Source organism: Mesoplodon densirostris, chromosome 2 (assembly GCF_025265405.1).
Source record: "Mesoplodon densirostris isolate mMesDen1 chromosome 2, mMesDen1 primary haplotype, whole genome shotgun sequence".
In the NCBI taxonomy this organism is placed as follows: domain Eukaryota; kingdom Metazoa; phylum Chordata; class Mammalia; order Artiodactyla; family Ziphiidae; genus Mesoplodon; species Mesoplodon densirostris.
In genome coordinates this window covers 180,926,778-180,998,866 of record NC_082662.1, presented here as the reverse complement: position 1 = coordinate 180,998,866, position 72,089 = coordinate 180,926,778, and the positions used below count along the sequence as shown (strand labels likewise).

General features: G+C 35.8%; 1 pseudogene; it reads left to right on the top strand.

Moving 5' to 3' along the window:
* Window positions 1-28,999: 28,999 nt before the first annotated feature.
* Window positions 29,000-44,225, top strand: LOC132476741 (small ribosomal subunit protein uS2-like; annotated as a pseudogene).
* Window positions 44,226-72,089: the final 27,864 nt, after the last annotated feature.

Below are 72,089 nucleotides of genomic sequence, written 5' to 3'. Positions count from 1 at the left end.
TGGCCTAATATTGGAAGTGATATAAAAAATAATCTGTAAGATGAATACTGTGAGTCTCAGGGTTGATTTACTAACTTAATATTTAAAGTATTATGACTGACCCAACAGATTTAACATATAACACACAAAAAAGAAAGAGAATTATTCGTGACAAATCTATATGTAAATAGAGATTTTTTTTCCTCTAAGCAAGAATGAAATTCACTGATGTTAAAACTCTACTATTGTAATAAATGAGTGAAATTCATTTCTTTGATAACCCAGGAGAAAAAAAGAACTGTAAACAATTTCTATGCTACTAAATTAAAACTCCTTTGAAAAGATCCCAAACCACACTCAATGTTGTCATCTTTAATCTTGTGTAGTGTTCAGAAGCTAAAACAATTCTTATAACATGACATACATTTTTATTTTGTGAATATGTACAGGTATTTCAGTTTTATTGTGTGGTCAAATTGTATCTAATACAGGAAGATAATTTTTAAAAATCTTCTTTATATTAGTGTTGCAAACTTTAATTTACCACTGTATAAGTTAAGATGTGGCACATATATACAATGGAATATTACTCAGCCATAAAAAGAAATGAAATTGAGTTATCTGTAGTGAGGTGGATGGACCTAGAGTCTGTCATACAGAGTGAAGTCAGAAAGAGAAAAACAAATACTGTATGCTAACACATATATATGAAATCTAAAAAAAAAAAAAGAAAATGGTTCTGACGAACCTAGGGGCAGGACAGGAATAAAGATGCAGACGTAGAGAATGGACTTGAGGACACGGGGAGGGGGAAGGGTAAGCTGGGATGAAGTGAGAGAGTGGCATGGACATATATACACTACCAAACATAAAATAGATAGCTAGTGGGAAGCAGCCACATAGCACAGGGAGATCAGCTCGGTGCTTTGTGACCACCTAGAGGGGTGGGATAGGGAGGGTGGGAGGGAGACACAAGAGGGAGGAGATATGGGGATATATGTATATGTATAGCTGATTCACTTTGCTATAAAGCAGAAACTACACACCATTGTAAAGCAACTATACTCTAATAAAGATGTTAAAAAAAAATTGAAAACTTACCCTTCTTCAACATCCCCTATTTCGAGCCTCTGATGCATTTTTTCCATTGCACAAAAATAACCTAGTATACGATTATTTCCTCTATTATCTCAGAAAAACTTGGGTTTCATTAGCAGATGAAGCTTATCTATTCTCTTAGCTTCTGTATTCCCCAACATTGGTACAGAGCAAGTACTCAATTAATATGTGACAAATTATTCCATGTTTCACCATTTATACACCAGTCCTAGTCTAAATTCCATTTTTCTCTCCTTAACTGTGGGAGTAGCCTCTTAACTGAGATTCCTATATCCAACCTTACCTGCCTTGCATCAGTTTCAAGTACCTACCTTTCCTGTATCTTTATCCTTTAACCCTCTTAAATGATTTTAAAAGCTAAAACTAAACACTATACTTTTCAAACACTGTAGCAGTTTTTAAAAATTCAAGTTCCATCGCTTTTAGCTTGAAATCCTTCCATGATTTCCCATTGCCCTTTAATATACTTTTCAAGAATCCTTAATATGTTTTACAAAGTCCTGTATTATTTGAACTCTGCCTTTTCTCATTCTTCCATCTTCTCTCTCTAGGCTCCAGTTACATCAGCATCTTTTATTTCTTCTTACCTCAGCACCCTTGAATTCCCTTCCTATTTCTATTCTCTCTGCATGCTTTCTCTATTTAACTCTTTAGCAACCTTCAGTTGTCTGCTTAATTGTCACTTCCTAGGCAAAGGTTATCCTAACACTCCTTAGCCTTATCTTCCACACACTCTCTCTTGTCTGACTGTATCATGTGTGAAAGGAACAGAGTGAGCACTCCTGACATCTTTGTGCTTTTGGATACCCTACCAAATTATTTTTCAGGAGAAGATTCAAAACTTCCTTGAAATGGCTTTTTCTGGTAAATATTATTTTAGTTTTAGAAATATATATATAAATGAATTTATTAAGGAGGTTATTTCAGGTTAGTTGAAAGAGAGGTAAAGTAACGTCTTCTGAGATTGGAATACTAATCATTTTCCTATTTGGTGGAGACAGAAGTCCTCAGAATAGGAGTTATTACTATTAGAGTATGGGAGCCAGTTCTCATGGAGTGGAGAGAGTCATGGCTACAGGAAGCTTCTTTGAGAAAGTGGCCACTTTTTTTTTTTTTTTTTGCTGCTTAATGTTTGAAAATTAGATAAATTGAGAATAGGAAGGGCTTTTATAGTTGAAAGGCAATAATAAGTAACAAACAGAGGAAGGTGTCAGGAATATGTTCAGGGGGCTTTGAGGAAACCACTGACTTCATCCAAGTTCATTGTTTAATACAAAATTTAGATAGAGAGTTGAACAAGTTGTAAGGCTCCTATTGTGATTGTTTAGGCAACAAAAACATTTTATAGGATCCTGGTCAATGTACTGACAGGGTGACAGTGGTCTTCCAGTATCTGTCCACTATTCCAGAGGAGTTGAAAGGAGACTAGAGAAAACGTGAGCAGAATTGAAACAACCTCAATAACTCGATAACTAGCTGATGGACTGTCTAGACCAGGATAGTGACAGTAAGAATGGAAAATAATGCAAAATCTATGAAGCAATTTGAAATAAAATTTGATACAATTTAGATGTAGAAGATATAAATGTGTATGAAGACAATAACTGCTGTAGCTCTACATAAGGATTCAGAATAATAGCAAAGAGAGACAAAGGAGTATATGATAATAATTATAGTAAGGGTTTTCCAGAATACCAGTTAAATCAAATTGTGATAAGAATGAGAATTGTCATTTTGCTATTTGCCAGAATGTTTTAGTAGGGGAAAAAATACAAGCTGGTTCCAGATATTTGCTTCTCCTTGTCTCTATGACCTTGAATAAAACATATAATTTCTCAAAACTTCATGCTAAAATAATAGCTTCTATAAGTATTATTTTAGTTTTTTGGTCTTATTTTGTTTTCTATTATGCAGAACAAATAATTTAGAATCTTAAAAAATTTATTTTAAACTTTTTACTTGTTCAGTTTTAAGTTGCCATTATTATGATTGCTACGGTTTGATATTCCTAAAAAAATTTAGTTTGAAGTAAAGTAAAATACAAAGAGAGGATAAAATTATCATTTATTTATGAACTCCCTCCAAAGTTATAAAGAACTGATTAATGTTTAAGGGGGTTCAAAATAAGACTTAACAAAAGAACTCTTATTTGTAAAGGTATGAGACATTTTGGGTTGTCAGTGCATATCTCTTACACAGGAAATACATCAACTCTAAAATATAAGTTAAACTTGAAATAAGTTAAAAGCTGTAAACCACATTTGTTAAAGTGTTTAAGATGTTATTTGTTGAAATAATTTAAATCCTTGTAATTAGCTGGTAATAAAGCTAGAAAATTTAAGGGTAGCCACTGTAGAATGAAATGCAAAGAACACTGAAAAGATTGTACCTTTCACTGTTGCATCTCCTCCTAATGTCCTTGTTGAATGTAAAAAAATAATTTAACATAACATTAGGTTTTACGGTATTATAAAAAATATGTGAGAGGCTTGTTCCAGTTTTATAAAAATTAGCTCACGTTGTACATTTCTACAAGGGGCACTGATTATGCACACTTCATACTCCAGAAGACAAAATGTGGGTCCCTTCAGCCTGCTTGCTGCTTTCAGCATTTGAACCTGGCTGAGTTTCAAATTAGAAAAATAAATAAAACATGAAGCATAAATAAGGAGTGTTAATGAAAACTACATAACTAATGGAACTAATCTAAAAGACTATTTTCAGGAAGAGTTTTCACAGGTTAAAAAGCAAAATATGAAAAAAAGGAAAAGTCATTCTTTGAGGATAAGAGTAACATTTCTCTTATTTAGCTACACTGTAATACAGGAAAAGCCTTGAAATATATTATATTTCATATTGTATTCTATATAAAACTATTATTTTAAGAACATAGGCAAGAAAAATGAGTAGCAAATGCTTAGATGTCTATTTAAGAGTTAAACTATGTGCCGTGAGATATAATGTTACATAGCAATTTTAAGTAGTAACCTATGAATCACGGGACCTTGTTTTTCGAATACAAAACTAGATTGAAATTGAGGATTTGAAAGCATGAAAAGTAGACAGTATTTAGAATATGTGATTATGAGCAACAAAAAGTCCAAGAATATTTCTTGTAAATTCAGAAATCTGCAAGTTAATGGGTAAATTATATTTTGAAAATCAGTTATCTGAGATACAATACTAGCATACTCTGAAAGCTGTCTAGTTTCCCATAGAAATATCTCTATTTCAGCCTAGAACTCTTGTTTCTTTTCGGTAAATACATGTAACAACAATTTAAAGTGGATTTAATCCTCAGGATTTTGATAATTTGAATACCACCTTCACTTTGGAATATGTGTCAAATAAGATATTTACATCAACAAAGTTATTTTAAAATATATAAAAATAATTACATAGTGCAGGATATTTCCATTAATGTGAAGGATATATATATATATATATATAAAGAACTCACATAATCACATTGCCAAGTATTCAAGACTAACTTATATATTCTCTTCCTAGTCATGACAATTTAAGAAATTTAAAATTACATGTTTAACATTATGCCAATTTAGCATGGTTCTTTTTTTTATGTTTATCTGCAGTATTTTTCAGACCTTATTCCTAAATTAATCACAGGGTAGGATTTCAGTCATTTGACCCTTTTCAGAACATTTTCACTTTGAAATTATGTAACAAAAGTATTGGGTTTTAGCACATTTTCAGCATGAAAACCAACACCTCTTCTTCCTGCCTCAGAACATAAAAAGTGAATCACTGATTATAGCAACAGTGAATATTAAAATTCAAGCACACTTGTCAACAACATTTCTCAGAGAAGTTCTGACACACAAAAAACATAGTGAGGTTTAAAAATAATGGCAGCTACTTCTCTTTATTCACCACCATATGACAATTGTGTAAACATGATTTGCATTTCATTTGGCTTCCCATCTTTGAAAATGTGCAATAATTTATAATTCTCAATATCTTTACATTATTTCTATATTTACAAATAGAGTGTATTTGTTAGTGCTTGTTATTAAAATATGTAAATTTTGCAGAATTCCAATTTGCATAAAATGTAACTCATTTTACATAGATTTCATACCACTGGTGTTGAAGCCTTCAGAAGTCCTTCTGTAAGGCATCACATGAGCACATGAAAGGGAAGAACTTTAAAAACACAACCTTACTGTAAAATATTTTAACTAAAGAATGTAAACAGAAATAAAAGAGCCCCAGGGCTTCCCTGGTGGCGCAGTGGTTGACAGTCCGCCTGCTGATGCAGGGGACATGGGTTCGTGCCCCGGTCCAGGAAGATTCCACATGCCGCGGAGCGGCTAGGCCCGTGAGCTATGGCCACTGAGCCTGCGCGTCCAGAGCCTGTGCTCCACAACGCAAGAGGCCACAACAGTGAGAGGCCCGCGTACCGCAAAAAAAAAAAAAAAAAGAGCCCCAAACACTAACTTTGATCCATAGCTAACTCCCTTAGCTAACATAATTCTTTTTTTTTTTTTTTTTTTTTTTTTTTTTTGCGGTATGCGGGCCTCTCACTGTTGTGGCCTCCCCCGTTGCGGAGCACAGGCTCCGGACGCGCAGGCTCCGGACGCGCAGGCTCAGCGGCCATGGCTCACGGGCCCAGCCGCTCCGCGGCATATGGGATCCTCCCAGACCGGGGCACGAACCCGTATCCCCTGCATCGGCAGGCGGACTCTCAACCACTTGCACCACCAGGGAGGCCCTGCTAACATAATTCTTAAAAAAAAAAAAGTATTTTCTATAAATCAGGACTAAGATTAAGACAAGGAATAGAAAAAATAACACACATGAGAAAGATGCAAACGTTACAGTAGTTGCAAAGTTCTCACAGCTTTTATCCCTAGACTGTAATTTCTAATTTTCCTTTAGGTCTGTGCTGGGAAATCCTATGATCCTTTTACCTTTTGCATTTATTGCTCACAGCAGGGTTTACCAAAATTCCTCCTCTAATGCCTTCACTTAAGACAGAAGTCTTGCTCTTCGGTGATGTCTCATTCTATCATGTAGACCTAAAAATACAATCTTCTCAAATCTCTGCTTTTTTCGGAAGTGAATAATTTGCCGAGTTTTGCAGCTTCATAGCTTGTGCCATCCATTTCTTCATTCCAATTCTTTCAGACTATAACCGTAATTCCATTACAGATGTGCACAGTCTGGAAAAGCATTCTGGCCAGGTTCCTTGAACACCTCACTTGAGGGAGACCATATCTAAGTGCAGCATCCTTTCATCCTCACTATGTACCCGAGGATGGAAAGACCTACAAGTGACAACTTCTGGAACTGTTTGATAAGTCTCTGGACCAGAAATTCCAGGAATTAGGAAGGTGCTTTTTTCCAAAGTGTAATTCAAAATGCAGCGTTTAGTTACCTACTTTTCGGTAAACTCTTATTCAGAAAAAAATGCCAGAGGCAGAAGCTTCATAGGATTTTCCAGTGGCTTCTTCAAAGTAAGTATGAAATTCTTGTCTTGGATAAAGGTTGTAAGAACTTTGCAAACTACTGTAATCATTGGACATAGCAGTTTGAGCATTAGAGTTTGTATCTCTTTTGTCCCCCAAACCCATTGAGAAATGTTAAATATTCCTAAGAAGAATAAATCCTTCAAGTAGCTGATAATTGGAATATTGGTATATATGGATGTGGGTAAATCAGTGGGCTATTATGAAAGACCAAAGTCAGATGAGGGATAAAAAAGTTGAGCTATTGTACTGTAGAATATTTATAGTTTTGAAAATAATTGCCTGAAGAACTAAGAACAGAAATGTTAAAAGTCAGTAAACTGAGAAATTGGACTTGACTCTGCATCACAGGTGGGAAAGGGAGTGGGGAACGTTTATTTTCCACTTTTTATCCTTCCAGTCTATTAAAAAATTCAGTTCTAAACATGAACATATGCATAAGTTTAGAATATTTATAATATATATATTTGCCTTTTAAGTCATGTTTTTTTTGAGAAAGGAAAAAGTTATTTCAAGCACAAATAGGTATAAAATAAAAGCCTGTACCTACCAGATACACAATTATCAATTACGCTTCCAATACTTTAAATATACTTACAGGATTAACATCACAGCCTATTTGACCACTATATGCCATCCTGCCTCTCCTTCCCTGGAGATACCTATAATTCTGCAGTAGGTGTGCACCCTTCATGTCCACTTTTCTGCACTGCCAACATCCATATGTGCTTTTATAAAGAGTACATACCATTGCTTCACAAATTTAAAACCTTTACTCCAACTTTTCTTTCACTGACATTTTCCCATTTAAAAAATTTTAAAATATTTACTTATGTTTATGAACAGTTCACATTTTCCGTTCTGTGAATAGTTGTTCATATCCTTTGCCAATTTTCTATTTTTTTTAACTTATGGATCTGTAAGAAGTCCTAATACATTCTGGATAATTGCTAAATGTTTGCTAAACGCTCTGAAAAAAATCCTATCCCAGTCTGGAGCTTGCCTTTTATCTCTTTTTACTAGTCCTTTGCCCTAGAAGGGCAAGAAGTCAAATTTGTTGATCTTTTCCTTGTTTGTGTTTTCATGTCTTTATTCTTTCGTCTTCCTTACCTCATATCATACTAGTATTATCTAACATTTTAGAAAATATTTTAAAGCTTTGCTTCTCACAGAAAGATCTCTAGTCCATTTAAAGTTTCTTTTTCTTGTATAGCATAAGTAATGATCTATTTGCTTTCACCTTATGAAGAACCATTTGTCTGACCACTATTTTATGAGTCTGTGCTTTCCTCACTGATGTGCAGTTTTCTCAGTCATTTATCAGTTTCCCATACCTGTTTGTTCTATGTGCCCATAGACATGATAACTTAATATCTGGCAGGAAAATTACCTTCTTATGTTCAAAATCAATTCAGCTCTTTATGACTCTATATATTTATATATCAATATTTTTAATTTTATGAAAATACAATTAGGATTTTGTTTGAAAATGCATTCAGTGTTAGATATTAATACTACAAATAATTACATTTTATAATTCTGAGTCTTCAAAATCCAACATATATTCTTATTGCCATCTACTTTGTATTGTTTTTATGGTCTTCAAAAGAGTTCTCTAAAGTATTCCAGTGAGCATGCATATATTTTGTTAGTCATGGATTATTTTTAAATAAATGTGCGGGCCTCCCTGGTGGCGCAAGTGGTTGAGAGTCCGCCTGCCGATGCAGGGGATACGGGTTCGTGCCCCGGTCTGGGAGGATCCCATATGCCGCGGAGCGGCTGGGCCCGTGAGCCATGGCCGCTGAGCCTGCGCGTCCGGAGCCTGCGCGTCCGGAGCCTGTGCTCCGCAACGGGGGAGGCCACAACAGTGAGAGGCCCGCATACCGCAAAAAAAAAAAAAAAAAAAAAAAAAAAAAAAAAAAAAAAAAATAAATAAATAAATGTGCTATTTTTATATTAATTTTTATTAATATAGTACCACTGCAGCACTATATAAGTAAATGATCATTTAATATCCTTATTTTGATCACAACAGCATTTCTACAAGATCTTCCAACCATCTATAATTGTAAGGCTCAAATGACCTTGTCCGGCGATGATATTTATTTTATTTTATTCTATTTTATTTTAGTTAGTTAGTTAATTTATTTATTTATTTATTTATTTATGGCTGCATTGGATCTTCGTTCTGCACGTGGGCTTTCTCTACTTGCGGTGAGTGGGGACTACTCTTCATTGCAGGACACAGGCTTCTCATTGCAGTGGCTTCTCTTATTGCAGAGCATGGGCTCTAGGTACATGAGATTCAATAGTTGTGGCATCCAGGCTTATTAGTTGTAGCTCATGAGCGCAAGAGCGAAGTCTCAGTGGTGGTGGCACATGGGCCTAGCTGCTCCGCGGCATGTGGGATCTTCCTGGACCAGAGATCAAACCCGTGTCCCCTGCATTGGCAGGCGGATTTCTTAACTACTATGCCAACAGGGAAGTCCCTGGCCATGTTTTTTAAAAGGGCAATGCCATGCCAACATTCCCTAGTTCTCTCCTTTACTTTCTTTTTCTCCATAGCACTAAACATGATATAAAACCTGTAAATTTTGCTTATGTTTTTTACACAAATACAATCTCCATGGGAGAAGAGCATTTTGGCTATTTTATTATTATACTGAGTCTTAGAATAGCATCTAGCCCGCAAATGGGGCTCAAAAAATATTTGTAAAGGATGAATGAATGAATAACTGAAAATTATTGAATCTAGCTATTCTCAGAAAAATGTGAGGAGGACCTTCAAGATGACAGAGGAGTAAGACGTGGCAATCACCTTCCTCCCCACAAATACATCAAAAATACATCTACATGTGGAACAACTCCGACAGAACACCTACTGAATGCTGACAGAAGACCTCAGACCTCCCAAAAGGCAAGAAACTGCCTACGTACTCGGGTAGGGCAAAAGAAAAAAGAATAAACAGAGACAAAAGAATAGGGACAGGACCTGCCCCTCTGGGAGGGAGCTGTGAAGGAGGAAAGGTTTCCACACACTAGGAAGCCCCTTCGTGGGAGGAGACTGCGTGTGGCGGGCGGGGGGAAGCTTCGGAGCCACAGAGAAGAGCACAGCAACAGGGGTGCAGAGGCTAATTGGGGAGATTCCCACATAGAGGATCAGTGCCGACCAGCACTCACCAGCCCAAGAGGCTTGTCTGCTCACCCATCGGGACGGGGTGGGTGCTGGGAGCTGAGGCTCCAGGTTCAGAGGTCGGATGCCAGGGAGAGGACTGGGGTTGGCTGTGTGAACAGAGCCTGAAGAGGGCTAGTGCACCACAGCTAGCCAGGAGGGAGTCCAGGAAAAGGTCTGGAACTGCGAAATAGGCAAGAGAACATTGTTATGGAGTGCATGAGGAGAGGGGATGCAGAGCAGCACCTAAATGAGCTCCAGAAATGGGCACGAGCCATGGCTATCAGCACGGACACCAGAGAAGGTCATGAGACGCTAAGGCTGCTGCAGCCACCAAGAAGCCTGTGTGTAAGCACAGTTCACTATCCACACCTCCCCTCCTGGGAGCCTGTGCAACCCACTACTGCCAGGGTACCATGATCCAGGGACAACTTCCCCGGGAGAACACATGGCGCACCTCAGACTGTTGAAACGTCACGCTGACCTCTGCTGCCACAGGATCGCCCCACATTCTGTACCCCAACCTTCCCCACGCCTGAGAGAGCCAGAGGCTCCTAATCAGCCAGTCCTCTGACCCCGTCCTGTCTGGGTAGGGAATAGACACCAGAGGGCGACCTACATACAGAGACAGGGCGAAATCCAAAACTGAACAACAGGAGCTGTGCAAACAAAGAAGAGAAAAGGAAATGTCTCCATGCAACCTCAGGAACAGCGGATTAAATCTCCACAATCAACTTGATGTACATGCATCTGTGGAATACCTGAATAGACAACAAATGATCCCAAAACTGACGCAGTGGACAATGGGAGCAACTTAGACTTGGGGTTTCCTGTATGTGACTGACAAGTTTCTGATACTGATGTTTACCTTAGTGTAGTTTTTAGCTCTTGTTATCATTGGTGGATTTCTTTACTGGTTCGGTTGCTCTCTTCTTTTTTTGTTGTTACTTTTTAAATTTTTTTATTTTAATAACGTTATTTTATTTTACTTTAATTATTTATTTTTGCTTTTTTTTTCCTCTCTCTCTCTTTTCTTCTGAGCCATGTGGCTGACAGGGTCTTGGTGTTCTGGCCGGCTGTTGGGCCTGAGCCTCTGACATGGGAGAGCCAAGTTCAGAACATCAGACTACCAGAGACCTACTGGTCCCATATAATATCAATCGATGAGAACTCTTCCAGAGATCTCCATCTCAATGCTAAGACTCAGCTGCACTCAACAGCCAGCAAGCTCCAGTGTTGGACACCCCATGCCAAACAACTAGCAAGACAGGAACACAACACCACCCATTAGCAGAGAGGCTGCCTAAAATCATAATAAGTTCACAGACACCACAAAACTCATCATTGGATGTGGTGATACCCACCAGAAAGACAAGATCCAGCCTCATCCACCAGGAAGCCTACAGAAGCCACTGAACCAACCTTACCAACTGGGGGCAGACACCAAAAACAATGGGAACTATGAACCTGCAACCTGCAAAAAGGAGACCCCAAACACAGTAAGTTAAGCAAAATGAGAAGACAGAGAAATATGCAGCAGATGAAGGAGCAAAGTAAAAACCCACCAGACCAAACAAATGAAGAGGAAATAGGCAGTCTACCTGAAAAAGAATTCAGAATAATGATAGTAAAGATGATCCAAAATCTTGGAAATAGAATGGAGAAAATACAAGAAATATTTTAAAAGGAACTAGAATAACAAAAGGGCAAAAAAAATGATGAACCACATAATGAATGATATTAAAAATTCTCTAGAAGAAATCAATAGCAGAATAACTGAGGCAGAAGAACATATGAGTGACCTGGAAGATAAAATAGTGGAAATAACTACTGCAGAGCAAAATAAAGAAAAAAGAATGAATAGCTGATTCACTTTGTTATGGAGCAGAAACTGACACAACATTGTAAAGCAATTATAGTCCAATAAAGATGTTAAAAAAAAAAAGAAGAATTTGAATGAGGATTTTGATTTGTTATTGGCATAGTTCTGTTAGAGATTGAAAAACAACTATATTCATAAAACAACATGATTTAACAGCTTATAAGAAACAGATTTTCTAACTACTCATATCTTCAAATGTGAAAATGGTATAATTTTTATCTTTTGTCAACGTTACTTTATTGACCACGTACTACTGTAGAAATAATTTAACACCCCAAAATATGTGAAGCAGGGTTTTATGAAATAGTAGGAGTTTTCAGGGGAATCCACAATTTTGGATTAAAGATTCTAAACTCAGAAGAAAACTTGCAGAATGGGGGGGGGGAATTCTCCAGTACAAAAAGTGGACCTGTTCTTAACACTTTCTTCTGTCTGATTTGCTAGATGCTGAAAATGGGGACATGTCAGTTTGGACATTAAGTAGGATTCTTTTCTTCCAATCAAGTCTCATCTACCTTTAAGTTTTGGAACCGAAATTGTTGGTGAAGTAATTAAACAAATGCAAAATAAATAGTCACTCACATTTTAAAGTATTGATAAAGTAATTAAACAAATGTGATATAGTCACATCACATTTTAAAGTTTCATATCTTAACATTAAAAGGAACGGTTCTGTTTTTATGTGAATTTCAGAAATTTCTGAATCTAGAAAGAACACACCTAGCTCCATTTGTACTCTACCCATTTTTCACAAAATATCCTCAGAAAACATCTGACTTCTTCCTAAAATCACACATCTCTAACAATGTAGGTGAGTTGCATATCTTCAATTTATTGATATAAACTAGTAGTTTTCAGAGAGGATTTTCTGCCATTTCGCTGCCTTAGCATGTGGTAAATTCTTTAGAACATCTCCCTTTCCTCTCCTTCCGTCCCCTCCCTGCCCCCTACCACAGACACTACAGTTTCAGAATAACCTCTGGAAATAGTAACTTGGTGAGGATCACAATCTTTAAGTGCATGGTTCTCTCGGTAACACTAGTAGAACTCATTGTGAAAATAGGTCGTTAACATGGACTCACTGAATTAGAGTTGACCCTTGAACGAAGCGGGTTTGAACAGTGCATGTCCACTTACACGCAGATACTTTTCAATAGTAAATGCAACAGTACTACACACTCTGTGGTTGGTTTAGTCCCTGGATGTAGAGGGCCAACTACACATCATATGTGGATTAAGCCCTGTGTTCAAAGGTCAGCTGTAATTCTTTTCTGTTCTTTCATTATCACAAGCTTACGTTGTTCACTCACTGTGTGCCAGGCTATATAAAAAGCTATGGGTAGAGAGAAATATCTATCTTCAAGGGATTAAGTGTCTGGTACGGAAGAAATGGTTAGTAAGCAAGTGTAAAAATGGTTTGATAAGTGCTATGATATGACTGAGTATGGCAGGAAGAAAAAAGAAAACAGTACTCAAGTCTAACATACAGAAAGGAAACATACATAGAAGATGTAATTATTGAAGTAAATCTGCTTTCATCATAATAGAGGTCTAAATTTCAGGAAATCATTTCAAACAAATGAAAAGGAAATTGAGAAAAAAATGAACAAACTATAAAGGTGTGAAACAACCTGGTCTGCTCATGAAAATACAAGTAGTTCAATATTCTGGACTATATGTGTGCTAGTTCTCTATGGCTGCCGCAACAAATTATCACAAATGTAGTGACTTAACACAGATTCCTAATCTTACAGTTCTGTAGATGAGAAATCCAACATGGGTTTCACTGAGCTGAAATTATGGTGTCTGCAGGACTGCATTCCTTTATAAAGGCTCTATGGCATAATTCTTTTCTTTACCTTTTCCTGCTTCCAATGACCCGCACATTTCTTGGCTCTTGGCCAACAACATTGAGCCTCTCTGACCACTCTATGGTAGGCACCTTTCCTCTCATTCTTCTCTTCTGGCTCTCTTCCATATCTAAGGACGCTTGTGATTACATTGGGCTCACTGGATGATCCAGCCTCACCTCCCTATCTCACAGTCATATCTCAAAATCATATTAGCAAAGTCCCTTTTACCATCTTAAGTAACATATTTGCAGATCCCAAGGATTAGGACACGGACATTCTTGGAGGAACATTATCCTGCCACCACAGTAAGTTATGAAGGTTATGAAGGGAACCACAGGGAGAGATGAAACTGATGACTAGAATCCGACCACGTAATGCAGATTTAAATATACTATGTCAGTGAGAAGCCACTGATATGACATTGACATGATTATTTCATATTGGAAAACTTCAATCTGCAAGCTATATGGTAGAGAAATGAGAGGACAAGAGTAGAGAAGGAAGGCAACAACAAAAAGGATTTAGACAAACCAGCTGAGAAATGATAAAAACTTTAATTAAAGCAGGAACAATGGACAGGAGAAGAGAGAAGGTAATACAATCAATAAATGTTAGGAATGTAAAATTTACAAAACTTGGTCCCTGATTGGAAACGTTCGATGGTAAAACAATGTGTACAGATACTTGGTTTGGGTGACAAGGTGGAGATAGGTTTAGTGTAGGAGGGGAAAAACAGGGTGACCAATGATGAATCCACATTAATGTCAGGTTATAGGCACTAAGATACCTCCATGGGTGGATATCCTTTTTTTTTTTTTTTTTTTCGGTATGCGGGCCTCTCACTGTTGTGGTCTCTCTCATTGCAAGGATATCCATTTTTTGAAATTTGTTTCACGAATGAGGCCTTAGAAACTAAGTGTGAACTGGGGATTCAAATGCGTAAGATAGTACATTGGCCTAATATGACCACTCAGGGTGGTCATGGAGAAGAAGAAAAAGCACCAAGAGAGAGGTTAGCTGAATAGGTAAATGGGCTGCACATATTAAGCAAAAGTATAAAAGATGGGTCTGGAGATTCCTTCACTCAGTGTAAAAGAAATTCGGCAGTTTGAGGCACCTTGACCTAACATAGTATTCGTTTTCACTAGCATGTGAATAATTAAATAGTTTTATGCCACGTGATGGAAGGTACTATGACAAACTCTTTCTCTCTGATACTGGTTAATGTCACACATTCAAACATGATTCCCTTATTTGTGAACATCAGAGACAAATGTCCTGGGGTTCCGATTCCAAATCCAGAATTTACTAGCTTTTCAGTCCTTGAGAAAAATCACTTAATCTTTCGAAGGCTCTGTTTTTCTTCTATAAACTAGGGATAATAATCCCTACACTAAAGGATTAAAGATAATGTATGTAAAGAGCACTTGGCATGCTGCCTGATCCATAGGAGATAGCCAGTGATTCAATGTGGTTTTATTGTTGCCCTTATTATTGTTTGACTTCCCAAGCCGCATGTTAGTGTGAGTTTCCACTGTTTCATCGATGAGTGGCATATCCGAACTGACAGGTGAATGCTCTTGAGTGTGTAATTCCTGTTTTCCTTATTCTAGAGAACAAGTGATCTCTAGTGTCTGCCCTGATTTGAAGCTAATCATCTCAGGAACACATAATGATACTTCCTAAATGAAAAGACCTCCACGAATATTGATTTACATAATCAAAAGAAACTATTTGGAGTCTTAAAAATGACCACTCTGTGTCAAACAATCATTGATACTCTTTTAAATTACAGCATTTGAGGTCAAAGACAGCTCTCTCTGCAAGGTAAGCAGCACAGCTTTTGTTCAGTCAATGATTCTTTCTGTAAAGTTGCAATTTTAATGCATGTCTAAAGGTAAGCATATATTTCAGTAATCTTGCATGTTTATTAAATTTTTCACTGCTAGGTAAATGAAGGCAGTAAAGGATGTTGGAACATCACAAACAAGAGCTCACCTAAGAGACCACAACTAGCCTTAAAGCTAGAATATAAGACATATCAAAGCCGTTCAGGATAAAATTACAGGGAACATAATTGCTAATATCAAATGGTTATCTTCCCCCAAGGTAGTGGCCACTTTTGAAAAGTCCATTTAGTCAAGTGATTATGAATCATCTATGAAGTCCATCAAATCTGATTTTGAATGTCAAATACGTTACTTATAAGGCATGTCATTTATATAAAAATCTCCAGGTCTCAATTTCCTTATCAGTTAAATAGAAACAATAACACTTAGCTTCAGAAATACCTAAAACTAGCCCACCCCTTAACATATAGAAGATACTCCATAAGGATTTCCTGTTTTTATAAACTTTTAAAGGTATTTCTTTGCTGAGGGAAGCTGACATTCCTTTGTGGATTGCTTATCAGGAATTCTGTCTTAAAATGAAGAAAGTTGGAGGGTTGGAGGACTTAATGGGAAAATAAAACTAAAATGGGAAAATAAAAGAAAGTATTTCTGATACCAATGCCATAAGGAAGAGTTAATGTGCTAATAACTGTAATATTTTTCTACTAATTGAAAGAAAAGATGCTAGGTCTACTGTTAGCAGTAATTTGCTTTTCTAAATAGATGGCTCATTTAAATACACTGCATATGGTCATTTAAAGATATAACTATTAAAATGTCTTGTCTTCCAATTGGCAAGTTGTTTTAAGATTAGTTCTATAGAAAAATATGTATATGTACAGCATTAATCTTTCATAATATCTGAAATAGAATGTTTTACTTATGTTTAGGTTAAAATGAAAAATATGTAAGAGTATTTGTCATTTTTTTAAAAAAATGTTGATTTCATAATTATAATATTGAGCAGTTTCTCATGTGGTCAAACTATTGTTAAAATTATATTTGTTTTCCAATGACAATAAGAAGTGCTACCAAATTGAACATTGACTTGTAAAAGAAGAAAAGAAAGTTCTTAAACTGCTTTAATTATACCTTTGAAAAGATAATTATGATTTAGTTATTCCATACTCATTACAAGGTTTAGCCCTGATACCATAGTGAGATACATAATTATTTTTATGCTGGAATTTATAGTAATAATGAGAAGGACTCAAGAGAGAGAAGGTATAAGAATTATAATTCTATTTTTGAATCTTCCTGTGGGTATTTTTCAAAGCTTTTACTAAAATGGTACTTTTCAGTGTAGGTTAACAATCACTTTCAAACATTTAAATTAATTTTCACATGCAATTAAAAGAAAGACTATGCACTGGGCATAGCTACTTATCCTCTGCAGCCCAGCTCTGATCAGTCCAACACAGAAATGAAGTATTGGAGAAACTCTAGGAAAAAAGGAAGATTTTGCATCTGATAGAATATATTGATACTTAAGTAATTACCATTTTTCTTAGCATATATTTATGTAAGTAAAAATTTTACATAGTTTTACATAAGTAAAATGTTCCTAAACAATTATAATAAACATTTACTTTTAATTGGCCCCATTATAGTATTTCTGCCACCACTGCTATACAGGGTATCTATTGTGCTGGTAATAGTGTTTTTCCACTATTTAACAAAAACATTGCTGAATCAGGTCCAGCCAAGTAATTTACATGTTAATAGCTGCCTCATTAGAATATACAACATGCAGTAGTTTAAAACATAACACATTTGGAATAATGGTCTCTACTTCATGGAAAATGCATTCAAAACCTCATTTAAGAAAAAACACCATTATAAAGAAAATAAATCCTAAAAGGGCAAGCTATACTTTTTTAGAAACATCATTTAAAAATATTTGTGTAAAGTAGGTAGCCACTAGGAGATTGCTAATCACTAGTGTTCATACTACTGGATAACAGTGGAATTGTAGTAAATTTCTTTAGTGCATTCTGCTATATTTAAGATAGAGCTAGTTATTTACTTCACAATAAATATTTATAACAATAATAGTATATTTTTGTAAGTTGAAAATAAAGTGTCTGTTGATAAACTTGAATGATACAGATCCTCTAAAACAAGTGAAATGACGTCAAGAAGTAGTTGCGGATACTGTCTGTGGATGCCATCACAACCCTGGAGCTCCATGGGATGGGCTTAAGACTTGTGGACTGCATGCATCACAATTCAATTTCTCATTATATCCAAAACTGTTCCCTTGAGTTTTCCATGAGTTTTAATTCTGAAGGCCCTCCTAATAAACTTCTTGTGGGAAAATTTTCATTTCAGAGTCTGTTTCTTAGGGAACACAACCTAAAGATACAGTTCTTTTCAGAAATAGACTTTATTTTTAATTGTTATTTAAAATAATTTTAATAAGGCATCAGGAAATAATCCTAATTTTGAACTTTAATTTTAAATAATTGCTAGCTTTTACTTAATGCTGTGGGTTATTTGCCAGAAATAAAGCAAATATAAAAACTAGTATAGCATAAAAACTGTACATGACTTGAATGTTGAAAGCAATTATTTCTTAAGAATATATTAGTTGTTTGGTAATCATAAAGTTATATTTTTAAGAGTATAGTCTTTTTCTTGTAATTGTTTTATTGTAGTTTAGTAGTGTTTTTGAAAATAGCTGGGGGGATTTAGTTAGATATGTAATGTTTTCTATATTTTTCCTATTGTAAAGAGAAGATTTTTTTGTCATTTTACAAAACATTGCTACTTTTAAGAATAGATTATTGGTGTTGATCTATGGATGGCTTTATATTCATAAGAACTATTTTAGATTATATGGCTTGATTCTTCTATAGCTTTACATATTTTTATCCACTTGAGCTGACTTCAACTGAGAACAGTGGTTTAAAAAGCTATAATATTGGTGGGGTTTTCTTCAGTCTACTTCACTTTGTATCTTTAAGGTTTTTGCATTAGTTGACTATTTCACTTTATTTCTCTTCTTTTCCTAGTATACATGTGGCTGCATTCATTCTCCTTTGGAGTTTTTGCAAATTTGCCTGCATTGCTAAGATGATATTATATTTTCCTTCAAGGTGTTTCCTGAGTTTGAGTCTCTGTTCTACACATTCCCATTGATGGCATTATGTTTTTATACTGGGGTTTTCAATTCCTTATTTGTAGTTTTTTTCATATCTGCAAAATATTAATAGAATAATTAAGGCTAGAGTTGTGTTGCCAGATTCCTCTGGTTTGGGTTTCTTTTGGGGGGGCAGTTAATTTATTGATATTTTCATATTTATATTATGTATTGAACTTACTGTATTGTATTTATATAACTTTTTATATTTTTTCACTTTACAAATATTTTATATTGGATTTTTCCTAAAAGCAATAACAGATGATCATATAATGTTGAAAGTGAGAGGGTTTGTATAGTTTAATGTTTCTTCATTGAAAAGTGCACTTTTTTTATTCCTCATTCAAGTATAGTTTCTATACCAGTTTTAATTTGTTTTGTTTCAAAGTGGTTGTTATGCAAAAATGGAAGAAAAAAAAATGTTCTGGAGAAAAATTAGAAACCAACTCATTTTTATTTCAGCAAAACTATTACCAAGCCATTTTCATTTTAACCATTTATGGTATAATTTTAAGTATATTAAATAATTTTCTGGCATCTTATAAAGCACATTGTGCATTATATAAAAAGAATTATACACCATCTCCATGTGATATTTATCAAGTATGCAAGCCTGGGTCAACATTCAAAAGTCAATTAATGTAATCCATTACATTAACAGGCTAAAATGAAAAAGAAATGATTATTTCAATAAATGCAGAAAAAGCATTCAACAAAATTCAACACTTTATTAGGATAAAACTCTTAGTAAACAGGAATAGATCAGAACTTCCTCAATTTAATAAAGAATATCTTAAAAAACCTACAACTGGGCTTCCCTGGTGGCGCAGTGGTTGAGAGTCCACCTGCCGATGCAGGGGACATGGGTTCGTGCCCCGGTCTGGGAAGATCCCACATGCCGCGGAGTGGCTGGGCCCGTGAGCCATGGCCGCTGGGCCTGCGCATCCGGAGCCTGTGCTCCACAACGGGAGAGGCCACAGCAGTGAGAGGCCCGCGTACAGCCAAAAAAAAAAAAAAAACCTACAACTAACACCGTACTTAATGGTGAGAAATTCAAAGCTTCCCTACTAAGAAGAAGAACAAGGCAAGTATGTTCCCTCTCACCACTTTTCCAACATCATACTGGAAATTCTAGCTAATGCAATAAGACAAGAAAAAAGACATAAAAGGTATACAGATTGAAAATGAAGACATAAAGTTATCTGTGCTTGAAGATAACATAACTGTCTATGTAAAAAATCCAGAAGAATAGAGACAAAAGCCCTGGAACTAACAAGCAGTTATAGCAAGGTTGCAAGATAAAAGATTAACATACAAAAGTTAATTGTTTCCCTATACATTACTATTGAACAAATGGAATTTGAAATTAAAACAATACCATTTACATCAGTACCAACAAAAGTGAAATACTTAGATATAAATCTAACAAAATATGTACTGAGAAGAAAATGTGGATGAAATTTAAAAATAACTAAATAAATAGAGAGGTATTCCATGTTCATGGATAGAAAGACGCAATGTTATCCAGATGTCAGTTTTTCCCAGCTTGATCTATAGATTCCATGGAATCCCAATCAAACTCGTAGCAAGTTATTTGGTGGTTTACATAGAAAGGCAAAAGAACCAGAATAGGCAACACAATATTGAAGGAAAATAACAAAGTTACAGGAGTGACACTACCTTAACAGTCCTGACTTCAAGAATTACTATAAGTCTACCTGACATCAAGACTTACTATGAAGTTACAATAATCAAGACAGTGTAGTATTGGCAAAAAGAATAGACAACCAGATCAACAGAACAGGACAGAGAGCCCAGATATGGACCCACATTAAATATAATCAAATGATCTTTGACAAAGGAGCAAAGGCAATACAATGGAGTAAAAGTTGTCTTTTCCACAAATGGTGATGGAACAGCTGGATATCTACAAGCAAAAACAAAAACCAAAAAGAACCTAGACACACACCATACACCATTTACAAAAATTATCTCAAAATGGATCATAGATCTAAATGTGAAGTGCAAAACTATAAGTTTCCTAGGTGATATGGTAGGAGACAATCTAGATGAACTTGACCTTGGTTTAGGCAATGACTTTTTAGATACAACACTAAAGGTACAAACCATGAAAGAAAGAATTGACAAGCTGAACTTCATTAAAATTAACTAGTTTTTCTCTGCAAAAGACACTGTCAAGGGAATAAAAAGACGAGCCACAGAAGGAGAGAAAATATTTGCAAAAGATGCATAGCAGCTTTATTCATAATTGCCAAATTATAAAGCAACCAAGATCTCCTTCAGTCAGTACCATAAAAAAAAAGAGGAAACGGAAATTTATATTACTAAGTAAAAGAAGTTAGTTCAAAAAGGCTACTTACTCTATGACTCCAACTACATGACATTCTACAAAAGGCAAAACTATGAAACATTAAAAAGATCAGTGGCTGCCAGAGATTGATGGGCAGGAATAAGAGATAAATAGGCAGACCACAGGATTTCTAGGGCAGTGAAACTACTCTGTGTGATATTATAATGATGGATACATGTCTATAAATGTGTCCAAATTCATAGAGTGTACAACACCAAGAGTAATCTCTAATGTAAATTATGAACACTGGGTAAAAATAATGTGTCAATGTAGGTTCATCAACTGGAACAAATGTACCACTCTGGTGAAGACTACTGACAATGAGGGAGGATATGCATGTTTGGGGGCAGAGGGAAAATGGAAAATCTCTACACCAAACTTCCTTCTAATTTTGCTGTATTTACCACTGCTCTTAAATGAGAAAAAAGGGGAGGGAGAAGGGAAAAAAGAGACAGAGAGACAGAGAGAGAGAGAGAGACAGGCAGACAGACACCAGGAGGAAACAAAGTGTGTGAAACATGTTGTGAGCATCAAGATTGGTAGGGAAGAAAAATTAACCTCAAAAATATAAACTTTAGAGAAGCAAGAAGAACTACAATCCTGCAGCCTGTGTAACAAAAATCACATTCACAGAAAGACAGACAAAATGAAAAGGGAGAGGACTATGTACCAAATAAAGGAACAAGATAAAACCCCAGAAAAACAACTAAATGAAGTGGAGATAGTCAACCTTACAGAAAAAGAATTAAGGAAAATAATAGTGAAGATGATCCAGGACCTAGGAAAAACAATGGAGGCAAAGATCGAGAAGATACAAGAAATGGTTAACAAAGACCTAGAAGAATTAAACAACAAAGAAACAGAGATGAACAATACAATAACTGAAATGAAAACTACACTAGAAGGAATCAATAGCAGAATAACTGAGGCAGAAGAACGGATAAGTGACCTGGAAGACAGAATGATGGAGTTCACAGCTGTGGAACACAATAAAGAAAAAAGAATGAAAAGAAATGAAGACAGCCTGAGAGACCTCTGGACAACATTAAACACAACAACGTTCACATTATAGGGGTCCCAGAAGGAGAAGAGAGAGAAAAAGGACCCAAGAAAATATTTGAAGAGATTATAGTCAAAAACTTCCCTAACATGGGAAAGGAAACAGCTACCCAAGTCCAGGAAGCGTAGAGAGTCCCATACAGGATAAACCCAAGGAGAAACACGCCAAGACACATAGTAATCAAATTGGTAAAAATTAAAGACAAAGAAAAATTATTGAAAGCAGCAAGGGAAGAACGACAAATAACATACAAGTGAACTCCCATGAGGTGAACAGCTGATTTCTCAGCAGAAACTCTACAAGCCAGAAGGGAGTGGCATGATATACTTAAAGTGATGAAAGGGAAGAACCTACAACCAAGATTACTCTAACAGGTAAGGATCTCATTCAGATTCGATGGAGAAATCAAAAGCTTTACAGACAAGCAAAAGCTAAGAGAATTTAGCACCACTAAACCAACTCTACAACAAATGCTAAAGGAACTTCTCTAAGTGGGAAACACAAGAGAAGAAAAGGACCTACAAAAACAAACCCAAAACAATTAAGAAAATGGTCATAGGAACATACATATTGATAATTACCTTAAACGTGAATGGATTAAATAAATGCTCTAACCAAAAGACACGGGCTTGCTGAATGGATACAAAAACAAGACCCATATAAGTGCTGTCTAAATGAGACCCACTTCACACCTAGGGACACATACACACTGAAAGTGAAGGGATGGAAAAAGATATTCCATGCAAATGGAAATCAAAAGAAAGCTGGAGTAGCAATACTCATATCACATAAAATAGACTTTAAAATAAAGAATGCTACAAGAGACAAGGAAGGACACTACATAATGATCAAGGGATCAATCAAGAAGAAGATATAACAATTAAAAATATATATGCACCCAACATAGGAGCACCTCAAGACATAAGGCAACTGCTAACAGCTATAAAAGAGGAAGTCGACAGTAACATAATAATAGTGGGGAACTTTAACACCTCACTTACACAAACAGACAGATCATCCAAAATGAAAATAAATAAGGGAACAGAAGCTTTAAATGACACAATAGACCGGATAGATTTAATTGATATTTATAGGACATTCCATCCAAAAACAGCAGATTACACTTTCTTCACAAGTGTGCATGGAACATTCTCCAGGATAGATCACATCTTGGGTCACAAGTCAAGCCTCAGTAGATTTAAGAAACTTGAAATCATATCAAGCATCTTTTCTGACCACAACGCTATGAGATCAGAAATGAATTACAGGGAAAAAAACGTAAAAAACACAAACACATGCAGGCCAAACAATACGTTACTAAATAACCAAGAAATCACTGAAGAAATCAAAGAGGAAATCAAAGAGGATATCAAAAAATACCTAGAGAAAAATGACAATGAAAACATGACGATCCATAACCTATGGGATGCAGCAAAAGCAGTTCTAAGAGGGAAGTTTATAGCTATACAAGGCTACCTCAAGAAACAAGAAAAATCTCAAATAAGCAATGTAACCTTACACCTAAAGGGACTAGAGAAAGAAGAACAAACAAAACCCAAAGTTAGGAGAAGGAAAGAAATGATCAAGATCAGAGCAGAAATAAGTGAAATAGAAACAAAGAAAACAATAGCAAAGATCAATAAAACTAAAAGCTGGTTCTTTGAGAAGATAAACAAAATTTATAACCATTAGCTGGACTCATCAAGAAAAAGAGGGAGGGGACTCAAATCAATAAAATTAGAAATGAAAAAGGAGAAGTTACAACAGACCCCGCAGAAATACAAAGCATCCTAAGAGACTACTACCAGCAATTCTATGCCAATAAACTGGACAACCTGGAAGAAAAGGACAAATTCTTACAAAGGTATAACCTTCCAAGACTGAACCAGGAAGAAATAGAAAATATAAACAGATCAATCATAAGTAATGAAATTGAAACTGTGATTAAAAATCTTCCAACAAACAAAAGTCCAGGACCAGATGGCTTCACAGGTGAATTCTATCAAACATTTAGAGAAGAGCTAACACCCCTCTGTCTCAAACTCTTCCAAAAAATTGCAGAGGAAGGAAAACTCCCAAACTCATTCTATGAGGCCACCATCACCCTGATACCAAATCCAGACAAAGTTACTACAAAAAAAGAAAATTACAGACCAATATCACTGATGAATATAGATGCAAAAATCCTCAACAAAATACCTGGAAACAGAATGCAGCAAAACATTAAAAGGATCATACACCATGATCAAGTGGGATTTATCCTAGGGATGCAAGGATTCTTCAATATACGCAAATCAATGTGATACAGCATATTAACAAATTGAGGAATTAAAACCATATGATCATCTCAATAGATGCAGAAAAAGCTTTTGACAAAATTCAACACCCATTTATGTAAAAAGTCTCCAGGAAGTGGGCATAGAGGGAACCTACCGCAACATAATAAAGGCCATATATGACAAACGCACAGCAAACATCATTCTCAATGGTGAAAAACTGAAAGCATTTCCTCTAAGATCAGGAACAAGACAAGGATGTCCACTCTCGCCACTATTATTCAACATAGTTTTGGAAGTCCTAGCCATGGCAATCAGAGAAGAAAAAGAAATAAAAGGAATACAAATTCATAAGGTAATAGTATAATATGTCTTATGATACCCTTAACAATTAAATTCCATTTTCTCAAGTGAGCTAGAGTGGCCTACCACTTGACAACCCAAAGAACCTGGAGTAAACTGTATCATTTATTATACCATCCTTACTCATTATGTAATAGCAGAAACTTAGATGATATCTTCATAAAATGTTACTGTACCTTATAATTTAACTCTAATATACAATTGTGACTATAAAGAACAGTTTTATTGTTTCTGATAATGAGGAGAAAATCTCTTTCTCAGGGCTTCTGTGAATTTTAATTTGAACTTCATAGAAAAATCTCTCTAAACAGAGAAATGTTTATTTTTTTTTAATATTATGTATTCTGTGCTTTAGGTCAAGGCAAATATGTAGTGCCATTAGGAAGCATTAGGAAAAATACCTCACAAATTTTAACTGCTTCTCCTTGTTAAAAGTAAGGGCAGAAATAGAAATATAACCCAGGCATCAAGATATAATGATGAAGTAAATTGTGATATATATTCATAATAAGATTTTGCATACTGCCACAAAAATGAATAAGTCACCACTATATGCAAGGGCATGGATGAATCTTAACAACATAATGTTGACATTAGGAATACATAGAGTATGATCGATTTGTATAATGTTTACAAATAGACAAAATTAAAACACATTGTTTAGGGGAAACAGAGAAGTAGCAAAACTATAAAAAAGAAAGGAAATCATTTTCATAAATACTAGCATATGGTACTTCTGGGAAGGAGGAAGGATAAAAGGTCAAAAAAGGACAGGGCTGGAGCTTCTAGTTGCTGACAATCCTCTATTTCTAACCTGGGTGTTTATATTTACATGGATGTTTGCTTTAGAAGTATTTATCTGATGGAATATGTATGTTTTCTGCTATTTTATGTATTTCTTTTAAATGCTAATTAAAAGGGCTTTAGGAAAAGAAAAAGAACCCCAGGGAATTAGATGTCCTTGATTCCAAGACATCTTAGAGATATTAAAACTTGTAGAGAGGATTGTGAAAGAGTTATTTCAGCCAAAGTTTCAACTATAGTGGGTTGTTCTTTCAATTTTTCATTTTGAAACTCTAGATACCCTCTTACCCCTCTGCCCTACCCTCTACCCTAAGTGCAGGTCTTCTTGGTTTTCCCCATCCCCTGCCCTAGGAAGAGCCCCTCCCGTCACAGGCTTTCTGCAGCACCCATTCCTATGTCTCTCTATGCTTAGCTTGCTTCTGCAGGCGGCTCCTGAGCCTTCCACATGTCTCCTTCCTGCTTCATCCCACTGCAGGTCAAGGCCCATTCCCTCAGCTGAGAGGCGGCAGTGCAAACAATAAAGAAAGTTCTCCTTTAGCTCCACAAACCTCTCTGGAGTTGAGCTGAGTCTCTACCACCATACTACTCTCTTATCCTGTGATTAGGATCAGGAGATCATCCTAGGACTGAAAGCCTCTGCATTAGTGACACATGACACACAACTCTTCTAAAATCTAAGAGAGGGATGTGTCAGCTCTTGGCATCATCTGTCATTAAGTACAAAAATCATTGTGTCTAGCAAGTACTTTTTTCAAAATCTGTGATGAGGTAATTTCCCTGTTTCACTGGAAATTGCCTCTCTCTCTCTCTCTCCACAGTTCTAGTTATTTTGTTGTATTTCAAGGGATGGAATGAATAAAAATAGCTTTATGGTAGCAAATTTAACTGGAAGTCTAACTGAAAACCTGAGATGGGATCATTGTTCTCCTTCTCATTGGCATTACTGGCACACGCAAAGCTGCTACATCCTCAGTGCACATAATGGTAAGGCGAAGTTTTTATATGTAGAGCAAAGAAAGAATATAGCACCTTGGTCTATGTGAATAAAGCACTGTGTAAACCACCCAGGAAACCTAAAAGAAGAGATGATATATGAGCCACTTGTGCTGCATAAGGAAATATTTTGGTTAGTTAGAAATCTGAGCGTCATCCTGGTCTCAGCTCCTTCCATCCCCTCCACAGCTAACCTACCAAGTTGTAACAGTTCAGCGGGTCAGTTCCTCTCCTAACCTTTCCAAAGGGAAGGGTCTCCTCTTGTTTTTCTTTCCTGGTCCCTACAACCCACTCTCCACATTGTGGCCAGATGGATCTTCTGAAAACACAGAAATCCTGGGCCCCTCGCCTACTTAACATCTGTGAATAGATGCCCATTTGCCCCAGGGAACAAGGTTAATAAATCTGTGTATGGTTTGTACAGCTCTTCATCACCTGGCCCTGATTTCAGGCATCTACTTTCTGGCATTTCTACCCCACTGCTCACTCCCTTGCAGGCTCCCAGAGGCCCTGTGCTCCATTTCATTTTCTTAAATCAGCTGAGCACAGTCTGGGCACCAGGCTGTGACACATGCTGTTTCCCTGACGGGACCAGTCCATGTCAACTCTAAGTAGCCTAATGCTTGTAATACACTGGCCTGCTTAATCAGGCCTCTGCCAGGGGCCGCATCTCTTTTTTTACTCATCTTTCTCCCCATTGCTACCTACAAGCCTGGAACAAAGTGGTGATTAGGTGAATGTCTGAATTAAAGCAGGGAACATTTTGTCTATTCCAAAAAAAAGCAGGATTCTAGTCTATCCCTCAAGTCAGTAAAGGGATAATACAGGCAATAATTCATTTTAAAATGCTGCTGTGCACTTTCATTTTTATAGATGAAAATAATAAAAGTCATTATTAATTTTTGCTCTGGATATTTCTATGTTTAAAGAAGCTCCAGGCCTCTTATTTAAACATGTCAAGTGTTAGTCATTTTGAAAAATACAATCTGAAAAGGAAAAAAATATATAAAAATCAAAATGGTAACTCAGTTTTACAAGCAGGACTTTAGATTTAAATCATTCATCACCACTGAGTGAAAAAATCAATGGAAGGAAGGTTTTTATGACTTTCTATTTTTATAAAACTATAAAAAGTCATAATAAATATTTAGAGGCATGGTGCATTTTCAAAAGAGAAAAGGATTTGAAACAGTAGTAACAAAGAGAATAACTGGGAAGCTTCTGTATCTTACTGTAGTTAAGGCAAATGAATGAGTAGCTATTTACTTTGTTAGTGGAACTAAATGCCATAAACCTAGTATCATCCCCCTCCACGGCAGTCCAAAGGGGAACATCCCGGTATTTATAATCTGCTCTGGAGAGCAAGTCTCTCTGTTAATAGAAGCTGAGTATTAGTCATTGTTGAGGTCTTCACGGTGCTGGGAAAGCTCACCACTCACACTCACAGTCAGACAGCATCAGTAAGAAAGGGGCTAGCTGCTCCCTCCAGAATTCAAGGGTCATGTGTGCCATCCGCATTTCCTCCCCTTGATGTCTTATCAGTCACTGGGTTCTGTTGATTTTGCCTCTAATGTTTCTTGATTCTTGGCCCTTCCCTCCATGTTCACTGCTACAATCATCTCTCACCTGGGCACCCACCTACAGTGGATGCTGAAGTGATCCTTCATCCACTCTTAATACCCTCTTGTCTATCATCTTCAGGGAAAGCGTAGTATCAATTTAGAAACACAAGTATCATCTGCTTGGCTATTTTTATCCAGTCTTAGATATGTTTATTTTCTTTGATGCTGCATGAAGTACACCATCATTTTTAGTTTTGATTGACATCAGCTGAATATTCAGTTATGCCAAGACTGACGTTTACTTTAACTATGACACAGTTTAGTTAACCAGACTTTTATTAAACAATGTTCAGAAATAGTCATATTTGACTTAACCATAATGTTAGACTGTAGACCATTTATCATTCACAGATCATTTTGAGTGCGTATATAGTACAACATAGGTTAATCATTGGTAAAAAGCATTAGTGTTTAATGTTTGAGGACCATATCAAGTGGTTATGAAATAGTCATGTTACGTATTTCGGCACTTCATTTTTAGCCTAGTTGCATATCTTTTTCATTAAATGCAACTTGTTGCAGTTGCTAATCCATTACTAACCTAAATAAATGTAAAGATATGTCTGCAACTACCTGAGCTAATCTCTCTTCTTGTGGTCATTGCATCACTGATCTGGAGGTTTGTTTCTCTTTAACAGATTACTCATTTCCTCTGTGTCCTCTTACTTATTCTAGTATCAGTCACATTTCAACAGCTGTGGAAAAACCTTCCTCCATCAAGACCACCAAACATTTATTAGGCTTCTATGTGCAGTCTTGCCCATAAAGTACCTAAGGTCTTCTACTATTTTTACTTAATAATTTACTGACACAATGTATTGACCCCAGATGCCTTATTTTATGGATAATCACCCAGGACCCCATAACACTTGGAGTCTGTCTGTCTCCAAGCGAGTTCCTGAGCCTGACCATTTGCTCAGGAGTTTTGGGAGATATTCTTTATGAATATTAATTCTAATGGCTCTTTACTATTTCTATTAGGATGTCAGAATTTCAAGTGGCAGGATGGATTATTAAGAGTGTGGATTTTGGATCCAGAATGCCAACATTCAAATCCTTATTTGGTCACTTTTCAATGACTGCGGGGCCTGAGCAAGGCGCTTCACCCCGCTGTGACTCCCATTTCTCATTGGTAAAAAAGGCGGGCAGTAAGCAGTTCCTAACTCACAGATTTGTTGTGGTTGTTAAATGTGTTAATAGTAATGTGTTTAGAAGAGTGCTTGGCCTCTATAAAACACAATGTGTTAACTATTTTTATTGTTATTATTGTCACTTTTATTCTTTCAGTACCTCCACTGTAATTCTAAATGCAAGTAGGCAAACAGACTTCTAAGACACAGATAGTTTTTAATCTAGTATGTGTTCATTTTCTTTAACTTTATAGGAGACTGTAAGGCAGGAGATACAGCAAGAATATCATCATTTCAGTGGGAGTCCCAGCAGCTCCCCAAGTACACAGTTACTTTTGTCTCCAACCCATATGAGGTATGCACAGCTGCCATGTTCAAGAGCTTTATGATAGAAATGGTATCCTCTACAATACCATCCTGTTCATGCAGGCCTGAGGCCTGGATGCCAGTTCATTCTTTCCCCAATGCAGCGGCAGTTTCACTTGATAAATGAGGCCAACAAAACATTCTCACTTATTTTAGCTCTATTGTTTCTAAGAAAACAGCACTATAGGAGTCAGAGATCATTCCAGAAAGGCCTTCATCAGCCCCAACCAGCCCAGAAGCTCATGATTTACTCAAAATTTGTTTCATTTTGAAAAGAAATTCTGGTTAATATAGAAAATATGTTCTTGCAGGAAGTAGGGTAGATATTCTTTAGATTTAGTTAAAAACTGAATATTACATATATACAAGTATAGACAAATTCCTTCATTGGCCTTTTTAAGCATTCACTGGAAAGAATGTTCTTCCCAGACCTTTCTCTGCTTCTCCAATTCTTATGGCTCTGTAATGTTCACGAGAAGTACCTAATCAGGCTATCGGTATTGACCTGTGCTAATATATGGATATCTTGGAAGAAGGAAAACTTTAAAATTATATCACCAATCATTCACATCTAATTATGTGTTTTATGATATGGGTATACAAATAGCATTCTTCCAACTAAAGACCAGAGGCTAACTAAATGGCTCATCAGTCAAGGGAGGTTGGATGGGACAGGTCCCAGTTATCTATTGCTGCCTAACAAACTACTCCAAAACTTAGAATTTTGAAACAACTGTCTTATTATATCACATAATTTTGTGCATCAGGAATTTAGAAAAAGCTGGGATGGATAATTCATTTGATCCAAGTGGCAGTGATGGAGGTCAGTGGGGTTATTCAATTGGCAGAGCATCTGAGGACGCTTCCTTAACAAGCCTGGTGTCCTGGCAAGGATGGCTGGAAGGCTATTTGTATTAGGGTATCATTAGAATTTTATAAGATAAAAAAATAAATTATATTTGTATTTATTTTTAGTCAGACTTCTTACATGAACGCTCAGGTCTCCAACAGCAAGTATTCCTGCAAACAATGTGGGAAACCACTTAGTTTTATAACCTAACCTCATAAGACACAAGAATCTCTTCTGCCTCACTCTATTGGTTGAAGCAATCACAAGCCCACCCATGTTTAAGGTGAGAATATACAAACACCCCCTCTTTGAAAAAAATATCAAGGAATTTTTGGCTGTGTTTTAAAATAGTAACATGGGAACTGTAAAGAGATTTCTAGCATACGTAGGACGGTTTAGGGCAGTATACTTGAGTGGGGAGTCCCTCTCCAGGAAAGAGGAAACATAGGGCACAATTTGTTTGCTAAGAAGACCTGAATCTAGGAGATAGAAATGTATGATTGACAAATTGCCCATTCAAACTTCAGCCAGACATAAAACTTACACCCAACAGAAATGTCTGTGAATATTAACAAAACCAAAGCCAAAATCCAGAACTGGATAAATTGCTATGGAATTTTTAAAAGTGGTATGAAAATGATTCAAATAATTGCATATTTTATTATCTCATCCATCTAAAAGGCAGATTAAAATGTGTTAAGCTGCTTATACTGAGATTTTTACAGTTACCTCTCCCCAAATGTATGTGCTTTATCAAATGTAACTTAAACTGGAGCACCAAATGTCCCTTAATGAATCTAGATGTTTGTAGATTAATGCAAGGGCTTTCAAAATCATTTGCTATTTTTCTACAACAAATACATTTTTATTTATGATAATGACAATTCTTTAGTAGGCAAAGCATAAAGCATGGCTTTATAAAGAGACAAAGACTATATCTTAAACACTGAGAGTGGGTTTCAAGAACAGTGAAGGACAAGGACAGATCCCGAAATAGGGGAGATAATACTCTGTGGACTTATCAATTTATCCACAAGTTAATTAAATAGTTTCCTTTCAGTGATACCCACAGCTAATAATATCCACAACAGTAATATAATTTGCAAACTCTCAACATTTTGTAAACCTTTAATGTGAAGAACTAGTAACAGCATAAAATGGTTAGGAAAAAAAAATCACATTGGAATTTTGAATACCCAGTTAATCCAAGTTAATTTATGTTATGGACATCAATATAGATGTATATAAACACATATTGATATACATACACTATGGAATATTTATAATAGAATTTAATTTTTACAAATTTGTAACTGTATATTTGTATACAATTCCATATTTAATCTCACATATATAAGGTTCATAAAAAACTGGGATTTCTTCTCTTTCTCTACTGTATCCCAGTGACAAAAAGAGTATCCAGCACATGCTAGGGCTCAATATGCACTTATTGAATTAAATCTGACTCCCCCACTGTAACAAACTCAGGTCACTAACACTGTCTTGCCCTTTAGGAAAGTCATCATTTTGATCAGTGTGTGTTTGTGTGTGTATATCCACAAAAATATAGCTTTTCTTTTCCCTAGCCACTTTTCACTCCCTTTCATGTGCTGTTCTTTCTTCTTTTGTTAATTTCCAGTAATATAAAAGGAGAATTAATTATCTTTCTGCTATTTTTATTTCAGCAGTCCTTGAAGCTACATAGCTCAACTATATTTTCCATTTTTATTTAGAAAATTGACTAAACCATTTAAATTTACCAGTTTATCCTATTGCATAAATAGGGAACATATGCACTTTTCTCGATGTATAAAAATGAATCAGTTTGGCTTTGCAAGTCATTTTAGGGATGAGGATAGATGTCCTCAGAAGAAGAAACAACCTACAATCACTCAGTCATGAGCTTGATATTCCAAGGCCGTTTTATACATTTGATAAGGCAAGTCTTTACTGAAGAGTTGTGATCTATTCAACACTGCTTTAAACATTATGGCAAATAAAAATATATAATACAACTTCAAAGATGACATTTTCACATACATAATTATTAGAGAATGTTTTAAGACCATATATACAGATGAGACTGCGGGAAAATGGGGAGAATGATGCAGACTAGGAGAATCAGGAAATATTTCAAGGAGGAAAATTCGAGACCTCATCTGGGTAGAAAAGAGGCAGAGACGATAATACACTGATGCTTCAGTTTAAAATCTTATCACAATTATCATTCTCTTTAGGTGCTCAGGATCTTACAGCTTTGATAAATGTTAAAGCGATTACATTTAAAAAGTTTTCTTTCAAAATGAAGTCAGGAAAATCCAGTTATGACTTTATGGTCACCATCTTCTGTGAACAAGCAAATTTCAGGCCTCTCTGGTTGCCTATCTTCAGGCATCTTCTAAGTGTCCTTTAGAGCCCTATTACGCTTCACCCTATTGCTACTGATTTCTCCCGAACCCATTCCTCTGGGCCAATTGTTGTCCATGTTTCTTGCTAAAAGACTCCCTAGCTCCCTTACAGAATATCCACTTACTTCTTATGTAATCCTCAAACAGATGATTTCTAAATATCAGGAGGTAAGAGAAGATGGACCAGAATTACCCTCACTCTTACCACCACTTGCAGACCATGGAAATTTTGGAAAAACCACCACTACTCTTTTTGCTGACATCATCTAGCTATGTGTCCCCTCCCCTCACAATCTCATACAGTCTATGAGAACCTTGGCCCTAACTAAGTCTTTTTCTCCACCTGAATTCACAACAGCATCTCATTATTCATGCTAAAAAGATAAAAGCAAAGCATACCAACCTCCCACTGGTTTGCCTTCCATTCCTAGTTGACCACTGTTTACGTAACACACAACCTTGTGTTACTGTTTTAAATTCTGTATTCCATTTGTTTTCAGCACAATTGCATTCCCTTTCCACTTCTTTACTCCTTCATACCTAAATGTAATATACACGTCCTACTACAAATGCTTAAAATGTTTCCCTCCTACCTAACTTTGAATCAAACTCCTATTCAAACATTAAAATAGCATGAACATCCACTACTCTGTAAATTCTTTGACATTCTTGACTTGTTTAGAATTCGTGACTTTCTTCTCTGTAATCATGTAGAATTTGGTTATGTCGGGGAGAAAAAATTTTCCTCTACCCTTTTAGGTCCCATTGGTTGGTCTGTTAATTAAATTGACATAAGGCAGACTAACAGGAGAAAAAAAATAATGTACGTATGGGAGCCCTATGAGCTCAACGAGAGGCTGCCCAAGAGTCAGGCAATTGAAGCTTCTATGCCTTTCTGAGCTAAAAAGAAAAGAGTGGGGATTTGGGGCTTTGGAGGGAATGAAGACGATTCACAGGAAGATGGGAAGAGAGAAAGTTTGGCAAACAAATGCTTGTGCCAAGCAGAGACAATGGGACACAGAGAGGTCTCTGAACAAACAGGCACTGCCAAGCCCTGTCCTGCCCCACCAACCACACCTACCGCTATTCCTTACAGTTCTCTCCAGTGGTAGCTCTCTTTCTGGACGAGGCTCTCTATCTAGATTTTTTTAGGCAGTTGAAGGGGAGGTACAAAGCTCTTCCTGAGTCTTGGCTTCCACTGTTGTCGGCTCCACAGAGTCCACATGCCAAAGTGGCACATGCTGGGGCAGCTCCTTCTGAACACGTTCAATCACATGTATACTCATTTATTTGCTTGGGCTGCTCCCTCCGTCGTTAGGTGAACTTGACATGCCACTTGGGCCTTATATATCTTTCAATGTCCCTAGTAAATAGTAGTAACTCAAAATGTTTCCTGAAAGTTTGATTGTATATTATATATACTGAATTTTTTTTGTTTCTATGCGACATTGTCACTGGTGAAAACATGTAGTTATATCAGTTGATATGGCCTGATAATAATACTCTTATACCTATTGTAATATCTGTAGTCCCACTAGGTACCAGTGTAGGTTTCCTTCAAAGATAAACAATGCATGGGAATAAAATTCTATGCTCCCCTGTTTAATACCCTTTTTAGGGAATATTAAAATCATCTCTTTTATTTAAAATCCCCTACCCCAGCTGTCAGAGGAATAGAGAACAAAAATTCCATCAATGTTATAATTAACGCAGTTTGGTCTTTCTTTACTTTTCCCTTTCCATGGAGAGGAATCTGCCTCTATATCCCAAACAGATGTTTTACTCAGGCTTTGTGAAACCACATTTCTGTAACTCTCCTCCTGGGCCCTATTCCCTAATGTCTGAGGCAAAATAATTTTCCAGGTTGCTAAGCAAGACTATTAAAAGGTTGAGGATTAATAATAATTCTCATAATTTTATTTTGTCTCTATTTCCCCCTTCCATCACTTTTATTTTCCATTTCTAAAATTTCAAATTTCTCATAGATGGATATACATATATATGTGAGATATATATATATATATATACATATATATATATATATATATATATATATCTCACAGATAAAGGAACACCATAGTTTTTAAAGATAACATGCTAAAAATTTCAAATTTCTTAATACATGCATTTAACACTGTATAGGAAAAGGAGCTAATGAATATTACTGTATTTTCCAAGAAACTATGCAAAGATTGCCTAACACCAGGATTTGACCATAGAAATCTATTGTGTCACATTAAATCTATGACTCTGTATAAGCACCACATTTTCTCCTTCTTACGTCTAGTTTCTTTAATACAAAATACCAATCTGTGGGGGAGATGTACACTTTTTTCTATACACTGAATATTTTATATTTCTTAATTTATGTGATTAGAAGAAACTGTTTCCTGCCTAGCTACTTTTTTAATCTTATTGACTTGCCTCTTTTCTGATACATGGGCAAGTCAAGGAAATTAAATTGCCAAATTTTGTTTTTATTTCTGTTTGGTGACATTTAAACTTCCTCCAATGATACATTGTACAGATTTTCTACTCAGGTAGAAGTCAAGGCCTATTAATCAGTATTCTGTGTTATTTTTGCAGAGATCATCTGCTTATGAAGACTCATTAAAGCATGAGTCAGATATGTTCTAGGGTATATTTTAAGTTAATTATGTTCCAAAGTCTTACCTTTGCTGCTTTAGGCATAAATTAAAAGAGTCTAGGGGCTTCCCTGGTGGCGCAATGGTTGAGAGTCCGCCTGCCGATGCAGGGGACATGGGTTCGTGCCGTGGTCCGGGAGGATCCCACATGCCGCGGAGCGGCTGGGCCCCTGTGAGCCATGGCCGCTGAGCCTGCGCATCCGGAGCCTGTGCTCCACAATGGGAGAGGCCACAACAGTGAGAGGCCCACGTACCGCAGAAAAAAAAAAAAAAGAAAAAGAGTCTAAAGTAGTTTTTGAAAAAGTTTTTCAGCAAAGTGTTTTAAAATTAATTTAAAAAGATATTTCTAGAGGGAAATGCATCCGTTTGGAGATCTGACTATAAAAGAGAAATACTACATCTTGCAAACTCTCTATCCAAGAAAAAATAACCATGATTTTATTATGGCAAGGGGTACATTTCAAGGTCACTGCCTTGCTTTGCTTCTAAAGTTTGTTTAGCAGCTAGGAGAAAACACAAAGACTCAAATTCTGGCTTCTTTTAAGTGACATTTGGTATAAAAAGTATTTGATCAGAGAGTGAAGTACAGACTACAAGGAAGCCATGCAATCTGAATCTGTAATGATTTACAACAAAACATTCTACTGTACTGTAAATAATATTATGTGTGCAGTCTTTTCATTTTAATGTCAGAGACCATATTTTCTATTTAAGAACGAATAGGCAGTTAAATGCCAAGTCTACATTAAAAATCAAACTTCTTTTTCTATTTAGGAAACCCAAAGATTCGTTTTCCTAGAGTCTACTGAGTCCCTAACCCCAGAGAGTGAAGATCAGGACATCCAATGGGTTAATCTTGAGTCAGATGATTGGAGAGGCTTTTATCTCAATACTACTTTTAATTTAAATGCACTCGGATATCATATCAAATTAAATGAATTCATTAACACTAAAATAGGGCATTTTAGCAATTCACCAACCCAAATAAGGACATGTTCTAAGCCCTTGGTAAAGTCTCTCAGAAGAGAAGAAACTAATTAAATTAATACCACACGCTCTCCTGATACAGTGGCAAGAAGAGCTTTCTTGGTGGTGTGACTTTATAGATTGTTTTAGTAAAAAAAAAAAAAAAATCTTCCTTTTCTCCAACACCGGCTCCAAACCATCATGATATCCAAAATCTCCATAGAAAACTCTTAGGGTTTAGGAGTTTAAAGACCTCCCATGAGATGTAAATTTAGTTAATTGAACTGAGATCCAGTTCCTTGGCTGGCCATCAAGTAATCTTAGGAAAGGCACTCAGAGCCTCATCATCCTCCCGTATATCATGTGATCGTATTAATGGTACCTAAGAACATGTTAGCTGTTTAGCTTTAAAATTCTGCGAGTCTGTGCTAAATCTGGGACTATTAGCTAACACATCAAGATGCCTCAGTCATTAGCATCATGGCTGAAACTGATTAGATTGGCTGAAGTTAGTTGCCTATCGAGGTAGTAGGGGAAAGCATTAGTGACATGATATTACAAAAAATATTTAGCATCACAAAAGAAAAGCATGCTTTTCAGTTTGGGTCACAAAATGATTTAGAAGACTTAGAACCTTGTCATTTTATTGAGTTGTATACCTTAGAAATCTCTCTCTCTTTCTCTCTAAATATATTTTGATGTGATGATGCGAACAGTATTTATTCAGTTTTTCCTATAAGGCATAGACTGGATCAAAGTAAGTGTCCTTTCAATGAATGTATAATGGGATCAACCGGTCAATTAATATGAAAACTTGGATGAACAGATAGGTCTGAACGAGGAGCCTAACAGACAAAGTTGCTGGACATTTAACGACTCAGTCCTTGAAATAATAAAACTTTCAAGCAAGAAGCTTGCAGAATTATACGGCAATTTCAAAAGAGAGAAATAATTCAGAAGAACATCTGGTATTGGTTGTAAGTTAGAGAGCAAGTGAATTATAGAATTCTCTAAAAATGAATGACAATAAATAGTAAGAAAGACTGACAGCTAAACTAGCACTAACTAAAAGTGTGATAAGCTAGGATTCCACACCTACACACACACTCCCTTTTATGCTGTGTATCTTCCTCAATCTGGAGTCCTCTATAGTTTGCCAGGTGTCCAGCTCATGTCATATATGCCAAAGTCCTGTCTATTAAAAATATTTAATGACATGTTTTTAATGCTTCAAGGGACATGGGAACCTCTCAAAGACTTAAGAATATTCAACCCTGGAATAATGTCTCTAATTTTAGGGCCTGCAGAGCACCCACTGATGGAGTTATTTGGTGCAGGGAACCCTTCGATGACCTTGAAAACCACCATAATTGTACCCTTGCTTGGGCTGTTCTCAGTTTGAGTGGTGCACGTGAATACTGGAGGCTCCTGAGTACCTGACAGGCAATATCATACATTTGTTTGTTTCACCAACAGAACATAGCATATAGTAGCAACTCAATTTTCTACTGATTCCTTTCAGCTTACCTCTCTAGTGCCCATGGAGCAGTGTGGCCGAGAGATCAGCAGTCAGTGACTGATAAAGGGCTATAGGTTCTTTTTCATGTTTAGTTACTAACTTTGAGGCCCTAGGCCTTCACTTAACCTATTACTTTTCTTTACTGAAAGTGTTTATTTATCAGAGTATTATAAGGAACAAATAAGAAAATGCATAGCGAAATTATTTCACAAATATAAAGATCTAGATCTTTATATTTAGCTTGAGTTAAAATATGCCTGAATAATAATTACACTTGAACAAAATTAAATTCTAGAGTAGTATCATCAGAGCATTTTCTGTAATACTGCTGCATGTAGCTTAAACCAAAACAGAAACTGTATACCCATCACAGGAGCTAAGAGAGAAGACCAGTAGGATGGAAAGAAAAGGGAAAGAGACAAAGTATGAGAAAAAACACTGACTAAGATAGCAGGGGAAGAAAAGGAAGAGTAAGGACAAGGGGAAGCAAAAAAAGGAGGGCATCTATATGGAATAGTGGAAGAATATCTATTATAATAATAGGCTTCTTCCTCTAGGGATGTTTAAACTTTCCTTGCGTAGCTGAGACCAGGACCACAGAAGATTAATAAAGCGTAATGGTTACACAGAGGCTTCTATCACTTAAATATACTGCTTAAAAGAGAAAGATTTTTCCTTTCTTCTTGCAAAATGTAGAAATTCACTTATTTTACTTGAGTCCACAGCAACGTTTTACTGAAAATGCCTTAGCAATATATAGAAACAATCCAGTCAGCAATTTTTTAACATGTAACTGATTCTGAGAAATAATGAAAGACAAATGTTAAAAGCTTTACCAGTTTGCCTGTGGTGCTAAGCAGTATTTAATATTTGATTAAAATGGAAATAGGAAAACCATTTCAAAGGTGTTTTCATCAACATTTGTGTGCAAAAAAATCACTGTTATAATATATTGTGAAATTATATTGTACAGTGATTACAGCAGAATAGCATAGTGGTTGGAACACAATTTTTGGAGCCAGACAACATATTTTTTCAACAGAGTGATTTGTTCATTGTGAAATCTTGGGCAAATGCTTAACCTTATTTTTCCTTAGGTTCCTCATTTTTAACATGAAGGTTATAATAGTGGTATTGTAAAATTTGTATTAGGAATCAATTCATACAAATTATTTAGAACAAGTAAGTACGAGTTTTTGTTAAGTGTGAGTTTTTGTTTTAAACTTATTTTTAAGGGAGAATATGCAAGAGTAAGTTAAGTTTGAATTTTATTTTATTTTGATACTTCAAGTGTCCTTTATTTGTAAATGACTCCCTCCTAAATAAAATTTAAAAGTCTAGAATATAAGAAACTAATTACTTAGGGTGGAAGACACACCATAACAAAAAAAAGAAAGAAAAAACCTAATTATTTTTCAAGTACATCATATCTGCAGTAAAGAAAGATATTAAAAGAAATGATAATATTGTTACTTCGTTTCTTTATTAATATTTTTATTCATGGGCATTTAAAGATTAAGCAAGTTTCTTAAGCTGTGTCTTTATCAGCTGCATGTTTGCAGCTTCTTCCTCATCAAGTAACTTGAATTAGTACATAGAACTATCAAATTCCTTGACTTCTTTAATTTACTTCTCATTTCGTGTTGAAGTGTAATTACCCAATTTTCTTTTAAAATTTTCAGTTCTAATTAGCATATCAAAGTCTTTGGCATCTCATCAGATGTTACTTTACAAGTATTTTAATATATAAATATTGCAATTTTATAAAAAGATACCCTTAAAGAGTATCTTTCCATACTATTTTGGGTATACTAATGGCTAAACTAATGAGAAAAATGTAATGTAAGTGCTCAGGATAAACCCTTTTATAGACTACTTAAAAATAATCAACAGTACGAAAATTCAAAATAGTTGAAAAAATAAATTTGAAACAAATGCAAAATGCAAAACTTTCTCTTAATAAGGTATCAAAGACACAAGCAGGCAAAGCAGGTAAAATCGTTGTTTACCGTGTACATCTTCCCAACGATTAAATCATGAGGTAGCAATATTCTTACAGGTTCGTTAAGGATTACAGGTTAAAGAAACACTGATTACAGATATATATGCAAAACATAATTAATTTCTGAAATGAGATCTCTTTACTGATGAAACAAAAGCTGCTGATTTCCTTCTCTTTTTAATCATTTGTTTTGATCTTGTGCTATGTAAAGGAAGAAAAATAAATTTCCCTCTACCCTTCTAGATTTTTGGCTGAGACACTCCCTGTAATAAAGACCAATCAACAGGAGAAAGACAAGTTTAATAACATGTATACCTACTGTATACACGGAAGATTCCCAGAAAAACTGAGTAACTCTCCAAAATGGCCCAAGCCATCACCTTAAATACTATCTCCAGCTAAAAACAACAGAAGATGTTGGGGGTGGAGAGTGCCAGTTATGGAGGGTTATTAAGAAAAGCACACTAAATGAAGCTAAGGTTGTTATGCAGACTTAAGTCTTCTTCATTGATAAAGAGTTTCTAGATTTAGAATCATCCTCTTTTCCTGGTGCAGAGATACTCTTACAGAGGTTTCCTCTATAAATGTAAATCTCTCTTACAAAAGGGTAACTTCTACTACTCATTTTTAGAGCGTCTCCTATGTCTGCTGTTTCTTAAAAAAATAATTCAAAATAATCCTCATGCCCAAGAGGCATATTTTGGGATGACGTATTCTGCTCTCCTTCAGCTGCTACTGACTTTTCAATTATTCTATAATACTACTAACCTTTCATCAAAATAAAACTAAATAAAAGTACTTTTCAAATAAAGCCTTTAGGAAACATATCTGAATAATGTGGAAGAGAAGCCAAGCAAACTAAACGTTATTTAAAGGTGATTTTCTTTTTCACCCCTTCTTACTTCCTCAGCACCCAACTAAATTCGTCTAAATGTCAAATTCAGATCTCATGGAATACAGAGCATAAGGAAAGGATACAGGGCTATTGACCTGAAGTAAATAGACTGCCAGATATTTCTCCAGCAAAGATAGGTGAAAATTTGAGATCAGCAGAGAATTGCAATTAGACGTCTGCCACATTGGCAAGCCACATGCAAGTCCCCCCAAGGCACGGGAAGGAGAACACTTTTATAGAGGGGAAAAGGAAGCTGGGAGAGCTGTGGTAAACAAAGAGTCTATGGCTTTTCATTGGCTGAGTCCTTGTTGGGAAAGAATAGGCGTCTTTCTTCTTTCTGCTGGGCTCTGCTATGTTGCAGGGCCTGACAGCTCCCCTCTTCTGATCTCCAGACTCTATTTAATTAAGGTTTCTGTTATTAATTTTTTACAGGGCTTAAATTCAGTTTTGTGAAAGTATGCTTACCCAGCAACTGGTATTAAATACTTCAAACAGACAGTGGAAATTCCCCTACTGATTCTCCTAATATTACAACTATCCCAAAGTCATTAGAATGCATATTCTACTGCCCTCACCCTGCTTTTGAACCCTTAACGGACTACCATCAGCATACATTATTCTGGTCTCAACGTAGAACATATTTCTTACCTTTTGTTAAACATCAGAAAGTTATCTGCTGAGCAATGATGGACATTCTTTCTTCCACAGAATCTACAAATAAAAGTTAAAAGATTTTAAGACTCTAAATTATACAGAATACTTCATAATGAGTTTACCATTGCCATACCAATGCATTTGTTTATTTCAACATATATAAATAAGGTTATTGAGAAAACAGAAAAGTATATTGATTCAATCATATGACTGTATTTTCATCAATATCTTTTCTAATTTCTAACATCTCTGAGTAAGATTGTCAGGGTATACTCTACCTAATGGTACCTGGCTGACGGGGCCAGGAGCAAGAACTATAATGTAGCTGTTGCCTTCCTGGCCAAACATGTGTTCTGTGTGATATGGCTATCTCTGCCCAGAGGGAAAACACCTTGTTTTTTTTTTTTCCTTGATATACCCAAAAGGGGTGTCGTTTGAAATTCTTCAAAGGAAGGTTAATTTTCGTTCTTTAATTTGTATGTCAGTACCAACTGTGCTCTAAGAGACACTGCAAAATAGACCAGAAAAAGAGTGAATTTCTCTTTTATGAGCAGTATTTACATATCTGTTAAAAGAGTAAAGAGATGACATGAATTCATTAATGAATGAAATGCAGTTGACCTTTAAACAATGAGGGGTTGGGGGTGCTGACCCCCTCCCCCATTTGAAAGTTTTCCTACTGCCATCTCTGACTCAAAAAACAAAGGAAATGATAAATGATTCACCAAAGGGCAGGAAGCTGACACAGCTTGTATAGACTCAGGACTCAAACTCTAGTTCTTTTGATTCCACACATTGTGATTTCTAATCCAACACAAATTTTTCTTAGTTAATTTAAAGATCTGTAAAATGAAAATACAAGTACGATACTTACTGAAATAAATCTGCATATAAGTGTACCCGAGCAGTTCACGCTCGTGTTGTTCAAGGGTCAAATGTATTACTTTTAATCTCATAAGAGTAAATGAATGAAGGCATATTGAATAGAAATATTACCCTCCAAACCAGGTTTCTTAACCTAGCTCTGAACATCTTTGGCAAAATGATTTCTAACAGGACTATAATAATATACTCCTCATTTCATTGAAATACTTTGTTTTGTTGCTTTTATAATTTTTTAATTACTTGCAACAGTTGCATAGAATATTTGCATAGAATTTTATAGAATAAATTAAGTTGTTTCTTTTTTGGCTAATAACAACTTTGCTGAAATAAACTTGTTTTATATATTTCTTTGCATATATGAAAATAGGACATTCCCAGCTATGGAACTGATAGGGCAGGAAATATATGAAAATTTATCTTTCACACATTTTAATTATTCTGATAATTTTTTACAAAGGTTGAACTACACATTATTAATATTTTTAAATGTTTGCAAAATTGTATAATGCTATTTTGACTTGCATTCACTTAATTACGTATGAATTTATGCATCATTATGTTAATTTGTGTGTAAACTGCTTATTCATTTCTATGCTTATTAGATTATTCATATTTTCCAAATATATTTATAAATGTCCCTTCCCCTAATCCTAGGAATGCTGTAGGAAAAATAGGAAGTGTGTTGGAACTCAGAACTTTGTTTAGCAACTAACAAAACACCCTTAGCCCTGAGATCCACCCATTCTTTCTTCTAAGAGTTACACACAGCACACAAGCACCCCATATACCATTTTTATAATCACGTTTTTTTTCTCTCCTGTAGTAGTTCTATTTATGTTCTTGATATGAATACTTTTTTGTTGTTGTTATATGTATTGCAGGTGTATTTTCCCAATCTGTGGTTTGTCCTTTAGCTTTGTATATGGGGGCTTCCAAAATTAAATTTCTAAGCTTTTCCATGCTACCCAGAGAGAGATCCATTCAGCATTTTTCTGGGTTCCCAGCATAACTTAAAGGGAAACTTTCACAAAGTCCAGAGCTTTTAATGTCCTACAAATGAAAGACGATGTCCTCAAATTCCTTGCAGCAGAAACCCACTTAGGTGGCACCAACCTTGACTTCCAAATCGGACAGCTATCTAAGAAGGAAAAGTGATGGCATTACCTCTAAATCTGAAGAGAACCCGGGAGAAGCTTCTGCTGTCGGCTTCTGCCATCACTGCCATTGAAAACCTGGCTGATGTCAGCATCATAACCTCCAGGAAGACCAGCCAGAGAGCTGTGCCGAAGTTTGCTGCTGCCATGGGCGCCACTCTTACTGCTGGTCACCTCGCTCCTGGAGCCTCACTCACCGGAGCCCGGCAGGCTTCCGGGAGCCGCGACTCGTGGTGGTTCCCGACACCAGGCCTGACCACCGGCGTGAGAGGCATCTTCTGTGAACCTGCCTACCACTGCTCCGTGTAACACAAACCAGTCTCTGTGCTGTGTATACACCGCCATCTGGGCAACAAGCGGGAGCTCGCTCGGCGGGTCTGACAGGATTGACGGACGCTGACCGGGAAGTTCTGCGCATGCGCGGTTCTCTCTCCCGTGAGCGCCTGCGGGAGTCCCGCCTACTCTCGGCTTGTGGGAAGATTCTCCACAGGTGGTAAAGGAAGGGCAGGCCTCAGCTGAGAAGGCTGTAACCAAGGAGGAATTCAGGGTGAACGGACCGCTCCAGCTCCTGAATTTACTGCTGCTCAACCCGAGGTGGCAGCCTGGTCTGAAGGCGGCAAGTACCCTCTGTGCCTGCCCAGCAGTTCCCCTCTGAGAACCTCAGTGCACCGCGGTCACTGAAGATGCCGCTGAAAATGGGCTGCAGCTGCCACTGCTCAGGCCACGCAATGTGAGGAGCAACGCTGAGTGGTCTTCAGCTGTTCTTCTGGAGACTCTAACCCAGAAAATGGAAATAAAAGTGATGGAAAATAAATAGCCTCTAAAACAATTTCTAAATTATGCAGTGAATTCAACTACGTTAGAAACCAGCTTGGGTCACCAGTTGGCAGTAAGCTTCCACTTTTCATTTGCAGGTAATACATAAAGGCATTCATGATAATGTCCATTTCATAAAAGAAATTCAACATTTATACAAATAATTTGCTAATTCTTATGATCTTAGCTACTTTTTAGTTTGTTTTTTCCACGTTTAAAGAAAGCGATATATCTTACTCGTATTTCACACATGATATCTTGCTGCTCTATTTTTTAAAAAATGAACTCTAGGGGCCTCCCTGGTGGCGCAGTGGTTGAGAGTCCGCCTGCCGATGCAGGGGACACGGGTTCGTGCCCCGGTCCGGGAAGATCCCACATGCCGCGGAGCGGCTGGGCCCGTGAGCCATGGCCGCTGAGCCTGTGCGTCCGGAGCCTGTGCTCCACAATGGGAGTGGCCACAACAGTGAGAGGCCCGTGTACCGCAAAAAAAAAAAAAAAAAAAAAAAATGAACTCTATAAAATATAAAGACCTAAGTAGCTAGAGGTATATCTCTTATTAATATGTAAATTGTAAAAGTTTTCTATTTTTTGGTTTCTTTCCACAATATTTCATATGGAAATAGTAGCAAAAGAAATTCTTTTTCTTGTGACTTTGTTGTACCTCTTAAAAGAAATACTCTCTGAATTATTTGCTTTTTTTCTCTATTCACAGATTGATGGGCTATCTTCTGAAGCATGTACTCAAGGCTGTATTTTTACTTGGGTTTTGCATACTGAGCATATATCTTCTGGTAAGTTGCACCTTTTGTTCTTTTTTTATGGCTTTTATGCATTGTTATTCCATTAGTACAAGGTTAGCTATTGCTACAAATGTCCCACAGAGAGAAAATTTCAGTGACTTTCTTGACAATGCTGAAAAGTCTTTGTTTAGCATTCACTCTGCCTTCTAATTCTGTGCTGTTAATGTCACTTTCTGTGTTCCAGTTTAATTCAGGTTGAGTTATTCTTATTCTTTCAGTCTCTAATCGCTAGCTCTTATATCTTTCAATTATACAAATCTGAGCACAGCTTTGGTCTGGATTCACACAAGCTTGATCTGTCACTTGAGTTCAGGTCTAAAGTAGTTTTTGATGTTTGCTACAACCATCACCTCATTGTCAGCCCCAGATAAAGTTGTCAGAAATTTACTGCATAATTTGGTAGGGTTTTACTGAGAATAAAATGAATTTCATTTGGAATAGACTTAGGGAAAAACATGCCATTAAAAAAATTAATTTGACAGAAAGTAGAAGTATTAAAATAAGTCTACATATTAATAAAATTATTTAAATATAATGAGTATTTATTGGTACACTAATTTGATATTTGTAAAAAAATGCACTTCAAGGCTTCTATAATTTCCTAAAGTGAGTAATAATAAAAAAAATCGAACAAAACTTCCTCAAAACAAATGCAGTGCAAATAAAGATGATTTATAAACCAATTTTTCTGATTATTAATTAAACTTTGATATAACTATTAGTCTTTGATTTATATTACCATATTTATTTGAAATTTAGCAAATGAGTTGCTTTAAAAAATGCATTTGGTAAAACCTAGAGCAATGACAAAAAGAAAAAACAAAAACATAATTACTAAGCTAATAGTAACAAAAAATTACCATGCTAAAAAGTATTAAATTAACCCAAGTAGAGGCAGGAAAGGAGCAAAAACTGGATCAAAGAACAAAGGCAGAAATAGGAAATAAAGAGCAGCTGGTATATTTAAACTCAGTCAAGGTGATAACAGTATTATATATAAAAGGTTTAAACTCAGGGAGCAAGGCAGACATTATCATAATGGGTGAAAAAAGCTATAAGTTTTCTACATAAAAACCACTTTTAAAACGAATACGTTTAAATCTAAAAGGATTGAAAAAGGTCCATTATATCATACCTATTCATAAGATACCTAGAGAAGTAACATTAATATTAGACATGGTAGATTTTAGAATAAGAAATATTACCATGGATAAAGAGGAAAATGTTATGGCAGAGGGGATGATTTATGAGAAGGATATAACAATCTTAATTTTAATGCATCTAATAGATAAACTTTACTTAAAGTAAAAATTAATAGAACTGATAGGATAACTAGAAAAAACTACAATTATAGATGAAGTTTACAGTCCTTCTCTCACCATCAAAAAATATTATACCACTACACTTAAATTGTATAATCTTACAAGAATATACCTTAATGTTCTCCTTCCTGTCCTTTGGAAAATAGTTATTATATATTTTATGTCTACTTATGTTATAAACTACACATTTTGAATATAATTTTTTCATATATTTGGTAGTTCTGCATAATTCTGTAAACTGATATTTTCTTAAATGGTTAATGGAGGATGTTACAAAACCATTCATCTGGAAAAGATACATTCAAAGTACAAGCTAGACTAATGAATTTTAATGTAACAAATTACAAAAATACATGAATATGGTTTCAGTTTTCTTATTGAAACTAACTTCTAAGAAGCTACCACTTACCAAGTTTTGACATTGTATCAAAGAAAATATCTACAAATATCTGAAAACACTTAAAATACACCTGGGCTTCCCTGGTGGCGCAGTGGTTGAGAATCCACCTGCCGATGCAGGGGACACGGGTTCGTGCCCCGATCTGGGAAGATCCCACATGCCGCGGAGCGGCTGGGCCCATGAGCCATGGTCACTGAGCCTGCGTGTCCGGAGCCTGTGCTCCGCAACGGGAGAGGCCCCACCGTGAGAGGCCTGCGTACCGCAAAAAAAATAATAATAATAAATAAAATAAAATACTCCTAATTTTTCAAATTACTAGTCTGTGTAAAGGCCAGATTCTCTTCATATACTTTTTTTTTTTTTGGCTGCGCTGGGTCTTTGTAGCTGCGCGGTCTTTCTCTAGTTGCGGTGAGCGAGGGCTACTCTTCGTTGTGGTGCGTGGTCTTTTCATTGCAGTGGCTTCTTGCTGCAGAGCATGTGCTCTAGGCACGCGGGCTTCAGTAGTTGTGGCTCGGAGGCTCTAGAGTGCAGGCTCAGTGGTTGTGGCGCGTGGGCTTAGCTGCTCCGTGGCATGTGGGATCTTCCCGGACCAGGCCTCAAACCCATGTCCCCCGCAATGGCAGGCAGATTCTTAACCACTGCGCCACCAGGGAAACCCCCTCTTCATGTACCTGAACTTAAAAAAATACCATGGACTGAATGCAGAAAGAAATCTGAGAATCCAGTTATCTTATATTTATACAAACATTACAGAAATTTTCAAAATCTAAAACATTGCTTCTCTCTCATGATTTTATATATATAGTTATCTTTAATTTAAATATTTGTTTACATTAGAGATAAAAATAGATTGGATTTTACTGTTGCTTTCAGTCAAATACATATTAATACTTTTTCAGTTTTTATTTTTTATTGTGGTAAGAACACTAACTTGAGATCTGTCCTCTTACTGAAGTTTTAAATGCACAACTCAGTATTGTTAAGTGTAGGTACTATGTTGTACAGCAGATCTCTGGAACTTGTTCATCTTACCTAGATGCAACTTTATACCAGTTGAACAGAAACCTCCCATTTCTTCATCACCCCAGCCCCTGGCAACCATCATTCTACTCTCTGTTTCTATGAGTTTGACTATTTTAACTTCCTCTTATAAGTGGAACCATGCCAGTGGAATTCTGTGTCTGGCTTATCTCACTTATCATAATGTCTTCCAGGGTCGTTCATATTGTCATATAAGGCAGGATTTCCTTCTTTTTAAAGCTTAATAATATTTTCATTGTATGAAATATACCACATTTTCTTTATTCATCCATCAATGGGCATTTAGGTTGTCTCCATACATTGGCTATTATGAATAATACTGCAATGGACACAGGTGTGCAGATATCTCTTTGAGATCCTGATTTCAATTCTTTTGGTTATATAACCCGAAGTAAGGTTGATAGATTATATGATAGTTCTATTTTTAGTATTTTGAGAAACCTCTGTACTGTTTTCTGTAATGGCTGCACTAATTTACATTTCCACTAACAGTGCACAAGGGTTCCAATTTCTCCAAATCCTCTCCAACACATTAGCTTTTAGTTTTTTAATAATTGTCATCCTAACAGGTGTAAGGTGATATCTACATAAATAAAAGCACTTTGGGGTCCTCAGTTACCTTTATACATATAAATGTGTACTGAGACCAAAAATTTTGCGAACCACTGGTATAGATTCAAATTCATCTTTGGTATTATATTTTTTCTGCTTAAAGTACTTCCTTTAACATTTCTTATAGTACTGTTCTCCTGCCAATGAATTCTCTCAGTCTTTTATATTATTTTTTTGTCTTCTTAAAGAGTGTTTATTTTGTCTTCATTTTCAAAGATATTTTTCGTGAGTAGAATATTCTGCTTCCTTCAGTCTTTGGGTTTGAATCTGTACATGAATATACTGAAATTCCTAAAGCTAAGCAAAGAACATCTGGCAATGGAGAAAAAAAGAACAATTGTTGGGATACCATTTGTTTTTTTTTTCTGGCATTTAAAAAATGTCCCCTATTGTCTTCTTACTGGAAGGTTTTCTGCCATTATCTCTTCAGTTTGTTTTGTTTTCTCTATCTCTGCCTGTTTGTTTATTTGTTTCCATTTCCTTTTCCCATCCATGTGGTACTAACTGCATATATGTTAGACAGCTTGATATTGTCCTAAATTACACAGAGGCTCTGTTAATTATTTTCAGTTTATTTTCTCTCTTTGCTTCATTTTGGATAGTTTCTATTGCTCTGTCCTAAGTTCAATGATATTTTGTTCTCCATTATCTAACCTGAACTAATCACATCCAGTGAATTTTTATTTTAGACATTATAGTTTTAATTCTTATGAATTCCATTTAGTTTTTTTTATATTTTGTTTCTCTCCTCATTATGTTGAGAATTTCCTTTAAATCATTGAGTATATTTATGATAGCTATTTTAAGCTGTCTGTGTATAAATTTTATCATCTTTCTCAATTTTAGGAATAATTCTATTAAATGACTTCTGCTTTTTTTGGTCTTAATTTGTTGCTTCTTTACATGAGTAGGACTTTTTATTAAATGTCAGATGTGGTGAATATTATGTTTTTGATTATTTGGATATTTTTGTATTCTTTTAAAGAGTGCCTAAGTTTGTTTTAGCAGGGATTCGTGTTATTTGCAGATCAAGCAGATTCCTTGACACCCTTTTAAAAAGTTTGTTAATATGGATCTAGTGTACCTTCATTTTAGGGATAATTTAGCCCTGCTACAAAGATGTGACTTTCTGAGACCACTGTTTATTTCCCCAAATGTTTACTGAGACCTTTGACTTTGGTCTATGGAAACCCCTATGTATGTGCAGTTTAGTATTCGGCTAAAGTTTTTAGCAAACCTATATGTATATTTCTGGAGCTCTTGCTCTGCATAATACATCTCCTCTGGCACTTTGGCCCACACATTCCAGCCACCTCTGCCTTCCCATATTTCTATCTCTGCCTCATCAATGCAGTATGCTGTGTTCTGCTTGCTCCTTCAGTAGAATCTGGGAAGTGTGCTCAGGCAGAAAGGGCAAAATTGTAGCATTCACCTAGCATGTTTTTCCCTTAGGAATCACAGTTTTTTGTTTTTCGTTTTTTGTTTTTTTGCTGTACGCGGGCCTCTCACTGCTGTGGCCTCTCCCGTTGCGGAGCACAGGCTCCGGACACACAGGCCCCGCGGCCATGGCTCGCGGGCCCAGCCGCTCCGCGGCATGTGGGATCCTCCGGGATCGGGGCACGAACCCGTGTCCCCTGCATCGGCAGGCGGACTCTCAACCACTGCGCCACCAGGGAGGCCCGGAATCACAGTTTTTTGTTGCCAGTAATCTCATACATGTTTTTCAGTTTGGAAATAGTTTATGGTAAAGGACAAATCTGGTATCAGTTAATGGTCAGTTCATGGTAAAAAGCAGAAATCCTTGTGTCACCATTTTCTTTCATTGCCATTTTCACTAATTTACTTAAACTTAGAATTTTCTCTTTAATTGGATTCTAACCTCATATTAATTTTCTATTTAGTCACATTGAGAAGAGGGAAATAATGGATTGGGAAGTTTTGCTGCATTATCTGAAATATCAATGGCTTAAACTAACAAGCATGCATTTTTCTCACATACAGGACTGCTAGTTAGTGAGACAGTTCTGCCTCAGGCTATAGGTTGGCTGCTTTTAGCTTCAAATTTCCGTCAGGATTCAAATCTGCTCCATGTGACTCCACATTTTTTTTGGACTGGTGGCCATCTGAGACATGTTATTCTCATGGCAGGCTACAGAAGCACAAGAGGACAGGCCATCTTTCCCGGGCATATTTAACAAATCTTTTCTCATCATGCCTGATAGTATTTCACTGGCCCAAACATGTAACATGATGAATCCCAAAGTCAACTTGTAAAAAAGTACATTGCTCCTACCATGAAGCCATGGAAAAGACAGTAAAATATGATGCTAAAATAAGACTTGAGTGAAGAATTAGAAATAATATCTCCCAAGTCGTTAATGGGTCTCTCGGTCATTTAGTAACGTTAAGACAGCCAGCACTCATACAATCTTGCTATAATATCTTTCTTCACTTAAATAATTTGCTTTAGAAAATTGAAAGGGCCTGAAAAGTGTTTCACCAATAACTTCATTTGATAAGTGGAGAAACTGATGTCCCAGAGTATTTAAGCACTTTTCTAAATTTGTATAGTAAGTCATTGATATCTGACATGGAAGTAACTGATCTGACACTGTTTGTGAATTCAGTGTTATGTTGACTTTCTCTTACGTTCCATGTGAACTTCCAATATTTCTTTAAATATTATTTCTTTCAATATTATTAATATAATAATCTCTAGGTCCATCAATATATTGGGTTGGCCAAAAAGGTCGTTCAGGTTTTTCCGTAACATCTTAGGGAAAAACCTGAACGACCTTTTTGGCCAATCCAATAGCTGCCAGTGGCATTATTTCATTCTTTTTATGGCTGAGTAATATTCCATTGTGTATATACATATATATATATATATATATATATATATATATATATATATATATATATATATATATATATATATCTTCTTGCTCCATTCATCTGTCCATTCACCTGTTGATGGACATTTAGCTTGTTTCCATGTCTTGGCTATTGTAAATAGTGCTGCTATGAACACAGGGGTGAATGTATTTTTTTGAATTATAGTTTTGTCCAGATATATGTCCAGGACATGTCCAGGATATATGTCCAGATTAAAGCTATAAATTATTGGGATTGCTGGATCATATGGTAATTCTATTTTTAATTTTTTGAGCAACCTCCATACTGTTTTCCAGTGGGTGCACCAATTTACATTCCCACCAACAGTGTAGGAAGGTTCCTTTTTCACCACACCCTCTCCAGCATTTATTATTTGTAGACTTTTAATGATGGCCATTCTGACTAGTGTGACATGGTACCTCACTGTTGTTTTGATTTTCATTTCTCTAATAATTAGTGATGTTGAGTATCTTTTCATGTGCCTATTGGCCATCTGTATGTCTTCTTTGGAGAAATGTCTATTTAGGTCTTCTGCCCATTTTTTGATTGGGTGTTTTGGTTTTTTTTTATTGAGTTGTATGAGCCATTTGTATATTTTGGAAATTAAGCCTTTGTCAGTCACATCATTTGCAAATATTTTCTCCCAGTCCGTAGGCTGGCTTTTCATTTTGTTTATGGTTTTCTTTGCTGTGTAAAAGCTTATACGTTTGATTAGGTCCTATTTGTTTATTTTTGCTTTTTGCTTTTATTTCTTTTGCCTTAGGAGACTGACCTAAGAAAAGGTTTGTACAATTTATGTCAGAGAATGTTTTGCCTATGTTCTCTTCTAGGAGTTTTATGGTGTCATGTTTTATATATGTCTTTAAGCCATTAAACATAGTTAATTTTTGTCATCTAAATAGCATGAGAAAAGAGATTTTTTAAATATGTCAATTTTTTAAAAAATAAGTAAAAGAGTTGTGTCTGAATGTATTTATTGTATAAGTCCAGATTTTTACATATCGATTTTTTAAAGAGGCACCTATTAACCAAATGTAAAGAATTGTTGACTGACACGAGCTGATGTAGGTTTGTAGATAAACCTGAGCTACCTGTAAACATTTGCAAAAGCGATGTATTTTAAAGTAAATTCTAGACTTCTGAAGAAAATTTTTAAATAGGAGGCAGGGAGAAAAGATACATTATTTGTAACATATTAAAGCTATAAATTATTTGGAAGTTGAAATAGAGAAGTAGATAAGATTTAACAGGAAGATTTACAGATACAGATATAAACTTCTATTTTTAAAAATGGTGATCTGTATCTTACCTGTAAGCTAAAGAATTATGTAAATACTCATCAAAAAATTACCTATCATTGATAATATAGAAAACATATTTACTTTATTTAGATATTTTCCCATATGAAAATATTTCCAGCTATTAGATTCTCCAGGAAAATTAATACAGTAGATTTTCTTTTAAGTATTTTACTATGTAATGTATATTTTTATAAATTTCAGGGACAAAACCATAACTCAATTGTTAAATATTTCACTGCAGTCTGATAAACTCTAATTCCAGGCTCTCTAGAATCATAACAAATGCAAATATTTGTTAGAAAAGAATTTACAATACAGCCAATTCTATCTGTACAAGGAGAACATAACTCATGCCAACTCTAAAGACACCAATGCCACTCAGTAAGCTGGCCCTATGAGACTGAATTAAGCACTGTTTGTGCAGTAGGATGGGAAGAGCTGTGATAAATACCACTCTGCTCAGGCTGCCTCCAGCTTCACCTGATGCAACCTTAATGACAATGTTGCATAGAAGACAGAGAGAGGAATTTAACAATAGCTTCAAGTTGTATATTCTTCCAAGTTGAGGGACCTCATAGTCTCACATTAAAAGCTCTATCCTGAAACTCTACAAGTACAAAGTTCTCAGCCAAACACAAGAATTTTGTGCAGGGCACTACCTGCTTGAGATGCTGTCTTAGTCTGTTCGGGCTATTATTAACAAAGTACCATAGATTGATCTGCTTATAAACAACAGAAATTTATTTCTGACTGTCGTGGAGGTCAAAAGATAGAAATCAGTTCACCAGCGTGTTTGATTTCTGGTGAGAGCCTTCTTCAAGGTTGCAGACTTCTGACTTCTCCCCATATCTTTACATGGCAGAAAAAGAGAGCTAGCTAGCTCTCTTCCTTCTTCTTAAAAGGGTACTAATCCGGGCTTCCCTGGTGGCACAGTGGTTGAGAGTCCTCCTGCCGATGCAGGGGACACAGGTTCGTGCCCTGGTCCGGGAGGATCCCATGTGCCACAGAGCAGCTGGGCCCGTGAGCCATGGCTGCTGAGCCTGCGCGTCCGGAGCCTGTGCTCTGCAACAGGAGAGGCCACAACAGTGAGAGGCCCATGTACTACAAAAAAAAAAAAAAAAAAAAAAAGGGCACTAATCCCATTCATGAGGGCTCCACTCTCATGACTAATCACCTCCCAAAGCCCCACCTCCAAATACCATCACATTGGGATTAAGGTTTCAAAAACTGAATTTTTTTAGGGGGCAGGCACAAACAAATACATTAAGGTGGAGTCAGCAATATCCTTTTATGTAGTTTGTAGTAAGAAAAGGACACCTTTTAAAAATTTTTCAAGTTACAAAAATTTTTCAAGTTACAAAAATTCTGAATATACATTCATGTAGATGACTGGAAGTTTATTCTACTGCATGTCTCTTCCTTTATTTGTTAAAATCCCTTCAGAGTTTCACAAGTGATATCTGAAGCTCTTTATATTTAATTTTTTTTAAATATCACATTTCTCCAAATGACTCTCCTTATTAAAGAAAACAAAACAAAACAACTATCTTTGCCAACATGGTGCTATTTCTTAAATCTCCAATACTCTGGTGTTAAATGTTTATGGACGCTTTTTGGTAATAGAGGTAAAATATAAAGAGAAACTTACACTTTCTTAAAAATGGTTTCTCTTGAACTTCAGGGTATCCATCTAGATCCTGGAAATATTGCATGTGTCAGGGATCCAGCTCAGCCTACTAAAAGAATCTTTTGGCCTCTTCACACAGTAAAATCCATAAATAACTCCACTGGCTTCAGAATCTAGGGATAGTTCCTCCCACCCTAAGGTTTAAGACCTCTTTTTCCACTGACAGTGGAATACCGATTGCCTACACAGGAAAATCCTCCTAAAGATGTAATGCTATTCTAAGGCCCAGAATTGACATTTATAATAACCAATGATGTGTTACCAAAATCTGTGGGAATTAACAGCTATTTGGGGAGTTGGGAGGCTTTAACTAAAGTTTTACCCAATTTACATTATTGAACAGAGCATTTCTATATTGGTATGTGGTATCTAATTTAATTTTATGTTGACATCCCAGTTTTTACTTATTTTACAAAATTATTGAGTATCACATTTTACTTTATTATCAAGAAGAGACGATTCTACAAAAGTGTCTATCATTATGCCTATGGAAACCGAAACTTGCCAAAACTATTGAGGATCAGATTTGCAAAAGAATAAAATGAAAATAAAAGTCATTCCTTATCTTCCACAAGAATGCAATGACACGCAGATTTGCCATATTGCATTTGAGTCTCTGTGTGGCCTTATTTCCCCAAGCATGCCAAAATTTTTTTCATTTATTCATTTTCACTGGTTCAACAAGACTGATTTTTACCTACAACATAAAAGCATTAATGTTTCGGTTTCTACCAAACAAGGAAATTTGATAACTGATTAAGCCTCTGCCTCAAATTTAGTACCCCTTCCCTGTCAGTACTCAGATTTAGTTGGCCAAGTTTTGTTTGTTTTCACAAAACAACAATACCTATATGGTATATTGTAAATACAACATATAGAAAATATTATATATCATATATATTGTATATATGTATTTTATATATAATGTGCATAGTCTTTATACATTTATTCTACATATGCCTATATTCAGTATAAAGTGTGTACATAATATATATATATTTTTTCTGTGTGCACATACACATTCCACAAACATATAATTACTATATAAATAAATTGTAATATTCAAACCACAAAAGTGCAAAGTCCTTGAATTTTACAGATGAGAAGACATTCCCAGTCTCCTTAGAGTAGAGATAAAGAATAATTATCTCTAATTATTTCTATTTCTACTTTTGGGAAATAGAAATTATTGTTTAAAGTAGAAATTATTGTTTAAAGTAGAAATTATTGTTTAAAGTTAATACCGGGAGAAGCCGAAACCTTAAGTCCTGATTCCAGTTTAATGTTCTTGCCACCTCATCATCCTGTTTCATCCAAGAGATTCCAATAAGCCATTCCTGGAAATTCCAACCTCAGATGCTTTAACTAAACAATTTGTCTATTGGCTATAATTTAAAAGCCATCACTTGCTTGAGGTATCACCTTAAAACAGATTAGTTTATATTGAAGTTACATAGAAAATAATGCATACTATAAAAGTTGTTTATAGGTTGTTATATTACACCAAATAAAATATGTGTGAGAATATTAAATACTTAATTGCTTTTGTGTTTTTAATCATTTTGGCTTTTGAAATACAAATGCATCACTTCACCACAACTACAATTCTTTGCCAGGCTGAAAATACACAGTTTAGTGAACATCCTGATGATGAAAATGTACTTCAGAATACTTTCTTTTAGTACGGAATTTTTGAGTACTTGGTCCTTTCCAGGTCCTTATAAAATGGCATAATATAACAAAATTAATATTTCCAATATTTCTCTAAAATTATCACTACCATAATGTTCAAGTGCATTGTACTCATTAGTTTGTAGAAAGTGACACTATATATAGCCTGATGTTTTCCCCTCAGTGACTAGGGAGAACTAAATTTATTAATAAAAATAAAGCATTTTAAAATGCAAAAAATTCTTGAGAAGTTTAAATCAAATTTTCTAAAATATGATCTATAAAGGAGAATTCTGATATTTATATATATCAGAATATCAAAATGTTACACATATAGTACCATTATAAAATGTAGACAACTTTTAGCAAAACACATGCAGAACTCTTTTATTCAGTCTTTTTTATTTAAATTAATTTATTTATTTTTGGCTGCATCAGGTTTTCGTTGTTGCACACAGGCTTTCTCTAGTTGCGGCCAGCAGAGGCTACTCTTCACATTGCGCAGGCTTCTCATTGAAGTGGCTTCTCTTTGTTGTGGAGCACGGGCTCTAGGCATGTGCAGGCTTCAGTAGTTGTGGCACGTGGGCTCTGTAGTTGTGGCTCGGGGTCTCTAGAGCGCAGGCTCAGTAGTTGTGGCGCATGGGCTTAGCTGCTCCGCGGCATGTGGTATCTTCCCAGACCAAGGGTCGATCCCGTGTCCCGAGAATTGGCAGGCAGATTCTTAATCACTGTGTCACCAGGGAAGTCTCTCTTTTATTCAATCTTGTTTTTTTAACATGGACATATTATTTTATATTCACTTTACATAGAAGTAAATATCAAAATAGAAGGAATGACATAGAAATAAATGATATTCTTTTTAGCCCCTGTGGAGGATAGCAGAAAAATAGGGCCTTTGAAAGTCTCAACAATTTTCACAGTATTGTTTATTATAATCCCTAATATCTTACTTCTTTTCTCTATAAACCTGATATATCTTTGCAAAGTAGTATTATTCCTTATAACCAAAAAACCACATATTTTTAGATCTCATTCAGCAATATTTGTTATTCACTATCAGAATATGATTAGCATTCTTAACATTTATTATCTTACCTCAGATCTGTATAAATTAAACACTTATTCATGGGACCCTAAATATTTTTTCACAATATTTTGACTGATTGTTTTAAATGACTTTTAATCTAAGTCTCCTAAATTGTCATAAAAATTAGGCTGATTCGCTGTCCCTCTGAGAATATGATATAAAAGCCCATCCATCACAGTGTATCTAATTAAGAAACTAAGTTAAGAGGTGTTTGAACAAGATATTTGAAAATCTCAGGGGACCAGACAATTGAATTGGTATTTCAGACATATCAAATTAGTTAATGATTTGGGAATCTTTATTCTGCAAGAGTATGTAAATTAAAAAAGAATAATGAAATTCATTAAAGCTTGGTATCAGGGAGAAGGAGGACCCTGTGCACCACTGCATGTAATTATAAGTACCTGCTTCATTCAGATAGAAGGACAGGAGACCAGGGAAACAAAAAAAGCAATTTGAATGGATTAATTTTCATATTGGACATAGATAATTACAATTATTTTTCTTTATATTTTAGGGTATCTTTCTCATAATTGACAAATCCATATTTGGTAACCAGGCTTGTTTTCCATTTTCAATTCACCATATGAACTTGTAAGATAAATGTCTTGCCATTCAAAATGACAATAGATATTGAATTTTCTCTTGAAATTTAACAAAGTATTTTATTTATCCTGTCATCCTATTTTGATACCAAAAGAGGCAGAAGAATAAAACTATACTGTTTCATCCAAATGCATAGAATAAATGAAATATTAAATCTCAACCAGTAGATGACTAGACTAGAATATGTATTCAAAATGTAAACAAAACCTTTTCTTATGTTCTAAAGCCATATCGTCATGGTTCTTTTAAAGCATCTAAATAAGAATGCAATCAGTGATAATATTATTTTGTTAAATAAAATAAAAATAATAATTTCTTCTATTTTGTATCACTTCTAGTTTGTCCCTCAAAAAAAAACATTCATTTTCATATGTATCATTTTAAAAACTTAAACTCTGATAAAATATAAAAAGTGTTTTCAAAACTTGGATGCTTGTAGAATATGCCCTTTTTGTAAAAATAGTATACTTTTACTAGATTTTTATGTATAAGAATATTGTAGAAATACAAAAACCAAATCTTGGTTTGAACCATGATATTCCACAAAAAGTTATAATATTCCAGGGGACTATGGAATATTAGCACATTCCTTCCCAATGCCTCCCTCCCCCACTCTCCTCCCTTGCTGTTCCCTCCAATCCACTAACCTCTATGGTACATATTTGTCTTTTATGAGATGTTTGCCTTTAGTTTTCAACCTCAGAAGCATAGAAAATTGTAAGCATTTGCAAAATAATATTTGTTGTGTCCACATCATCAAATTGATATATATCCAGTTGATATGTATCAAAATCAGAACAGGTGAGAATAGAGTGGTTGAAGTATTCATTCTCAATAAAATGAATCTCATTAAGATGGAACAACACATTAACAGTAAAACAGGAAACACATATTCCTAAAGTAAGAGTAATATTTACAAAGAAAAAAAAATCTAAAAGAATGTGAAGAAAGGATTATGAGTAAGGATATCCATTGCAATATTATTCTCAGTAGTAAGGAAGATGACAAAACAATAGGGAAAATGGTTAAATATACAATGGCAAATCCATCTAGTGCAACATGCATTAATTAAACAGATATAGGAAGAATACTTAATGACAATATAGAATGCTCATAATTTTTTTCTAATGTTTTTATTGGAGCATAACTGCTTTACAATGGTGTGTTAGTTTCTGCTTTGTAACAAAGTGAATCAGTTATACATATACATATATCCCCATATCTCTTCCCTCTTGCATCTTCCTCCCTCCCCCCCTCCCTATCCCACCCCTCTAGCTGGTCACAAAGCACTGAGCTGATCTCTCTGTGCTATGCGACTGCTTCCCACTAGCTATCTATTTTACATTTGGTAGTGTATATATGGACATATATACACTACCACGCTCTCACTTTGTCCCAGCTTACCCTTCCCCCTCCCCATGTCCTCAAGTCCATTCTCTAGTAGGTCTGTGTCTTTATTCCCGTCTTGCCCCTAGGTTTTTCATGACCATTTTTTTTTTTTTAGATTCCATATATATGTGTTAGCATATGGTATTTGTTTTTCTCTTTCTGACTTACTTCACTCTGTATGACAGACTCTAGGTCCATCCACCTCACTACAAATAACTCAATTTTGTTTCTTTTTATGGCTGAGTAATATTCCATTGTATATATATGCCACATCTTCTTTATCCTAAAATGCTCATAATTTAATACTATGGGTGAAGAAAGCATAATTTGAGATAAAAGATATATTGTACAGTGTGATACCAAAATCATTTTTAAAATTTTATAATTACATATATACATAGAAAAAAGACTGAAGTAAAACATACCACTGTATTGATAAATTGAACACTGTAAGTCAAAATTAACAGTGATATTAATTTTATTCTTTACTGATTCCCATATTTCCATATTGTTTTAAATGGACTTGTATTATTTTATCAGAAAAATCAATAATAGGTAATTTCTGTAAGATTCTTTTTTCCATTTGAAAAATATGTTTAAAAGACTAGAAAATTGCCTTTTAATAATATTGGTTGTGTAAAGCATCATGTTAAAACAAATTTATTTTCCCCAATGTGTGAGGAAGATGTTTTATTCCACAAGGAAATCCACAGTTATAGATTAGTGATATATATATATATATATATATATATATATATATATATATATATATATATATATATATATATATATATATATTTAATTTTCTGGTTCTTAATATTTGGTAAAATTGTACTTAACATTTACATTTTCTGAAAAACTCCTGGCATAATACTTCACCATTATTGTAGATTTTGTGGTTATCATCAAGTTCCACTTCATCTAATCTAGTTTTGACCCTTCCCAGGTTCCTTGATCGTCTTAGACATTCAAGGTAATGCCATTCCCCTGGTCAAAGTGATCATGTAAAAAAAAGACTCCTGATTTAAGTCAGTGAGAACCTGGAATTCTTCAGCTGGAATAATTGATTCAGCCATGTCCATATAGTATAAATCAGCCCGATAAGAGCAAAGATTAGGATAATGGTCCTATGGCTTGTAAGGATACTCCCCCTGTCTGTCTAGAAGTATGCAGGAAATCTAGTCATCATGGTTTCAGTTCCCAAGAGCAAATCAAAGGAATAAGGCAGCTCACAGAGAACAGCAGTTATGAAAGTATCCTACCACTTAACTGATTCATGCCTGAAACTCACCTCACTTAAGAGTATTTCAACTACGTGAGCCAATAATAAATATTTATTAAGGTTATTTAACTTTTGTATTACATATAATCATCAGCATGACACCTGAAATAATATCACAAATTTAATTTTATAGTAAAGTTCTTAAACCCTACATCCAGTTATATTAAACTATGGTTCAGATCATGTGCTCTGTCTTTAAAATTACATAGGATTTTTTTTTTTACTGTAACACAAGAAACTAGTAATATCAGTATGACCATATTCTACCACACTAACATTGTAGCATGAATTCTGCCTCATTTGAAGTACGTAAATGTCAGTGTGGTTTTCAACAGGGGCATGGTTACTTTTTACAGGCAGAATTCTGTAATATATTCATTCATTCATTCATTCATTTTGCGGTACACGGGCCTCTCACTGTTGTGGCCTCTCCCGTTGCGGAGCACAGGATCCGGATGTGCAGGCTCAGCGGCCATGGCTCACGGGCCCAGCTGCTCCACGGCATGTGGGATCTCCCGGGACTGGGGCACGAACCCGTGTCCCCTGCATCGGCAGGCGGACTCTCAACCACTGTGCCACCAGGGAAGTCCTGTAATATATTCTTTTAAAAATAACATTATAATATAATTCATTTGGAAGGACATACTTAGTGGATAGGTTGTTAATTGCAAGGCGGATATTTTATTTGGGGGAGTTAATTTACATATCTCTTTATATTTTAGTAGTGAGACACTCAAACTTTCAAATACAATCTATTTTTATTTCCTTTAAAAATGAAATTTCCTTGCAATGATATGTTTCTGATATAACTCAATGGTGTGTATGTTTGTGTATATTAAGTTAAAATTTTTTTCATGCATAAAGCATAGTGAAGGTATATTTTTTACATGGAACACCATGGACAGTCGCCCATGCCTTCAATGGTTTCTGAAGTGTAGCATGCCAAAATATTGCAGTGAGTCTAACACAGCAATGTTAAATGTTCTTACTAAACATGTTTACTTGTTTGAATGACTTTGAAGGATCACTCTAAGATCTTAGATCAAAATTTACTAAAATAATATATGATTTACAAAGAAGTGTGCTATTTCAAAAGTAGCAGAATGATTTTGAAAGGCAGGACTAAAAGTCCATAATATACCAACAGTGTTAAGCATTGCTTCATTGTAGAAAATGAGGACATAGAATAGCCATTAGCTAATTCTACCTGAGGCCAACTTCTTGTTGAAGCAGTGTTGGGTGTGAACCACTGGACTTTTAAAACCCAAATGTGTGATTTTTTCCTTATTTACCTGTTTAGTGATAAATTCACAGATCTGCTGTTTGGATATAGTAAAACATATCTTTAATTTTAATATCAACCTTTTTACAATGGGAATTTCACATAAGTATCAAATAAAACTAGGTTTTAATTCAGAAATAAATGATGTTTCCAAGATGAATAAACCAAGTAAGCACAGATTTTAGGACCTAAAATTACTACATAGGTTAATTATATTCCAGGTAGTAGTCACCAGGGTTATAGTGATCCAAATGAGAAGAGAATAATATAGAGTACTACATAATAATGTTTAATTTATTCAAAGGTGTGGATTAGGGCCTGAGGTTAAGAGTCAAAAGATATTAAGTGTAGCCTTGACATCTGGAAAAATCAGGTGGGCTCCAAATGGCCAAACCACCAGTTTCCCTCCTCACTCCCCTCTCTGACTGCCTGGAGAAGAAACTTTAGCCAAACACCCGTCCTTTATTATGGGGACCAGGCACAGATTCTGCTTATCCTTGAGTAGTGGGTGTAAGTTCCCTCCCAGCACACAGAATTATTCAAATAAGCCAGAATGATTGGCAACCAAGGGTCCCTCCATCCTCTGCCTTCTACAGTCTCTGCTTCTTCACTCTGCTCTGAGTTGAAACCCCATATGGCCCTGCATGGCATGCAGGGTCCTCCTCCCCCAGGCTGTAAGTGTATGTGACTAATAAACTGTCATCTGTCTTGTGTCATGTGCGTGTGTTACGTGCTCTACCATCTTGGACTATTTGGGTCAAAGATTCCTTCCTCACCCGTGGCCTGAACAGCTGGCTTTCAGAACAAAAGATCCAGGATCTCAAAATATTAGCTCTCATTCAAACCATGAGGCTGCTTCCAAAAATTTTAAAAGCACTACCTCATTATTAATGTTTCTTAGAATGAATTTTATTGTCTGTGCAGATCACCACTGGAATTTTCTAGTTTTCATGGTCTTTATGCCTTCTCCCTGCACTCACACTCCATGCATTGCTAATTTAGAGTGCCAATGCTCTGATTATAAAGCTGGATGGAAATCTCTGCCATTCAGTCTTTACAAGTAAGTATTTTGGATCTGATTGGCTTATCATGTACTTTACATTCAGGGAAATGTATGTATTTGTGTATTGTGTATGATAGTAGACTGATGGTGTGCCAGCATCAGATGCCTGCGGCATTGCTCATGTTACCCTGAAGACACAAGAATACGTGTTTACCCTTCCAAGATATTATTTTCTTTGCATTTCCCTGAACAGGTGATTTTTTTTTCAAGGAGGGCACTACCACCATGAAATGAGGTAATATGATAAACCTTTGTAAAAAGAATCTCTTTATTGGACAAGGTTAGCAAACTAATGCTGTCAGAGATTGTATTACACTATCCCCTGTGTATGCTTGTAGTGCAATTTTCAGAAAAGATCATTTCAGAGAAGTAAAGAATAAATTGCTGTATTCTCTCTCCAAAATCCTTTCAAAATAGATTTGACAGTTGAGTGATTACATTTCTAATGGAGACTGTGATAGAATATAGGAGATTAAAAACTCAGCAGCTTCATGCATAAGGCACTGAACAAAGGGGGTCAACAGAAACATGGAGCCCCCCAAATCAAACCCAGATAACTAATCAACTTAATGCTGCCCTCAATACATAGAGGTTAAGATCTGTGCCTCCACAGTCTTTGTTTTTCAGGTTTCAAAACCCTATAGTTTGTCCTCCTACGAAGATCTTATCAATTTGTTCGAGAACTTTGAGCCTAAGATTAGTAACATCTGAATGTAGGAAGAGATACCTGTAGAAATGCAACTCTCTGATTCTCTTTAAACTTCCAAAAGAGCTGCTGGAGGGAAGTGTATGAGGAATAGTATCTGTCTAGTTATTGTTTCATTTAAACTTTAGGATTTAGAACCTCAAAGGGGATAACTAAAGAGAGAAATTATGAAATATCCAATACTGATATTGTGTTCTATTGGAATTTGCACATGCATGGGCTCATTCCCACATTTAATTTATAGAATCATTTGCGTTCAAAATGACAGGAAGCATATATCCCATAGGAGTTATAAGACATACCATAAATTAATTATCTTCTAAAAAGATAGATCAAAGATTCAATTTCCTATCTAAAGTTTTATCTTTCAGCTAATTAGCTATCACACAAGAAATATTAACAAATGGAATTTAAAGAAACATAGATGTAAAGCAAAACTACCTCAAAATAATTTAAAAAATATTGCAATCTCTTCATTATGGTCAGAGTTCAGATATTTTTATGTTCATTTCATTACTTTGATTGCCAGAATATTGAAGAAGTGGAGCTGTAATCCTTTCTGACTATTGCTTTTATGTCCTCCCACCCACTTCTACACAGTGTTCCTTCTGAGACTGCAGCCGAAGGCAGGCACTCCCAATCTCATCTTTCCTTGTAGGTATTAACCAAATACAGAATATCAGGCCTCCTCTTATTATCTCTACTAAAAAAAAAAGATAAATTTTCCCTCTATTACAGCAGTATTTTAAACAAAGAGCATACTTCAGAATCACATGAAACATTTATTTGTTTGTTTGTCTATAAATTAGAGTGCCCAAGAACTACCTCAGATCTACCTGATCAGTACCTTGGCTGGAGTGGGGCCCAGCAGGTGGATTTTTCAACAATCCCTGGTTAAGAAATTATGCTCTAGAGAGCAGAGGTAATTACCTGCTCTTCTTGGCTGCTGGGGTTTTCCTGCAGCTGTTGTCTCTGTTGCTGCTTGCTCTGTTGCCTGAGCATCTCTTTTAATAACAGGTGTGGTGGGGCCACGGCTGGCACAGGTAGAGACCAATGCCAGCATCCTGGAGCTGGGGTCTTTATTGATGCTGTTACTCTTCTCACACCATTAATTCTGACCTGAGGCCAAAGAAAGAGTCCTTTTTAAAGGTGGAGTCATTTTCAAAATCAAAGGGTATCAAACTCTCAGTCATAATTTAGAGTCTGAAATCACAGCAAATAAAACTCCACATCACACTTATTAATAACTACTTGCTTGTAGTTAGTCATGAATTGGGTCTACTCAAAAGAACAGGAGACAGACTTTTCCCGCAAGTGTGCAATGAACAGTGAATGGTGAAGCCAGGAGTCATGATGACAGTCAACAGTGCAGCTTATGTGATGCAAACCAAAATGGGTAAGAATGAGTCTATTAGTGGTAGCTGGTTACTGTAACTGACACTTGTATTTGCAATCACTTCTTGAATAGTGTTTCCATAACGGAGAAGATTTCCATGAGTCCTATCGTTCACAAATAGAAACCAGGATTTGAATTATCAGACTCCCTAGCGTATGAAAGGTGGATGTGTGACCTATACTCTGCCAGTCAGACACACAGAGATTTGATTCACAGCAGGTGACCCAGTGGTGAGGACTTTGGACAGCAACTCCAGTGTTGCTTGTAGAGTTTGTAACAAAATATTGGAAGAACATTGGGAGTTTTGTGATTGACTGATTTTCTGAGGCAGAAGTAGAATTGGTGCCTGGCAGTGGTTTCATACAGGTGAACACATTTCGTTTTATGCTTAATGGTGGAAAGTGCGGCACCAGCACTTTCTTCAAGAGGCCAGTTCTCTTGAGACTTGAGGATGTGCTTCTAGAGGAGAAGAATCAAGATTACTCCTGTGTACTTTATATATATCAAGCTCTTCTAATATTCTTTAACAAATGCAATTTTTGCATAAATGAGGCAAAGTGAATTTTCTGGTTGCAACTAAGGCCTCAGAATATACATAGATGGACTGTAAGTTGTTGTAGGTAGCATACCTCCAGTACATGGGGAAATTGTATTTTGTTATCTGGCAGGACAATCCTGAAGACAATAAGAATTCAGCTAGCATGAAGCTTTATCACACAGCACCCAGTGACAAAATAAATACATGCATTTCCTGTAACTGCTTTGAATAAAATACTTGTTGAAAGCAAGCTTATTGGGGGACCAACACGCTATTCAGATACACTGTATAAGAATAAGGGATTGGTTTCATGCTTTTAATTGTGCAGGAAGACATAGAGAAAAGAAATGGTATACTCAAAATCCTAAATTCTCAGAATATGGCATTGTCTGAGAACCATGAAATTTGTACAAGCATTCTAAAGAATCTCTTAATATTTGCTTCCAGAACATAAATGTAGCCAAAAAGCAAACTCAACATTTGATTCTTTCAATTGCTGGAGTTTGATTTAATTTTTTTTTAATTTTAAAATATTTATTTTATATTGGAGTATAGTTGATTAACAATGTTGTATTAGTTTCAGGTCTACAGCAAAGTGATTCAGTTATACATATACATATATTCTTTTTCAAATTCTTTTCCCATTGAGGTTATTACAGTATATTGAGTAGAGTTCCCTGTGCTATACAGTAGGTCATTGTTGATTTTTTTTTTTTTTTTTTTTTTTTTTTTTTTTGCTGTACGCGGGCCTCTCACTGCTGTGGCCCCTCCCGTTGCGGAGCACAGGCTCCGGACACACAGGCCCCGCGGCCATGGCTCGCGGGCCCAGCCGCTCCGTGGCATGTGGGATCCTCCGGGATCGGGGCACGAACCCGCGTCCCCTGCATCGGCAGGCGGACTCTCAACCACTGCGCCACCAGGGAGGCCCCATTGTTGATTATTTTATATATAGTAGTTTGTATCTGCTAATCTCAAACTCCTAATTTATCCTTCCCCCTACCATTTCCCTTGGTAACCATAAGTTTGTTTTCTAAGTCTGTGAGTCAGTTTCTGTTTTGTAAATAACTTCATTTGTATCATATTTTTAGATTCCACATATAAATGATAATCATATGATATTTGTCTTTCTCTGTTGGACTTACTTCACTTAGCATGATAATCTCTAGGTCCATCCATGTTGCTGCAAATGGCATTATTTCATTCTTTTTTGTGACTAAGAGTCCACTGTATATTGTGTACCACATCTTCCTTATCTATTCATCGGTCGATGGACATTTAGGTTACTTCATATCTTGTCTATTGTAAATAGTGCTTCAGTGAACATTGGGGTGCATATATCTTTTCGAATTATGGTTTCCTCCAGATATCTGCCCAGGATTGGGGTTGCTGGGTCATATGGTAGTTCTATGTTTAGTTTCTTAAGGAACCTCCATACTTTTCTCCATAGTGGCTATACCAATTTACATTCCCACCAACAGTGTAGGAGGGCTCCCTTTCCTCCACACCCGCTCCAGCTTTATTGTTTGAAGACTTTGATGCTGACCATTCTGACTGGTGTGAGGTGATATCTCACTGTAGTTTTGATTTGCATTTCTCTAATAATCAGTGATGTTGAACATATTTTCATGTGCTTTTTGGCCATCTGTATGTCTTCTTTGGAGAAATGCCTATTTAAAAAATGGAGCTGGAGGGATCAGATTCCCTGACATCAGACTATACTACAGAGCTACAATAATCGAAATAGTATGGTACTGGCACAAAAACAGAAACATAGATCAATGGAACAGGATGGAAAGCCCAGAAATAAACCCACACACCTGTGGTCAGTTCATCTACAAAAAAGGAGGCAAGAATATACAATGGAGAAGAGACGGTCCCTTTAGTAAGTTTTTCTGGGGGGCTTCCCTGGTGGTTGAGAGTCCACCTGCTGATGCAGGGGACATGGGTTCATGCCCCGGTCTGGGAGGATCCCACATGCCGTGGAGTGGCTGGGCCCATGAGCCATGGCCGCTGGGCCTGCACGTCCGGAGCCTGTGCTCCGTAGCAGGAGAGGCCACAACAGTGAGAGGCCCGCGTACCGCAAAAAAAAAAAAAAAAGTGTTGCTGGGAAAACTGGACAGCTACATGTAAAAGAATGAAATTAGAACATGGTCTAACACCATACCAAAAAAATAAACTCAAAATGGATTAAAGACCTAAATGTAAGACCAGATACTATAAAACTCTTAGAGGAAAACATAGACAAAACATTCTTTGACATAAATCACAGCAATATCTTTTTTGATCCACCTCCTAGAGTAATGAAAATAAAAACAAAAATTAGCAAATGGGACCTAATGAAACTTAAAAGCTTTTGCACAGCAAAGGAAACCATAAATAAAACAAACAGACAACACACAGATTGGGAGAAAATATTTACAAATGATGTGACTGATAAGGGTAAGATTCAAAGTATACAAACAGCTCATGCAGCTCAATATCAAAAAACAAACAACACAATCAGAAAATGGGCAGAAGATCGATTTATTATTTTTTATCAAGGTGTAGTTAACTTACAATATTGTATTAGTTTCGAGTTTATAGCAAAGTGTTATATATATGTGTAAATATATATATATATATTCTTTTTCAGATTCTTTTCCATTATAGGTAATTACAAGATATTGAGTGTAGTTCTCTACCTATGCCGTAGGTTCTTGTTGTTTACCTGTTTTATATATAGTAGTGTGTATACATCCATTTATTTTTTATTTAAGTATTTACCAGATTCCTTAAGGGAAAGTTAGAGCACTTTTGAAGAGGAACATAACTCTGTGGACTTTATGGAATGGAATGAAGATGTATGGGAAGATTCAGATGACTCAGATTTCGCTGGATCCACAGGTTTCACTGGGCATCCCATGCTAACCTTCTCCTCTGCACAATGAAGGTGTCCTGCCTTGTTTTAAGACCCTGAAAGAAAGCCTGCCTGAGACAATCACTGGGCAAGAGGAATTCAATTTTTCTTATGTTCCACCTTCACCACATCCTCTTGCTAGACTTATAAAGTCAAATCTCAGCATGAACTTGGTGTGAGGGAGGGAGCACTTTAAAAAGCAAATAAGAAAATGTTTTCACAGTGATTACACAGTTGCAAGATTTTTCTAATTGGTTAGCTGTAGATCTGTGTGGCAGTAGATCCTGAGGATGCTAGACCCAAGACGGAGAAACAATGTTTAGATATGATCGATTTTATTGAAATGGTTGCAACTACTGAGATTCTATTGATAAATTCAGTGTGTTAATGCAAAGGTCTGGATGTAATTGATTGAGCAGTAACTTGACTGAAAGCTGAATTCATTTGTGACTTTGTTAAATGAAACTAAAATGCCAGATATTCCTTCACGTGAGGTGCAGAATTAGAAATATTAGAATGGATTTATTATGTATAAACTTCTCTGTTAACACAGGAAGCCACAGAAAACACTTTTTTTAAAAAAATTGAGAAATACATAAAAGAAGGAAATACCAGTATCTCAGAAATACTGCGGTGGCTATTCTGTTTAAGCAAGGAAGGTAGATGGATGATGAGATTTCCACTAAAAAGGATCCTTGAGAACAATGATTAGATTTTAATTTCAGAGGTAAAACTGTGGTTAGTCATAGTAATAAGTAGCAGGGATCTGTGGAAGTGCCTACTTGGGAAAGGGGTCTCTAGGATAAAGATAGGTGGTCAGACACTAAACTGTTAAGCAAGCAGAAGAAAATGAATAATAACAATTAGTGCAGAAATAAATTAAATTAAAAAACAGGAAATCAATAGAGAAAATAAATGAAACCAAAAGTAAGTTGTTTGAAAAGATCAGTAAGATTTATCATAATCTATCCAGGCTAAACAAGGAAAAAATAAAGAAGAAACAAATTCCTAATATCATAAATGAAAGAGGAAGAATAATCATTTATCTCTTTGATATCAAAAATATAATAAAGGAAAATTATGAAAACTTGATGCCCACAAATTTGATAATTTAGAGGAAATAGAGCAATTCTCTGATAGATATAAACAACCAAAACTCACACAAAGAAATATATATAATCTGTCTATGCCTATATCTATTAAAGAAATTGAGATAATAATTAATAACTTCTGAAAGAGAAAGCACCAGGTACAGATGGTTTTCCTGGTGAATTTTACCAAATATATATATAAAAGATGATACCAACTCTCTACAGTTTTACCCAGATAATAGAAGCAAATAACCACTTTTTAACTGGTTCTATTAGGTCATCATAACCCAATAACAAAATGAGGTAACAACATTATAAGAAAGGAGAACTGTAGAACAGCATTTCTCAAAAAAAAACATAGAAGCAAAAATCCTCAACAAAATATTAACAAATCTAATGCAAAAATGCATAAAAAGAATTATGTACTCTGACCAATTGGGATTTATTCAAGGTATACAAGGCTGATTCAATATTTGAAAATCAATTAATGTAACCCACAACATCATGAGGCTAAAAAAAAAGAAAAATAATATGATCATATACATGGGTGCCAAAAAGTTATTCTACAAGGTCCAACACCCATTCATGATAAAAATGCTCAGCAACCTACACATAGTAAGAAAAAATCTTAATCTGATAAAGGATGTCTACCAACCACCTATAGCCAACATCATCAACATCATCCTTAATGATGAGCAATTGGCTGCTTTCTCACTAAATCTGAGAACAAGGAAAGGCTGTCTTCTCTCACCACTCTTAATCACCATTATAAAGGAAATTTAAACTAATGCATTAAGATAAGAAAAAGAAAGAAGAGATATACATATTTCAAAATGAGAAACAAACTATTTGTTCACATATGACATGATTGTCTATGTACAAAAATCTCAAGGAATAGACAAAAAACTGAAATTTAATAAGCAAATACAGCAAAGTCACAGAATATAACATTAATATATAAAAGTCAATTGCTTTGTCAATATACCAGCAATGAACAATTGGAATTTGAAATTAAAAACACAATACTGTTTACATTAGCACCAAAAAATGAAATACTTTAGTATAAATCTAGCAAAGGATGTTTAGGACCTATATGCAGTCAACTATAAGACTCTGATGAAAAGAAATCAAAGAATACCTAAATAAATAGAGAGATATTCCATGTTCATGGATTGGAAGACTAAATATTGTCAAGATGTCAATTCTTTCCAAATTTTCCTATGTATTTAATGAAGTCCAGATCAAAATACCAGTACACTATTTTGAGAATTTTGACAAACTGATTCTAAAGTATATATGGAAAGTCAAAAGGCCCAGAATAGCCAACATAATATTGAAGAACAAGGTTGGATGAATAACACTACCTGACTTCAAGACTTATTACAAAGCTGCTTTCATCAAGGCAGCATGTATTGGCGAAAGAATAGACACATCAATCAATGGAACAGAATACAGAGCCTAAAATAGACCCAGACAAAATTAGCCAACCAATTAGAGTTGCAAAGGATGAGATACAAAGAGTGAACACTAGTGTTACTATGGACTTTGGTTAATAACAAAATATCAGTGTTGATTTATTCATTGTAACAAATGTACTACACCAGTGTGTGCAAAAGAGGTATATGGGAACTCTCTGTATTTTCTGTTCAGTTTTTCTGTAAGCTTAAAACTGCTCTAAAAAATGCTCTATTAATTAAAAAAAAAGAACTATCAAGAACAAAAATATATGGAGAAACCTTAAGGGTATACTGATAAATAAAAGACACCCATCTAAAAAGTCTGCGTAGTGTGTGATTGTTGAAGGAGATCATGGAACAGATGTGACCTCCAGTTGACCCTTGAGCTGGAGCCAGGTATTTGGAGATTCCCCACCCAGCCCCCTGTCTTTGGAAGGTGTGTTTTGTTCACCTTCCCTGTTCTCAGAAGCCGCCTCAAGGATACAGCCTCCAGATAAAAATGTGGTGTTGAGACTATCTGGATGGTATATGTGACTGAACCGGATGAAGGTCTTTATATGAATATTTAAGATTTGGTGGGTGGTGTGGGAATCTACTCCAGTTGTGGCCCGCCAAGACAAGCCTTCTATGTAAGTTCCCTTGCTTATTAAACCTGCCACCTACCTATCTGAAGTGATCTACCTCTTTCTTTGGTCTTGCCTTGCCCTGCGTGTACAGTGCCCAGTTACAGATTACACCCAGGAAGCTTCCAAGGAGGTTGTGAACCAACAATGATTCTGGAACAATCGAAACTATAGGTATAGAAGAAATTATCAGTGGTTGCCAGGGCTTTAGAGAATGGTGGGAAAGATGAATAGTTGTTGCACAAAGGATTTTTAGGCTGGTGAAACCATTCTTGATGATACTGTAATGGTAAAATATGGCATTATGCATTTGTCAAACACAGAAGTTTATTGCACAAAGAGTGAAACTTTTAAATGCAAATTTAGAAGAATCATTTAGGAGTTCAGGGACTCCCAATAAAGAATATAGAGTTTGACAAGAGAATTTAGCTGTATTACAAATGTATAAAACAAACTTACTGAAGGAGGTGGGAGAAAAGGTGCTGATTTCAGTAATCTTGGAAATGAATTGAGCCTGTAAGTTAAAAGCAAAAGAAACTGAACATAAGAACTTCACTCTAGCTGATAAAGTAGTCTGAGGGCATATGGGTTAACAATTTTTATACCATGTATCTACACCAGATTTGAAAAATTAAGT